Genomic DNA, 72,089 nt, shown 5'->3' on the forward strand with positions numbered 1-72,089 from the left:
AAAATCCGCCCTCTCAGACAAGGCCTTTAATGGAAAAGCCGTTAGGACGATCACGGTGTGGGCATGGAAGTAGTGTGACAACTTTCTTGAGGCCATTATCAAAGCCAATGCCAGTTTTTCCAATGGTAGGTACCTGGTTTCAGCGCCCAGCAAGGTTTTGCTAACATAAAAGATAGGCAGGTGTTGGATTCCTTCCGCTCTTACCAACACTGTGCTGACTGCTTGCTGTGAAACCGCTAAGTACAAAAAGAGCTCTTCTCCTGGCACTGGGGTTACTAAAAATGGAGGAGAGGTCATGTAGTCTTTCAAGCTCTCTAAGGCATGGTCACGTTCTTCATCCTACTTAAATTTGGCCTTCAATGCTCGGAAGAATGGCCTTCAATGCTGTGAAACCGCTAAATACAAAAATAGCTCTTCTCCTGGCACTGGGGTTACTAACAACGGAGGAGAGGTCATGTAGTCTTTCAAGCTCTCTAAGGCATGGTCACATTCTTAATCCCACTCAAATTTGGCCTTCAATGCTTGGAAGAATGGTCGACATATGTCTGACGACCGGCTTATGAACCGGTTGAGTGCGGCTGCTAGGCCAGTGAGATGCTATACCTCTTTGACTATGTTGGGCCTTTCAAGATCCTGGATTGCTTTGATCTGAGAGGGGTCAGCTTCTATACCTCGGTTAGTTACCAGAAAGCCTAGGAATTTGACTGATTCTACGCCGAATGCACACTTGGATGCGTTTAGACGCAACTTGTTCTTCTTCAGAATTTGGAACATTTCATTTAGGTTCCTGAGATGGTCCTTCTTATCCTTGCTTTTGACCATCATGTCATCTATGTAAGCCTCTATTGTTCTGCCTAATAATGGTTCAAACATTTTGGTGACCATCCGTCGGAATGTAGTCCCTGCGTTCTTTAGGCCAAAGGGCATTACCTTGTAACAGTACAATCCTCTAGGCATTGTAAATGATGTGACCTCCTGGTCTGGTTCATACATAGCGATCTGATGGTAACCTCGATACGCATCAAGGAAGCTAAGTCAGTTATGGCCTGCTGTTAGGTCCACCAGTTGGTCTATCCGTGGTAGGGGAAAACTCTTATTTGGGCATGCCATGTTAACTGTTTTGTAGTCCACGCAAACACGCCGTTTTCCGTTCTTCTTTGGAACTACAACAATATTGGAGATCCACTTGGGATAGTGCACTACTCTGATGGCTCCTGCCTCCAGCAAGTTTCCGACATCCTCCGCCACTATCTCCACGTGGTGGAGTGCCGATCTGCGAGTGCGCTGTATAATTGGTCTGGCAGTTGGGTGGACATTAAGTTGGTGGCAGATGAAGTTCGGGTCAATGCTAGGCATGTCATATGGTGTCTAGGCAAACACTTCGATGTTAGAGGTTAAGAATTCCATGACCTCTATTCTCTCAGTGTTGGACAAAGACGAGCTGAGCAAAAAGAACTTTTCTGGGTTCTTTTCATCTATCTTTACCTCAATCAAGTCTTCCACTGCCTTCTGCTCTGCTGCTTTGCCAACATCTGCAAATAGTTCGTTGCTTTCTGGCTCTTCCACCATCTGAACAAACCTTTTTGCAACACGGCTACTGTTTACCGTGACGAAACACTGCTTCGACATGATTTGGTCTCCTAAGACTTCTTTAATCAAGCTGGTTTCGTTAGGGAATCGTAATACCTGATGGTAGGTTGACGCCACTGAGCGCATGGCATGCAACCATGCCCTTTCCAAGATTATGTTGTAAGTGGAAGGGACCTTCAATACCCAGAATTCCACCTATTTTGTCATGGTTCCTGCCTTGACTGGGAGGATTATCTTGCCTACTGGCCACTTTGGCATTGAGTTGAAACCGACAAGGGGAGATGTCGCAAATGCCAAATCTTTGTCCTCCAATTTCAGCTGTTTGAAGGTCTCGTAGTACATTATCTCGCATGAGCTTCCTTGGTCAATCAGAATCCGCTTGATGTCGAAATTCTTGACGCGCAAAGTCACCACCAATGCGTCATTGTGAGGGCAATGTAGCCTTGCTAGATCCTTGTCTGAGAAGGATATGACGTTCGTTAGGGAATCGTAATGCCTGATGGTAGGTTGACGCCACTAAGCGCATGGCATCCAGCCAGGCCCTTCCCAAGATTATGTTGTAAGTGAAAGGGACCTTCAATACCCAAAATTCCACCAGTTTTGTCATGGTTCCTGCCTTGACTGGGAGGATTATCTTGCCTACTGGCCACTCTGGTATTGAGTTGAAACCGATAAGGGGAGATGTCGCAGGTGCCAAGTCTTTGTCCTCCAATTTCAGCTGTTTGAAGGTCTCGTAGTACATTATCTCCCATGAGCTTCCTTGGTCAATCAGAGTCCGCTTGATGTCGAAATTCTTGACGCGTAAAGTCACCACCAGTGCGTCACTATGAGGGCAATGTAGCCTTGCTAGATCCTTGTCTGAGAAGGATATGACGTTCATAGCCTCTATTCTGCCCTTTTTGATGGTAGGTTGTGCACTTAATACCTCTCTCAAGTGCTCAGCCTTTTTGATCATCCCCCTGAGTTCACATACCGCTCAGGTTCAACGATCCCATGTATAACGTCGATTATACCTTGGGGTGGACCGTCGACAGGCATCCTGTTTGGTCTGTTGAGGTCCTGGGGGACTGGCTGTGTACCCCCTTCTATATACTGGTCCAAGTGTCCAGCAGCCACTAACTCTTCCAGATGCTACCTCAATGGTGTGCAATTCTCAGTGCGGTGCCCCTTCTTATCATGGAAAGTGCAACAGGACCTCTCATCATAGCCTCTTTGTGTTTCTCCCAACTTGGCCGGCCACCAAACGAAGGGTTCATCATGTATCTCGCTGAGAATCCGGTAGATAGGTTTATTGAATATGGTGGTGATGGCAGTGCGGACTCTTAACTTCCTTTTTTTGGGTCCTCTCTATTGGCTCGCTTGCCTTGCCCATTCTTGCTTGGTTGTTCTACCGTGTTGATTTTTCTGTAATTTTTTTTATCTGGCATCGCTGCTACGCCAGATTTTGCTTTAGCACCGGCGCTATCTTCCTCTACTTGGATACGTTGATGCATTCTCTCTATTAGGGCCTTCATCGTGAGGGGTGGCGTCATTGTCATTGAGTCCCTCAATTAGTTACCGACTGGTAAACCCCGTTTATATTGTGCGATGGCAAGATTTGTAGGGCAATCCCCAATCTGGTTGAAAGTCTCCCAGTAACAACTGTTGTAAGACCTCAATGTCTCCTTTTCGCCCATGTCAATGGAGAGTAGCTGGTTAATCTCCACTGGTGTTTTGGTATTCGTTTTGAATCTAGTCACGAACGCTTCTGCCAACTGTGCCCATGAGGCTATGCTGCCCTCCGACAGTCTTTCGAACCAGGTTAGGCCTAGGTCGCCAAGGCTGGATGGAAACAGAATACACATTAGAGCCTCGTTTTGCCGATATACTGCCATAACCTGCCGAAAGTGGCTTAAGTACATGTAGGGGTCTGACTTCTCCTCGTAAGTAATGAATTTGGGCTGGTGGAAGCCTGAGGGTAGCGCTGCGCTCTCAATTGCCGAAACGAACGGCGAGCTTTGTAAGCTTGCTAATGCTTTATCCATTGGTTTGTAAGCAAGGCGCGGTATTGGCATCCCTACCTCGACACTCCCATATGTCCTGGGGGCCAATCGCTGCAGGGCTAAAACCTTGCGAGGGTCGCGAGCCCTGGTGTCCTCCTTCCAATGGGCCCTCTCCTCTAGCACTGATCGCAAGTCTGCTGACCTAGGCAACTCCATGTGCCTAGATGTCGTTTGGTGCGTGTGCGAGGGCCGATAGCTACTTCCCTTTGTATAGGACCTTTCAGTCCTCGTTCTCTTAGACTTGGAGTGACGAGTCTTGGAAGTCCTTGATTGAGTGTCGCATGTTCTAAGGCTCTTACTTTTTGCTTAGGCAAGTGTTAGATTCCTTCCACTCTTACCAACACTGCGCTGACTACGTGCTGTGAAACCGTTGAGTACTAAGGCCAAGTTTGGGATGCTACGAAAAAGCCAAAAAGCCAAAAAGTTATCAAAAAAGTCAAAAAGTCACCCCATTTTCATGTTTTGGGCGGCCAAATTTGGGAGAAACCTATGGAGGGTAAAAATACTATTCTGCCCCTGTTTTTTTTATTCCTTCCTCAACCCCTTTAAACTCTCACCCGAAGATCCCCTTCTCTCTTTCTCTCTCTCTCTCTCTGTATCAGTGGAGTTCTGTCGAGATCGAAGACCAAAAGGGGACAATCCGTATGCGGAGATATCCACACCAGCGACACCGGAGATCCGTCGCAACCTTCACCGTCCAGCACCGCAACAGCCGTGGGGAAGTCCGACCTGGACTCGATCACAACTTAACAGCAACCGACGGCTGTCGGACAATCCGTCGCCCAGATCTGCATCACTTCCGACCTGATCTACACCACGCCGGCCGGTTTCTCCCTAACTACAAGGTAACATCTCTTCCACGCAATTTAATTTTCTCACTCGCTCTCCTTTCTCTGATTTTGTTCCAAAACTTTTTTATCTTTCCTACCTCTCTTCTCTTATCTGTAACACCGAAACCCTCTATTTTGTCTACCGAAACCCTCTATGAATCCGGAACCCAAACCAGATCTACAGATCTGGTTGTAAGATGTGAATTTCGGTTCGGCGATCTGTTTCACGATCTAAGCATCTCTCCACGATTTCAGTTCGAATTTCACAATCAGTTGAACCCTCTGTCTCTGAAGATGAACAAGACCAACTTCAGGGAAGACGATGACGTTGTTGTTGTGATTGTTGTGTGTCTACGGTTTGTTGTTGTCATTTCTGATTTTGGTTATGAATTTTTTTTTTCTATTTCATTGAGTCTTGCTGGAAACGATGCGGGTGGGAGAAATGGAACAAAGAATTAAAAATGGGATACTGATCTGCAAATCAGTGTATTTCTGAGTAAAAATGCATTCCTTTATAGCCCATCTGTCCAACAAATAAAGTAGAGCTACTTCCAAACAATTACACTGATCCTTCTAGGTCTTGGTTGGGCACATTTTTATCTTATGGAAATTTTGGAATCATATTTTCAAAAACGACCTACCATCTTTAATATATTTGTTTTTATGGAGAACCTTTTGTAATTGAATTTGGTTTTCTGCCATGGAATGTGATATTCATACTAGAGATATTTGTTTAAGGCACTCTTCATTGCAACCAAAATCCTATATTAAGGGGTTGGACTAGCATATAAATTGTTTTGAGCATTCATTGATGTCATTTGTGATGAGATAATGGTCCATTGACAATTGCCAGGGAACATTCTGTAGGGTTCCTCTGGTAAAGTTGTTCTGTAATGTCCTCTATCACCTTCTAGTTTTACAGACAAGTTCATTATCTAATAGATATTTTCAGGAAGTTTCGGATTAGCATACAATTGTTAGTGTTCATTGATTTCGTTTGTGAAGAGATCCCATTGTCCAGGGTACATGCTCTAGGATTTCTGTTGTAAAGTTGTTTCTTTATTGTCCACTATGTTGCTTTTTAATTACACAGATGAGCTCGTTCTGTGGTACACATTTTGAGGAAATCATTGGAGACTTGTAGTGTGAGCCGACGAAAAAAACAATAACAATGTTCTAAGACGGTTGTATTGGAGGACAGCTGTTACACAGTTGTTCATATGTTTTTTATTTTATTCGCATTATGAGTTTCAATGTCTTCAATTTTTCCTCGTATACCATAATTGTTGTTGCATTGTAGTACGCAAATGGAGCAGTCCCAAATGCAGTCGACGCCTTCCAAAGCTTTACGCAAACGCGGTAGTAAACCGACGCAGCAACAGTCCACAAACGTGCATAAAGCATCTTGGGACTCCGACACGGTGCGGATTTTTTTGGAACTTGTTATCAAAGAGTTGGACGTTGGTTTCAAGGGGAGCTTCCATACAATGACAATGCATGGATATCGAGCTGTAAGCAAGGGCTTTCTGGACCGTACAAATAAGGTGCATGACATCAAACAACTGCAGAACAAGTACTCGTTGCTGAAAAAGGATTGGCAGTCATGGTCGAAATTGATGGACAGCAGGCATGGGCCAACCGGCATCAGTTACAATGAAGCCACGGGTTTGATACAAGCATCTGACGATTGGTGGGCACATTACGAGAAGGTAACATTTCAACAACGAGTTTTACGTACGTCATTTACATGGAAACTTACACCGTTAGTATTGTCAATGCTTAAGCTTATTTTCAATGGCGCGTTGTGTAGATTATTACGTACACCCTAGTTTTTTTAGTTGGGTCTAAACATAAATAATTGTGACATTTCGTATTGTGTCTCTAATTTAGCCTTGTCGATGTACCCCACCACCATAGGAATCTGTAATTCATGTTTTTATATGTACATAATAATTTAAGAAATAAAATTAGTACATGAAACTTGATTAGAACCTTAAACTAATAACATTTTGGGACTGGGAGTAGAGTATTATTTACCACTATCATGGAAATAATGTAAAGAAGGAATACATCTTTTCTTTATCCTAATTTTTTTCCCCATTAGATTATTAACATTATTATTTTTCCATTATGCTTACTTAATTTGATAAATTACAAAATGGTTGATAAATGTGAATGATTCTTTGCTTTTTTGGAGGTCACAAAGAAGAACGAAAACTACTATTACACATCATCCTTTATTGGGACAAAAAAGTTAAGTGTTACTACATCTACAACCATAGTCTCATATTTCAAACCACTATAATCATCTCTTGCCTTACATGATTATATGTAAGCCATATTTCAACTTACTACTCACTTTCTCTCCAAAATCCACTGAATTACATAGTACAACATTTCACTCACTTTTTTTTTCCCCCTCTTTCTAAGTTACTTCTCTAAATTAATAATCTGAACACAATCTTAATACTTGTAAGAAACTTTAGACAAAATACTCGAACGACTCCCTCATAAGGTAGCCTATAAAATAAAACAATAAGTTAATCCGTTGGTTACGAGTTTATATTCGTTACTAAGAAGTTACAATTCATATCTCCTTATCAGCATAGAGGCCTTTCTTGTTGTATTGCTTTGAACATTTTTTAGACCCGTACGTGTTGTTTGTTTATTACCTTGTATCTCCATTTCAATTTTTTACATAATATTTGGAATGGGGTCTACTTTCTCTGTTAACTGAAGAGAAGATTGAGCCATCTAGTTGGTTCTGTTGAGCCCACTACAGCCTTTAAATTCATAATTCGAATCGTTGCTCCTTCGAATCCGCTGTATGTCAATTATTAATAAAAATATTATTCACCCAATAATAGTACTCATTTTCACCCAATAAAACGTATGCTTTGGAAAATATATTATTTGTTTCTTTAAGACAAACATAATGAAATCATGTGACTGTCTAGTTCAATTTATTTTTTATTTTAATAAATAATCTACAAATATAAGTCCATAAAATGAACAATATAGATCATCCAAATAGGTTGGTTATGGGCTACATTATCTATTTCTTTAACACAAACATATTGACATTATGTGAATACCGAATCAATCTATTTTTTATTTTAATAAATAATCTACAAATAACCGTTATTATGTACGTTATTTACATGGATACATAAGCCTATTTCTTTGCTGCCTGTGTTTGCTCCCCATTATTCTCTGTTTCACTATCTGACATGAAGTTCTGCCGATGGGTTTTTGGTTGTTTTTCCTAGGTTGACAAGAATGCAATCAAGTTCAAAACAAAACCGTTGGAGCACATGGACCTCATGCGAAGGGTGTACGAAGGCGCTACAGCAACCGGAAAATATGCATGGACACCAGGTGCAGTGTTCGAACCTGTGGCACCCGATGACGGTACTTCGCAGGTGCCTGACGAAGACTGCGAGGATAGCAGCGGGCTGCCCCCTTTCCAGCCTGCCGCGCAGCATGAACACACTGTGCAGCACACTATTGCGCAAGAGGATGGCATGCCGGCACCCGTGCATGCTGCGTCGTCGGGCATTAACGCTGACGACACACCAACTAGTGGCATGAACAAACGCAAATCGCCAGGCCCAACACACCCACAGCGGAAAAGAGGGCAGAGTGAGGGAGCTTCTCTGTTGGCGAGTAGTATGGAAAACCTTGCATTCTCCGTGAAATTACAACAACGACAAATCCGCGTCTCACATGATTACGCAGATTCGGCATAGCAGCTAATTGAGAAGTGTATGACACGGTTGTATTCGCTGGAAGGGCTGGATCCGCAAGACCCGCTAGTTCCTTTTGCTCAATCGGTACTTGACAACCCTGCAAATCAAGCCATAATGATGTCGATTCCTACAGACGCGGCTGTCATTGCTTGGTTGCGAAAAAAGAAGTCCCGTGAGCAATGCATTGGTGGCCCATCAGTAGCAAATCCCAGAATGGGTGGTGGCTGGTTCTGAGATTTCCGAGCAAATAATTTGTGTTTCCTTATTAATGTTTGTGTGTTGCTTCTTTATTAATGTTTGGGTGGTGGCTGCTAGTGAATATTGATGTAATGTTTCCTACGTAATGTTTGTGTGTTGCCTTTTGTTTTTCTCCCCCTTGAAACAAACAGTTGGGCACATCTCCTTCCTTTCCAAAATGATGGCATTGTTGGTTGAATTTTTCGGACATTATCAGTTGATAATATTTGTGTACTGATGTTGATGTTGTAGTATATGGTTGTTGCTGCCAAATAGGTTTATTATCATTTCTTTTTCATGAAACATAAATACATTATCTATAGACCATTTTGGATGAGTTCATTTTTGGTCACTTAAGTGATGGTGATGACAAATACATTATCTATAGACCCTTTTGGATGAGTTCATTTTTGGTGGTTCGGACCACTTTGTCAATCTCATCCATCTATAATTTGTTAAATTAATAACAAAATTTTTAAAAATTAGTTGTTTAGGGACACCAGGTTATTTTTTTAAAAAATTAAAGTTGTAAAGTGCACGAAATTAGTTGATTCCACACTAGGTTATTTTTTAAAAAAATTAAATTAAAATAACGAAAAGTTTTATACATATTAATAATTAAATTTATAATTTTTAGGGTCGTCCCGAAAAATAAAAACAAGACATTTAGGGACAATTTTTAAAAGGTTATTAATAAATACATTTTTTGGGAGAAAATAATTTGGTCTAAATTTTTTTTATTTTTTGAGACAAAAAATATGGTCAAAAAATGGTAATAATTTATCACTAATTTCTAATTTTTGTTGTTAAAAATATAAGGACGATATTCGAACCGTTGTTTTGTTTTTATCTATTTATTTATATTATAATCAATACTCCTTTTTTTTTAAGGTGACGAAAAAATGACACGTGAGGATTGGTTTTTGTTTTTCTTACATGTTTTGTCGGCCCAGCACACAGTTTCATATACACCAATAATTTGGTATCTATTACCAAAAAGAAGAGAACAAATTATTGTTGAAGCCCCCAATAATTTGTGTGTTGCCCAATTTGCATGGACACCACGTGAAGTTGTTGAAAGTTTTCAACTCACCGGTCCCACCACATGATTATTTGAAAGAAGAGAATCCTTTCTTATGCATGCTCAATTTTGTGGTTTCAAAGAAGAGGATCCGTTTGTGTTGCTTTGTTGAAATTTTGGTTTCAACGGTCCCACCACAATATTCTTTTCAAAGAAGAGAATCCTTTCTTACGCATGCTCAATTTTGTGGTTTCAAAGAAGAGAATCCGTTTGTGTTGCTTTGTTGAAATTTTGGTTTCAAAGGTCCTATCCCAATCTTTGCGCATGCTCGTCTTTGATTTGTTTATATAAGACCACAAATCAGTTGACATGTTAGCTTTAAAGGTCTCACCACAATTTTTGCTCATCTCATCATTCATTTCTTTAGAGAACACCACAAATCAGTGTGGTTGTCTGCTTTCTTACCCTCGCTCCAATCTGCTTGTTTCATTGTCCAAAGGCGTAACAATTTTCTTGGTAGGCAGCCTCGTACTTGCGAAGTCAGATTTTGGTAAACCAGTTTGGCTCTGTATATGCTGCGTTATAGATTTCCAGAATGGCAGACGACGCAGGTCCTAGTTACACTGTGCCCAGTAATGCAGCCCGGGAAGCTATCGATGAAATTGCACGGGAAATGATGGTCAGAACTGATCACAACTTCCTAGAGGCGTATAACAGTGCAGCTACATATTACTACAACCATTATCACAGAGTGCCTCGAAATACATCCATACTTACAGGACGTTTATGGATGTATGAGTTGTTTAACGGTCACCAAGGCCGGTTTGAAGATGCTGTCAGCATGTCCAAACCAGTGTTCTTGATGTTATGCGACACTCTTCATAGTTTCGGATTGACACTACCACAGCGGGAGCATGGCGTTCCGCTAGAAGAGAAGGTAGCCATTTTCATTTGTGCATTGCAGGGAATGAAGATGAAAGATTTGCAAGAACGGTTCCAACACTCGAAGGAGACATTGTCATGGCATTTCCATGAGGTTTTGAATGTTATGATACCGTTCACAGCGGTTCATAGTAGGAGTCTTACGCCTGAGCAAGTGCAACAGGGGGGCCACCCACAATTACAATCGCAACGGCGATACCGGCCATTTAAGGTGAGACTGTTTCACATAATTTTAAATATCACAGTGGCGACATATACCATGAATTAGTATTTATATATTCTGCGTAATGGTGCGTTGTGTAGGACTGCATCGGTGCACTAGACAGCACGCACGTGATGGCTCGTGTCTCGGAAGAGTACGCCACTTCGTATTACGGCCGGAAAGGTGTCCCAACACAGAACATACTGGCCGTATGTGACTTCGATTTGTGCTTCACGTTTGTGTCAGCCGGTTGGGACGGGAGCATGCACGACAGTAGGGTGCTGCACTACGTGACAACCGAACCTAAACATCGCTTCCCGCACCCCGCACCTGGTAAAAGTATATCTTACGGAACAAAGTAGTATAATCTGAAAATAATATAAGACAAATTACACATTCGTACTTGCTATCGTAATTGAGAACTTACCAAAAATAGATAATATCCTCTGAAAAAAAAAATGACGCAAAATTATTTTTCTCAAAGAACTTGTTTGTAAAAAAATGTTCGTTGTAGGAAAATACTACTTGGTGGATAGCGGCTACAGTAACAAGACAGGGTACCTAGCCTCATACAAGGGATATAGGTATCACCAAAATGCTCATCGAAATCGAAGACCACAAAATGAGTTCGAACTATTCAATAAGGCACATTCGTCATTGCGTAGTTGTATTGAGCGGACATTCGGTGCGTGGAAGTCGAGGTGGAGGGCATTGCGGAATATTCAGAAGTTGAGTTTCGCTAATCAAGTGATCTTCGTGTGTGCGTCGATGGCGTTACATAACTTCATACGCCGAAACAGTGAAATTGATGAGGTCACAGTTCCTATTGCAAATAGCACCGAATACGTGGCTCCCGAAATGCCCGACCACGATGAATACGCACGGGTTGCGGATGTGATTGAGGAAGGGGACTTTGACCCCGCAATGACAGTTGTACGAGCGAACATTACGTACCAACTAGCCCAGCAACTGAACACGAATAATTGAAACATTAATGTTGGTTAAATTTGTAATGTGTGTAACTCAGATCCGTCGCAAGATTATTATCATGGTTTGTTAATGTGTTTTATATTTCTAAATTTGTAATACTTCACAGCAGGAAGTTGATAAAGTTTTGTATTCAATTTTATGCTACATATGTCTAAAAAATACTATTGAAAACGAAATGAAAAGAATAAAATAAAAAAACTTGGTTGAACAACCTAGAACAACACTGGGCATAATAAAAAAGGAAAAGAAAAAAAAATTACAAAAAAAGCAATAAAAAACAGAATGAAACCAAATTTGTTAAAACGAAAACAATAAAAGCGAAAAGAAAAGAATTTTAAAAAAAAATTTGAAAGGAAAAGAAAAAAAGTAATGAATAAAAAATGAAAACATTCAACAAAAATTTACACGTAAAAAGAAAAGAATACAAAAAAATGACAAAAAAATGAAAATAATAAACCCAAATTAATAATATTAAAAGGAAAAGAATAAAAAATAAAATATAAATGTGAAAAGGAGAAGAAAAAAAACCGAAAAGAATGAAAAAGAAATATTCACAACAAAGGAAAAGAAAGAAAACAAAAATTATAACGAAAAGAGTGGAAAAAAGAAATTGAATAAAATTATGAAAACAAAAAAATTAATAATATTAAAAGGACAAGTACCGACTACAACGGGAAGAAAAAAAAAATTATGTTAAGTGGAAAAGAATGGAAAAAAAAATTTGAATAAAAAAGGAAAGAAACAAAACAAATAATAATGATAAAAGGAAAAGAATTAAAAAAATACATTCTTTTAAAATGAAAAATAATAAAAACAAAAATGTTAGGGAAAAGAAAAACAAAAAAAAATTTGGCTGCAACAGAAACAAAAATTATGAAAAAAGAAAAAATGTAAGTGCCTTGGACCGTTGCACAGTGTCCATGGAAATGAAGAAAAATATTTAAAAATTATATGTTGCAAGTGATTGTCACCACAGACGTAAAGTTACGCTGCGCAACGGTGACACGTACGCAAGAGATTGTGTGTAAGTTACGAAGGGTAAAACAGTCATTTTACCATGTTAACTAATATTATATTACACAATTTTTTATAAAAAGTCAAAAATTTATTCCAAACAACTATCTTTTTTCTCTCAAATTTTTAGTCTAAAAAGTCAAAAAGTACACTTATTTATGACACCCCAAACAAGCCCTAAATATCATACTTTTAATAAATAAAATAATATATATTTTTAGATCACAAGCTGTCGCCCAACCCATGCTGACCCGTGCCACCACCCATAGTTTGAGAGTGTTGGCAGGTTACAAACTAATTTGTATGAGTTGAGCTACATACGGTTTAAAATCTTTAACTCCTTGGAAAAACCCACCCAACACGATAATTCATATATTTTATAAATCAAACACTTTAACCATGAATAGATCTTTTCATTTTTTTTTTTACTGTCATCACATGTTTAGATATTAGACCACTGTCAAAGTTTCCTAAACACATGTATATCATCAAACATATTTTATTTTACTTTTATTTTATTTTTTTGGTGAACTATTTTACTTTTATTTTGTACCTTTATATTTATATTATAAGCTATATGATTTTAAAATGAGTTCATATAATATGTTAAAATTTACAACTCGTCAACTTGCCTAACTCATCCGTTCAAAATCACAAAAATACTCAAACTAACTCGCCGATTCATGATGTTGTATGTGTTGATGGTGGGTTAAGAAATTGTCTACCCACAAAAGCAATTTAGTTGAGATTATATTTTTCCTAAACCACCCAATTCGAACTTGCTCACACCCCTCCCCACTCCCTACTTTAGCCTACCCCATTTTTAACCCAAAATTTGGGGAGTACATAAATTAGAACAAAATATCATATCAGAAAATGTTTGAAACTTACAATGATATGGTATTATATGTGTCAATTTTTAATTTGTTATACATTTAATGACAGAGTCCAGCTCCCTTATCACATCAGTGTATGTGAATTTTTGAGTTTAAAAGTGTAGATTTAAAAGTATGAGTTTCTAACATTGCTCTTTCTGGTTGGGTTGGCTTGGTTGAAGGGACGGGGCAATTTGGGGGGAAGTTTGTTGAGGTTGCATGGCTTTGATGAGAGTCTCTCTAACTTGAGAAATGGGAGTGGTATCCACGGAATTGAATTCCATTCTTCAATTACACTCTGTCTTCTTTTGTAATTTTAAACCGCTTTAGACACAATATATAAAGTCATAATAAACTTTCAAAGGTTTAAAAATTCAAAGGCTCAAAAAAGAAAATGGGAGAATTTTAAAAAAATGATGTGTAGATAAAATAATTTCACAATGATAAAAGTACAAGTGATTTATGCATAAATTTATGTAACAAAGACTTGTACTGTCATCATTTTGAAATTATTTTTTCTAATCTCCATTTTATTAATATTCAAAAATGAACAAAACCAACAATGTTCTACTAACACTAAACGTCATTTAAAAAAAAAAATGACACTAAACGCACTCCTACGTATCCAAATCCAATACCGCCAGGGAAAACAAAGTGAGTCGTGTACAAAACTTGGTAAAGTAATTTTTTTTAGCAACAAAAAACCCTCTGAACCCTAGCTTCCGCAAGACACATGGTAAAATTCCAGATATATGCCATTATTCACAGTCTCACATATCGAGTGAAAGAAAAGGAGTTAATGGTGAAAAGTTTATATTTATGGGCCATGTGTTATTTTGATCTAATGTTTAATCTTTTTTTATGATAATGAAAATTGTTAGAAAAGCCGTCAGATAATTGGCCCGAAAAGTCACCGGAAAGTTGCCGGTAGGCTGGTGACAGTAAGGTGAATAAATAGGTGACATTGGACAGATATCGAATAGATAGGTGACGGGTGTACAAATAGGTGACATTTGGACATATAGTTGTACAAATAGGTGACAAGATATGTGACATTTTGGATAGGTAGGTTATAGTTGAACGGATGGACAGATATGTAAGTTTTTAGATAGATAGGTATCTTTTTAGATAGATAATTTCATTTTGGTTCTAAAAAAATAAATTAAGCTAAGGTCTATTGTTCTAATAATTTTTAAAGTGAATTTCTAACCCCGAGTGCCAAAAAAAATGCAACAATGCTATGCACTCAAAAACATGTTTAGAATTCTGAAATTTGTAAATCAGATTCCTATTTCAATCCAAACAATGCTACGGATTAAAAAAGTGTCAAGAATTTAAAATTTATAAATTAGATTTAGGGGTTGTTTGGAATGACCTGAATAAGTGTACTTTTTGTCTTTTTACGAAAAGATGTGCAGAAAAGTAGAGAGGTGATGTGATGAAAAAAAATTAAAAAAATAAAAAGATGGATTATTTTGTAATAGCCAAACTTGGCCTTATTGTGCTTTTGGCTGTAACCCATACCATACTGAGTTTAAATTTACACAAAATATTTAAATTGTAAACACTTCTCTAATTTTTTTATTTTTTTATGTTAAAGAGGCTATAACATTTTCGAGAAGTGTTTACAATTTAATCACACTTCTTCTTCTTCTTCTTATTCTTCTTCGTAGGTTTTGTTAGGATTTTTTGAAAGAGAGTTTTTTTGGGATATGGTGGGTATACATTCAATGGGTGAAATATTTTTATAAGAATAATTTTGATATTATTTGGAGGGAAAAAGAAATTTTAAAAATTTTAAAATTCATAAATGAGAGTCCAAAGAAATGAGAGATCTAAAATAATTCATGGAGTGCTACTAGCACCACTCAAAATTTATGCATTAAACTAAAATTGGGCCAAAACGGGTTGGGTTCACTTGGGTGATGCAACAGGGCTTGTTTGTTGGATTGAATCATCTGCTTGGCGAATTCCTTTCTTTTCCAAGACGTTTGAGAGTCGTATCCGCGGAAATTGAATTCCTTTCTTTTTTTAAGACTATCTCGTAATAACTTAACATGCATAATACGATCAAATCTATAGAAAATTCAAAGGCTAAAAAAGAAAATTCAAACATTCAACAAGCTAATAGCATCTCCATTAAACACATCAATTTCCCCTCTTAGCTGTTTTACCAAAAAAATTCATTCAACAAAAAATAGAGACGAAGTGATATTATTTATATTAGAAAGATATGACCATTAAAAAAACATACATTGAAAACGTGTCGGTGTAAAAATATATGATCGAAAGGCGAACTATTGAAAAGTGTTAGTTTAAAAAAATATGGCTGTTACAAAAAAAAAAAGAAAAAAGAAAATGAAAGAAATAATAACATAGAAATATTTAAATAGAATAGAAAAAGAATGTTTAGTCAAATGAAAACAATTATGGAGCTGAAATTGAATATTTAGTGTTAAATTACTACAGTTTTGGGTCTATTTTTTTTTTTGGTCTCAAAAAGTAAATTTTTTTTGGTACCAAATTGTTTTGTCCCTAAAAATGTATTTGTAGTAATATTTTCAAAATTTTGTCTTTAAAAGTCCTTCTTTTTGAAATTTTGGGATGGTTTTTTAAAGACGACCTTTTTAACAACATAAATTAGTTCCAAATGTTTTTTGCAAACAAAATTTTCTCTTTGCAAACAAGAAAGTTTAGTCTTCTAAACTATATTACATGTTGTAGCGAATTAATATTAGTATACATAAAAAGATTTATTGAAATATGTAAAATGAAAACAATTATGGTGTACATTCCGAAAAAGGGCACACCATAAGAAATGTGACGCCATTTTGTGGTGTTGACTATGGTACTTTGCGGTAAAAGTTACAATTGGGCGAATTCATAGTGCACATTTCTAAAGTAAAGATTATGAATAATTGTGATTATGTTATGAATGAAGTGGTTTAAATGCAACAAATCATTTGTGGTGATAAATGTTACAATTATTTTGGTGAGAAAAGTCATTTAATCTTTGCTGCCAAAAGTTGTGGTTATATTATAATAAAGTGCATATGGTATGATCTTTTGTAAGAATTTATCCTGTAACAGTTTTAATGTAAGAAATATATAAAATGTGCATTAAAATTTTAATTTTTTTGACATAATTTGTTATTTATCCAATGCATAAAGGATAGTGATTAGCAAGACAATTAGGCCCGTTTGGGGTATTGATTTTTTTGGCTAAAATAATTAAAAAGTCAAAACATTCAATCACACCACTCTCTACTTTTTTATACATTTTTTCGTTACAAAAAAAATAATAATAAAAAAAATAATCACTCCTCTTAGAGCATTGAATAATTTCTCCACTTCCCAAACATTCTTTTAATGTTAATATTAGTTAATAAAGAAAAAGTACAATCAATGGGTAAGAGGCATAGAGATATAACAAGTGAAATTACTTTTATTTTATTTTTTCACATGTCCGTTTAGCTTGCTATCGCCGTGTTGGTGAAGGTTGGTAAAAATGAAAGCTTTGGGATGAAAATAAAGACTTAGTTACTTCATTTAGGACCCATTCAATTTCTAACCCAACTTTCTACAAGTCAACAGTCAAAATCTCTAACATCAAATCTAAAACATGAAAAATCTTCAAGTCATATGTACCACTTGATGGCATAATGTTGCATATAAATATCCCGCCTATGCTGCATATGGTTGTACCAACTCATTGCTTGCCTAAAACAAAAAGATGGTGAGACCGCTAAACATTGTCTTATTAGCCATTCTTGCATTGGTTTTTCTTCTAAGCATGATCAAACCTCATGAAGCTAGTAGAGTCTTAAATGAAAAAGAAGAAAATCTTCTATTACCTTCTCTGAGGGTTCCTATCCCCCCTTGGGGACCCAATCCCCCCACGTACATCCCAACACCTAGCATCAAAGCTAGTACCATCAACCAGAAAAGTTTTGCAAGTCATGTTATGCCTCCTCCTAAAGCAGAAGTTCAGATAAAAAAAGAAAATAGTTTTCTACGCTCTATGAAGAGGGGTCTGGTCCCTTCTAAGGGACCAAATCCCCCTACCTACAGCCCACCACCTAGCATCAAAGCTAGTACAATCAACCAGAAAAGCTTTGCAGGTCCTGTTATGTCTCCTCCTGAAGCAGAAGGTCGGATAAAAAAAGAAAATAGTTTCCTAAACTCTATGAAGAGGGGTCTGGTCCCTTCTACGGGACCAAATCCCCTACCTACAGCCCACCACCTATCATCAAAGCTAGTACAATCAACCAGAAAAGCTTTGCAGGTCATGTTATGTCTCCTCCTGAAGCAGAAGGTCGGATAAAAAAAGAAAATAGTTTCCTACACTCTATGAAGAGGAGTCTGGTCCCTTCTACGGGACCAAATCCCCCTACCTACATCCCACCACCTATCATCAAAGCTAGTACCATCAACCAGAAAAGCTTTGCATGCCATGTTATGCCTCCTCCTGAAGCAGAAGACCAGATAAAAAAAGAAAATAGTTTCCTACGCTCCATGAAGAGGAGTCTAGTCCCTTCTCCAAGGCCAAATCCCCCTACCTACATCCCACCACCTAGCATCAAAGCTAGTACCATTAGCCAGAAAAACTTTGCAGGTCATGTTATGCCTCCTCCTGAAACAGAAAAATGGATAAAAAAAGAAAATAATTTGCTACTCTCTATGAAAAGGAGTCCGGTCCCTTCTAAGGGACCATATCCCCCCACCTACATCCCTCCACCTAACATCAAAGCTAGTACCATTAGCCAGGAAACTTTTGTAGGTCATGCTATGCCTCCTCCTGAAGTTAAAGAGCGGATAAAAAAAGAAAATAATTTACTACGCTCCATGAAGAGGAGTCCAGTTCCTCCTTTCGGACCAAATCCCTTCACCTACATTCCAACACCTAGCATCAAAGCAAGTACCATAAGCCAAAAAAGTTTTGCAAGGTCATGGTAAGCCTCGTCTTGCCAACCCACAACTCATGGTTCCCTTTGGTGAAATATATTTTAAATATTATTAACCGATCAGAACTCATTGACAATATCACAATATCTTTACATTAGAGACTAAAAATAAGTCAGACAAAAATAAGACTGGTGCAAACCAAATTGTAATATTTTTTCCAATTGTTTATTTGTTGTTGGGTTGGGTACATCATGTGTACTACTGGAGTTATAGAATATGGACAAGACAGAAGAATGCTTTTTGATTTGTATTTTTTATAGTGATTTGATTATAGTAGAAGAATAAAAAAAGCTACTTTTTGCTTTTTGCTATATGCTATTGTTGTTGTTGTTGCTGCTGAAGATCTTTTGTGTAGGTAATTTTTTGTGAAAGCACTCATTATTGAAGTAAAAAGTTAATTATTGTAAAGAATTTTACTTAGAATGATGAAGTATGGTTGAAATTCAATTGATATATTATAAGATTTATACATAGAATGAATCTGAATTATACATTGATATTTTTAAATAAAAATTTTGACCATACGATGTTGTGAAAATAAAAGTGACAACTTGTAAATGAAATTGTCATTTAAGGTATTTTTGAAATTGTAAGCACTCAAAAATGGTGTATTACTACAACATATAAGAGTATCAGAGACTTTTTTTTTTTTTTTTTTTTTTTTTGTCTCTCTAAATGAAAATTTTTTTATAAAAAATATTAAGAGTCGTCTCGAAAAATAAAAAAAAAAAAAAGAAAAACTGATCATGTATTTTGAAAATGTTGTTAATAAATGCACTTTTAAAAACAAAAAAAATGTGTGCCAAAAATATTTACTTTTTTAGTCACACAACTTTGCAGTACATTTGGAGGGGTGAAAAACAATTTTGAAGTCAAATACGGTTAGGGGTGTTTTGGGAATTACATATTTGGCCTTTTTTTCTTTTGGTTTATTTCAGAGTTATGCTAGGGATCCTAAATATTTTACCAAATATTCTACTAAATCTCTCACATGGGTGTGGGACCCACACACATGTGGATTTGTGTGAGTCCCACCTCATGTGAGAGATTTGGTAAAATCTTTGGGATACATAACATTTCTCTTATTTTCGTCTTTACGTTGTGTTTAGTGAATTTTTAAAAAAAAAATTCAAAAAGCTTTCGATAGCATTTAATTTAGTTTTAGAATCATGATTTGAGAAGGGAGTTATATTTTGAGTTTGTGAGTTATTGAAACATGATTTGAAAAGGGAAAATTTGTTTGGTTATGAGTTTTGAAAAGAGTTTTGAATTGAATTTTGAATTTTTGAAATGAGTTTTGAAACGAGAAAAGTTGTTTAGTTATGAGTTTTGAAAAGATTTTTAAAACTTAATTCAAATAGTTATAACTCATAACAAAACATACAACTCAGAACTCGATTAAAAATTCTATTCAAAACTTATAGCCAAACTCTTTTTAAAATTTAATTCAAAAAAATAATTATTGAAAAAAATAATTTTTTATTTAAAAAACTTTAAAAATTCCTACATATTTTTATATTGGAAATATTAAAATATATATATATATATATATATTATTATTTTGTTAAAAAAAATATTCAACTAGTGCTTTAAAATTATTTTGATTGTAAATTTGGTTGGAAATTTTTTTAATTGTTTTGTTTAAAAACGGTTTTAAAAAATAATTTCTATATTTAAAAAGTATCAAAAACAAATATAAATTTTTTGTTTTCAAATAACATGTTGCAATTGCAAAAAAAAAAAAAAACTATGTTCTGGTCAACCAGCAGGATGTCTGGAGGGATGTCCGAGTGGAAGATCGAGTAGACCCGATCCGCAAATTCAAAATTAAAAAAATTATACTCTGCCAAACATACATTGGAATGTGTATTCAAATGAGGTCTTGGAATCAATTTTTGAAAACTTAAATCAAACATAGCATTTAAATATAAGGATGAAATTATGATTTGAAACTCAAACCAAACAAATTTTTAGTTTCAACTTGACAAGACGTATCAAAAAATTATAATTTTTTTTTAAAAAATCCAGAAAAGACAAAAATAAGTTAAAATAAATAATTTGTTTTGACTTATTTTCATATTTAAAATAATTTTTTTCTGAAATTTTTCACAAAAAAATATACTTTTTAGCTTCATTTCAACAAAACAGACTGGGAAAATAAAATTTTTTGACATAATTTTTTTAAAAAAATACTAAAGATTAAAAAAAAAAAAATGGAAAAAGAGGCGATAATTTTTTCCCCCTTGCCATAATTTTTTCCCCCTTGCCAAAATGGGCCTTAGTCTGTGTCTCCAAAACCCTCGCACATGCTACAACAAATCAATCTGAGCATACTTGGTAAGTTGGTAGGCCCTTCATCAAACATTTAGTTCATGAATTTTGACCACCATTTATACAGTGTTTAGTTAGAGGATTTGAGAAGAGATTTGGAAATAAAAATAAAAATAAAAAATGATACGTGAAATGCAAACAAAATATATTTACATTTTACTTAATTTCATACACACATTTTCCTTTTCCCTTTCCCTTTATAAATTTCTCAACCAAACACAGCATTAGAGTGCCGTCCCAACTCAGCCTGTATCTTTCTCTACGTGTGCTGCTTGCACGAATTAATAGACGCAGAAGTTGGCTTCTGACCGCGGTGCTCATGGCTGATTATGGATTGTTTTGGAAAGTTTATTAAAAGTTAGTTTTTTTATTTTATTTTTATATTTTATTAAAAAATGTATAAAAAATTAAAAAGTGATATGACCTAAAATAGGTTAAAAACTAGTTTTTGACTTTTAGCCAAATTTGAACCTGTAGAAGCTGAGGGAGCAGAGAGAATTTATTTATCCCAAACCAAATAGAATGATCTTTAAACAAGTCTTTTTATTATTTGGGTTTTATATTAGTATCATTTTCTTCAAATTTTGTTTAGTTAGATTTAAAAGTTTAAATTTTGAATTTTAAATTTTGGCGTTCATTCATCAAAAAGATGGAGAAGTTTAAGACATTTACACTGTGTTTGATTGAGAGATTTGAGAAGAGATTTGGAAAAAAAAAAATATAAAACTAAGTAAAATGTAAATATATTTTATTTAGTTTTATTTAAATTCATTCTCAAATTTTTCAATCAAATCTAACTTTAACGTCCATCCGTTTATGTGAGGTTGCTGTTTGAAATGAATTCAGTTAATTGTTGGTTGTTGACTTGCCATGGCCCACTAACGTTAACGTCCATAAAAAATGTTAGAAATTTTAAAAGTTTTACCAAATGTCTCACATGAGTATGAGATTCACATGAGACTCACTTGGTGTGGGTCCTACACCCATGTGAGACTTTTGATAGACCCATGTAAGACTTTTGATAAAAATTTTAGTAAAACTTTTAGGACCTCTAACATTATTCAATGAATAATTCTCGGCGTTGGGCGATGGGACGAGAGCATGCTTAATGCAATGGATGTTTTCCAGTTTCTGACTCGAGAATTGAAAGTCGTATCTACGGATTGAATTCCATTCTTCAGTTACATTGTTGACTGTAAAGCACTCATCGGGTATAGACTTTCAAGTTTAAATTTAAATCTAAGAGAATACACGGATTTATAATTTTATTATTAGATCGTTTATTTTGTAAAAAAATTTATGCATATTTATTAAAAAAATCTATTGATTTGATAATCGTAACATATTTATTTTTTTGTTTTATTGTATTGTTTTTAAAACAATAAATAATTTATTTTTAAAAATATATAGTTGTTATTTATTTTTTAAACAATGTCAAATATTTAGAATTTAAAATTTATAAATTAGAATCATTGTGCTGTGCGTAACCCAAACAATGCTATGTATTAAATGTGGGTATGGCTTCCCTCCAGTCCGGGATCGGACTAGACTGTGTTGTTGGGCCTGTGAGACCCACTACAGGTCCCGTTTTGATAATCTGAACCATTCAATGTGTAGAACTCGTCGCGTACTATATGTTTGTAAAATCACGTTGATCGAATATCGATAGCTATATGATCAAATTAGTTTTTTGTCAACCGTTAATTTCTTCACCGTCTAATTTTTTTAATACGAAACTGATTTGATCACATAGCTATCGATATCTAATCAACGTGATTTTTTACAGCCATATAGTACTCGACGAGTTCTACACATTGAACGGTTCAGATTATCAAAACGGGACCCGTGATGGGCCCCCACAGGCCCAACAGCGGGACAGAAGCCATACCCAATGCTATCCAAGAAAGAAAATATCCAAACATAGTTATTTAACAAAATCTTATAGGAAAGGGCCTGGATGTTTCCTCACTATTAACATAAAGCACATATTTGGAACTTGAATTTGCTGGGAAAAATAAGAAAAAAATAAAATAAAATGAGACCAAAAAATCCATTCACAATTTTTCATAAAATGAATGTCTAATTCATTATCACAATTAAAATTTTGCTTTAGGAGTTACATTTACCAAATAAAAAAGCCAACACAGTTTTATCTTTGAGTCAAATAACAATCCATTTTTTCCATCTAAAAAAAAAAACAATCCATTTTAAAGCCAATTCTTTATCAAAAGGAGCTTATACCAAGAATGCTGCATTCAAAAGCTTAGAGGAATATCAGATAAATCTTTTAGACATTTATTTATTTATTTATTTTTATCAAATTTATTTTTATTATGTATTTGGATGATGATCATGTAATAGGTGATTGTTTTTATTTTCATTAAATTAGTTTCTGTTTTTTCAAAAATTAAATATGACGACAATTTTAATATCATTATTAAACCAATCCATTAAATCGAAAAAATCCAAAACTAAAAACATTTCATATATTAAATATATCGATTACACATTAAAGGCCTAGCAACCACCCATTACATGATCATCATATAAACACATAATAAAAATTAATTTGGTAAAAATAAAAAATAAATGTCTAAAAGATTTATCACCTATACATTGACTCTTGTGTCATTTTGGTTCCTGTAATTTTAATTGAATCGATTTTGACAATAAATCTTTTATTTTGTCTCAAATTGATCCAATTGTTAGCATTTTTTATGGCATGTGTCATACTTGTAAGAGCAAAATTATAAACTTGATCAATTTAGTGACTTAATCTCAATCAATGTTGTAAAACATTTCTATAAAAAACCCTAATGATGTAATCAATTGGACCAAATTGGTGTAAAATTTAAAATTAAGGATCAAAATTAAACCAATTGAAATTATAAGGATTAAAATGACACAAATAAAATATAAGGAGTATCGATGTAATTCGATAAAAAAAAAGAAGAGTAATTCATCACTAAATGTCTATTTTTTTTTTTTTTTGGAACTAAATGTCTAGTTTGGTCACTAAAAGAATAACAATGACATTTTTAAAAACTAAAATATTTTCTTTTTAAATAAGTAATTTTATTTTAAAATTTTTATTACTAAAAATGTAACTAGTCAGCTTGTCTACTTGTCTTTGTACAATGCATTCCAAATGATACCGAGGTACTACTTGGCATCCCCTATGTTAGCATTTTTTTTATTTTAAATATTTTTTAGATCGCATCACCTCTCTACTTTTTGCATATATTTTTATAAAAAGTTAAAAAGTATATTTATTTAAATCATCTTAAAGCAAATTCTGGTGTCAAACTACGGTATTTATGGACCAAATTGTTTGAATTGAAACAATAGAAATTAAAGTAAAATTTGAATCAAAATATAAGAGTAGAAAATATAAGGGACAATTATAAGAAAACCTTAAGATTTGATTCTTATATCAAAATAAACCTTAAGTTTCTAATTTTTTGATTTTGAAAAATCTAGAAATCCCCTAGATATTGATTTGTGATTATGTATCAATTTTAAACAGTTAATAACAATCCCAATCAAACAATCAAAGACAAATCGACACAACGATTTTACGTAGAAAAATCACAATTGGAGTGCCTCTAATTGTGATAAAAAAAACCATGGGCCAAAGTCACAAAACAATTCACTAAAAAGACAAAAAGAATTACACAAGTGTACTCTCAATTACCTGCGAATCTACGCTCAAATTGAACTGACCCCTATGTGTCTCTTCCAACCCCGTCTTTACCTCAGAATTGTCTTGCCCAATATTGAATCCACAACGACGATGTTGAATCCACGACGATGAGCCACTCCAGAATCCACAAAAACTTCAGGCTCAAATTCTATGGAATCTACCGAAGAACAACTCTCTTTTTTGTATTGAATGAAACAAACGATCCTTTGATGCATACTTCTCAAACCATGAGTTAAACTCAAACAAATATCAAAGAAAACTAGCAAAAAAGCTCCAGATATAAACCCTAATATCCAAAAAGAAGACCTGAAAGTCGTATCCTAAAATTGGACCGAAACAAATATTTATAGAAAACGGATCCGCGATTGCCGCTCAACCGCAAGAATCGCCGCTCGAGCGCAAAAACACAACTTCCAGTACTTTTGCAGACAGTTCAAACTTCTAGAACAAAAGATTTTCCGCTCGAGCGCACAAATGGGCGCTTGAGCGGACAGCTCGATCCCCGACATAGTCAGCGAAGTGGCAAACATGATAGGATAAGATCACAAACTCTTCTGTATAGGCGCAATTCGGGTTGGATTCGCATCTAAAACTCATAGCCTCACTGAAATAAAAAGAACGAATAGAATTACAACTGAAAGGAGTTTTGTCAAACGGGATTACCTAGAATAAAAACCTAACAGATTTGTTTTTAATATAAATCAATTGCCTATTTTCAGCAACTACTCTTCTTTGTTGCTGCAAATTTTAAAAGGTACAAGTGTAATACGTGCAGGGTGTGAGTGCAAATTGTATGGAGTATTCCAAATCTTTTATTATTTTTTTGTTTTTAGTGAATATTTTGATTTGTTTAAAAAATATTTTACTTTTGCGAGGCATTCAGAATAAAAAAAAAATTAAGAAAAATATGAAAATTAGAAAAAAAAATTTGAGGATTTGAGCATTATAACAAAATAAATATTAATTTTTTAATTTTATCAATTTAAATTCTAAACTTTTAATTTTTTTTTCAATCTAAATGATTTGCCTAGATCTAAAAATGCATGCCTTTAGAATCGAAAAACTTAACCTAAACTTGCAACCCCTTTGGTTAAAAGCACTTGAGAACAGTGTTCCGACATTTTCCAACACAACTAAAAACCTTAAAAACAAGGAAAGTGATGTAAATTTTTTGAGTTAGTTTTTTATATATGAATATTTAATCATGGATATGCTACTTAAAATATTAATAAATATCTTAGTGTGAAACGATTGCATATTATTTAGGAGCGTTATTTGGACTCAAAACAATACTTACGAAGGCAAAAACAATGTAACTTAACCACTATTTAGAATTTTATTGGAATAAGTTTCTAAAAAGTTGAATTAAGGAGGGGTTACTTTTTTAAGTGTTATCTATTTGGCTTTTGCACCTTCCTTTCCTTTATAATTATTGTCTAACCAAAAAAGAGGAAGGAAAATTTCACCCGTCATTCCCCTTGGTTAATTATTATCTAACTACACAAGAAGGGGGATACACCTTCCTCCATTCTCTTCTCATTCCTTTCCTTCCCCTCTTAATCTACACTTCCCTTCACTTGCCTCCTAATACTCCTTTGAGAAAAATTTTGCGACACTGTTATCCTCCATCACACTGTGGCGCGACACATTCCATATTATATGCTATTTATTTTTATTATTTTTTTGGTTGGTGGTCATTTCATTGATTTAGGTAGAGATATAGATGAAAGAACTTCTAGAAAGTAAGGGATATTCCATTCTTCCTGTAATTGAGCACTAGGATATTCTGTAATGTTCACCCATTTCTGACCAAACAACTTTACCTGATCAAACATGAAGGACGTTTGTGGTTGACAATCAGCTATTGCAGCAAGGTGCATAAGGTTTTGCTGAAGCTTTGCTTGGTTCCTGTAGTGAAGGAAAAAGGTTGTAAAAATCCCCTTATGCAATTATGCAATGATTGTTGGGAGCATCTAGAAAGAAGAACATGAGAGGACAAAAAGGCAAGAAATTTGGTAGTAATGTCATTTCATGACAAAGTTAAGAATCTTATTCCAAAACAGAGTCATAGTCATTTAAATTTAAGATGGGATACATACTCTGCTCTTTCACTCAGTTTCCCAGAATTCTGGTTCTCAAGAATCTTCAAAATCAACCATTTGTTCTCGTCCAAATACTGCACATGCAAATCCAGCATGTGACAAAAATGCAAGTTTGGTAGAGTTAATTACGTAAAAGTAATATCCTATTTATGAATTTGATAAACAAAAAGATTAATACTACAATGAAAACGTCTGGCTAAACAGTTGATCGGCTAAAACCGTTAGATATGCTAAATATATGTTCCATATTCTGTTGTTGCCGCATACTTCGATAAAATTAATAGCACACAAGGTAGCAAATTACATACAGTTTATAGTACTGTCAAAAGTTGATCTTGTGTACAATCATCACAAAGAATGTGAAGCTAATAATTGTTGTTCCAACCCACATGCATGAAAAACATGGGAAGGCAACCAACCAAGTCAAGCTTGGCAGCCACCAACCATAGCAAAGGTCAAGAATGGAGGCTACCCAAGTCAAGAATGAAGGCTCTCCCACCTACTCCTTTTGTGTATAAATAGAGATGGGAGGGAGAGGATGAGGGATATCAGAAATTGGAGAGTAAGAGCTGTGAGTTGAGTGAGTTTCATCTCCTCCTCTGTATTTTGTATTTTGCTCCATTTTAGTGAAAATTCTCATTTCTGTCCGTGGATGTAGGCATTGGGCCGAACCACGTAAATATTGTGTTCTCTGTGTGTGTGTGATATTTTTCTGGGTGTGTGTTTGATCCTAACAAAGTAGTATCAGAGCCAAATTATACGTTTTTCGGAAAAACAGAGTATTGTTTCGAAACTGCCCAGAAATCGTATTGCTCGAAATCCGATTTTGAGCATACCAGGAGCAAGGACTCGACGAGAGGAGTCCAGAAATATAAAACAGACACCAAACGGAGGCCGCACGCGCTCCCACGCGCCCCTGGAAGTTGGCGCGTGAATCCCACTCTCATCACGCGCCCACACGCGCCGTTCAGGCACCCGGCGCGTGATCCCACTCTCAGACACGCGCTCCACGCGCGGTTCAAGGAGGAAGACGACTGAGGAACCAGCGCGTGCCTTACACGCGCCATCAGCACGCGCGCCCCAAGCCGAGCCGAAGCCGAGTTGACCAAGCCGCTGACTGAGCCGCTGACGTCAGCAGAACCGGAGGAATAATCTGGTGCTTCGCAGGCGCACCAGATTCTGCCCATCTGAACCATTCAATCTGTTTTGGCTTGATCTAAGCCATTTGAGATCCGATTTGGGTGATCCAATAGTGGTTTCCGACTATTTGGAGTATTCCGGACACATCCGTACGGTCAGATTTTGCAAATAAGTTTTGAAAAATTTGAAGTTTTTATTTTGGCAATCCGAAGTGCTTTTTCGGCTAATTTGACCAGTCCGGACTCCACAGCAAAACTTGTTTTTCAGTCAACGATCATTATTGTATGATGGAGGAATCAACGTCGACTTCAGGTTCTATGATAAAGTTAAATGCTTCCAATTATGCCATTTGGAAGCCTAGAATGGAAGATGTCTTGTATTGCCGAGATTTGTTTGACCCCATTGAGCTTAATGGCGTTAAACCACCAACGGAAAAAGACGAAGACTGGAAGCGGAAGAACCGAAAGACCATTGGCCAGATCAGACAATGGATTGATCACAGTGTCTTCCACCATGTCGCCCACGAGACTGATGCCTATGCTCTCTGGATAAAGTTAGAAGGCATGTACCAGTCGAAGACTGCTCGGAACAAAGCCCTCCTGATGAGGAGACTTGTGAATTTGAAGTTGAAAGGCGGTATCTCTGTTGCTGAACATACCAGTGAGTTTCAAAATTTGGTGAACCAACTAACAACTGTCAAAATGGAGTTAGATGATGAAATGCAGGCCCTATTGCTGCTCAGTTCTTTGCCAGACAGTTGGGAGACATTGGTGGTGTCTCTCAGCAACTCTGCCCCAGAAGGGAAACTGACCATGAGCATGGTTATAGATGCCTTATTTAGTGAAGAGGCAAGAAAGAAAGAAATGGGTGGAGATCAATCCCATGCCCTCGTCACAGAAAATAAAAGCAGAGGCAGGGGCAGGGGAAGAAGCAAAAGTAGAGGACGCAGCAGAGGAAGATCTCAAGACAGAGGGAAATTCAAAGAAGGAACGAGCCGGCCAAGGTTCAAATGTTACCATTGTGGCCAGGAGGGTCACATAAAGAAGTATTGCTATGCCTTGAAGGGAGAACAACAACAAGGCAATAGACAGCCAAAGACCGAAGATGGGACCACTGCAGTTTCTGTCTCAGAGGATATTGCATTATTCTCTGTTGAAGAAGAAGAATGCCTCCATATGTCAGACAACGACACCGAGTGGGTGGTAGATACAGCAGCTTCCTACCACGCTACATCCCAGAAGGAGTTCTTCAGTACGTACCAAGCTGGAGATTTTGGTACAGTGAAAATGGGTAACTCCAGTTTTTCAAAAATTGTGGGAATTGGTGATGTTCATATCCAAACCAAAGTTGGGTGCACGATGGTGTTGAAAGATGTCAGGCATGTTCCCGATTTACGCCTGAATCTTATTTCAGGGATAGCCTTAGATCGACAAGGCTATGAGAACTACTTTGGCAAAGGCATATGGAAGTTGAAAAAGGGATCTCTCGTGGTAGCCAAAGGACAGGCAATTGGCACACTATACAAGACTCATGTGGAGGTGAATTCAAATAGTCTCAACGCAGCAGAAGATGAGACGTCACCAAATTTGTGGCACAAAAGGCTGGGTCACATGAGTGAGAAAGGGTTACAGATTTTGGCAAAGAAGTCACTTATTCCCTTTGCCAAAGATGCAAAATTAAATCCTTGTGACAACTGCTTGTTTGGGAAGCATCATAGAGTAGCTTTCCATTCATCATCCAGAAGACAATCAGAGTTGTTGAGCAGAGTATACTCTGATGTTTGCGGTCCCATTGAAGTGGAATCGTTGGGTGGTAGAAAATACTTTCTGACGTTCATTGATGATGCATCACGGAAGGTATGGGTTTATGTCTTAAAGACCAAAGCTGAGGTGTTCCAGCATTTTCAGACATTCCATGCTATGGTGGAAAGGGAGACTGAAAAGAAGCTGAAATGTCTCCGAACAGACAATGGAGGCGAGTACACATCAAAGGAATTTAAAGCCTACTGTGCTACTCACGGCATCCGGCATGAGAAGACTGTTCCTGGAACCCCACAACACAATGGTATAGCCGAGAGAATGAACCGAACCATTGTGGAGAAGGTCAGATGTATGCTCAAAATGGCAAAGCTACCAAAGCCATTTTGGGGAGAAGCTGTTCGTGTTGCTTGCTATTTGATCAACAGATCGCCATCAGTTCCACTGAATTTTCAGATTCCAGAAGAAGTATGGTCTGGAAGGGAGATTTCTTACTCTCACTTGAGAGTGTTTGGGTGCAAAGCATTTGCACATGTATCCAAAGAGCACAGACAGAAGCTGGATGACAAAGCCACTCCATGCATCTTTATTGGCTATGGAGATGAAGAATTTGGATACAGATTGTGGGATCCGAAACACAAAAAGGTCATTCGAAGCCGAGATGTAGTGTTTCAAGAAGGCCAGACCTTTGAAGACTTTGGGCAACCAGCCAAACCCAAAGTTGATGATGTTTCAGAAATTATTCCAAACCCTGCACCATCACAGCATGCCACTGATGAAGAAGAGTTACCGCAGCATGCAGTCAATAATGTAGAGTTGCAGGATGGATTTCTAGAAGAAGAAGATCCAGAAGCAGAGGGTGTTGAGCAGGGGGAGCCACAACCCCCTCTACCAGAGACTGTTGGTCCACAGTTACGAAGATCAACAAGAGAATTTAAGCCGTCAACCAAATACCCTGCTTCTGAGTATATTTTGCTTACCGATGAGGGGGAGCCAGAAAGTTTTCAAGAAGCTCAAAATCATAAGGAGAAGAGTAGCTGGTAGCAATCTATGCAAGAAGAGATGCAATCCTTGCAGAAGAATCAGACTTATGATTTGGTGAAACTTCCCCAGGGTCGAAAAGCATTGCAGAACAAATGGGTGTTCAAGTTGAAGAAAGATGGCAGCGGAAAGCTAGTCAAGTATAAGGCTCGATTGGTTGTCAAAGGTTTTGGGCAGAAGAAAGGTATTGATTTTGATGAAATCTTCTCGCCAGTTGTGAAAATGACTTCCATTCGAGTAGTTTTGGGACTAGCAGCTAGTTTGAATTTGGAACTTGAACAAATGGATGTGAAGACAGCATTTCTCCATGGTGATCTGAAGGAAGAAATTTACATGGAGCAACCAGAAGGTTTTGAAGTCAAAGGGAAAGAAAACTTAGTCTGCAGATTGAAGAAGAGTCTCTACGGCCTCAAACAAGCGCCGAGACAGTGGTACAAGAAGTTTGACTCATTCATGGTAGGTCATGAGTACAAGAGAACTGTTGCAGACCAGTGTGTTTATATCAGGACATTTCCCGGTGGAAACTTTATCATACTTCTACTCTATGTTGATGACATGTTGATCGTTGGACAAGATGCCACAACAATCAGATCACTGAAGAAGGAGTTATTACAGTCCTTTGACATGAAGGACCTAGGCCCTGCACAGCAAATTTTGGGCATGAATATTGTGCGTGACAGAAAAGCCAAGAAGTTATGGCTGTCACAGGAGAAGTACGTTGAACGAGTGATTGAGAAGTTCAACATGAAAGATGCCAAGCCAGTCAGTACTCCGCTGGCTAATCATTTCAAGCTGAGCAAGAATTCTTGTCCCTCCTCTACGAAGGAAAGACAAGAGATGGAGGCGATTCCCTACTCATCCGCTGTAGGAAGTTTGATGTATGCAATGGTGTCCACCCGACCAGATATTGCTCATGCGGTTGGAGTTGTAAGCAGATTCCTTTCCAATCCAGGAAAAGAGCATTGGGAAGCAGTCAAGTGGATTCTGAGGTACCTCAAGGGTACAGCAAAAATGTGTTTGTGATTTAGAGATGCTAAACCAGTCTTGGAAGGCTATACTGATTCAGATATGGCAGGCGATCTTGATGGTAGGAAATCTACATCAGGATTGCTGTTCACTTTCGCAGGGGGAGCTGTGTCTTGGCAGTCCAAGCTGCAGAAGTGTGTTGCTTTATCCACAACCGAGGCAGAGTATATTGCCGCAGCGGAAGCCGGGAAAGAAATGTTGTGGTTGAAACGGTTTCTCCAAGAATTGGGATTAAAGCAAGAAAAGTTCACGGTACATTGTGATAGTCAGAGTGCCATAGACCTGAGCAAGAATTCAATGTACCATTCTCGCACAAAGCACATTGATGTTCGGTATCATTGGATACGCGAAGTGATGGACAAGCAGTTATTGGAACTGACCAAGATCCACACAGATAAGAATCCAGCTGACATGCTTACAAAGGTGGTCTCGAGAGACAAACTCGAAATTTGCAGAGACATTGCCGGGATGGACTTCAAGTGAGAAGTCAGTCATGCATCTGGGTATGGAGGGGGAGAATTGTTGTTCCAACCCACATGCATGAAAAACATGGGAAGGCAACCAACCAAGTCAAGCTTGGCAGCCACCAACCATAGCAAAGGTCAAGAATGGAGGCTACCCAAGTCAAGAATGAAGGCTCTCCCACCTACTCCTTTTGTGTATAAATAGAGATGGGAGGGAGAGGATGAGGGATATCAGAAATTGGAGAGTAAGAGCTGTGAGTTGAGTGAGTTTCATCTCCTCCTCTGTATTTTGTATTTTGCTCCATTTTAGTGAAAATTCTCATTTCTGTCCGTGGATGTAGGCATTGGGCCGAACCACGTAAATATTGTGTTCTCTGTGTGTGTGTGATATTTTTCTGGGTGTGTGTTTGATCCTAACAATAATCACTAGCATACTTGCAAAATTTTTTGATGGTAAACTCAAAACATTAATGTGGGTCACGGGGAGAAGTTTTAGTGATTAAATCACTGTTATAAAAGCAAATGTCCCAGATTGAAAAAATGGTTGAACTAGTCAATCTAGGATTTTGGAATTTAGGAGCATGTTGTAGCATAACATATCAAGTAGCGGCATCGTAATTTAAGAGGAAATGACCAATTAGAGGTTTGATATCTACTTTATCAATAAGTCATGCCAGTACCCCTAAAATTGGAGATGCATTTCATGTGTTATGATACATGACAAATTGATACTTCATCAGCAACTTAATATGTCTTTATAAGCTATGCGACATTACACCTAATTGCCAGGTAAGGATCAGTATTAACATCATGTTGACATATGGAATCACTGTTCTGAAGGCACTAAGGAAATTTAAAAAATAGAAACAAAATTCAAATACTAACATAACTAAAAGGTAAAAGTTATTGGACGCCAGATCATTGTTGTTCGGACAACATAGGTGCACAAGCACACTTGAGCCAAGCCAACATAAAAACAAACAGAAACAGAGACATATATATTGAGTCTTGTGTCTTTTGCTTCTTCTGTTGATTTCTAGGAGATATGATTTTTTTTTTTTGGGTACTTTTATATGCTTGTTGATTATGGGCTGTGTTCTATTTGAGGCTCTTGTATACAATGTTCACGGGTTGTAGCTTGTGGGGGTAATCTCATGACTCAGACAAGGATGAGTTCCCTAGTGCAGACTCATGACCCTAAAAGGATACTTTTCTTCGAATGTCTTGAGATTCATCGAGTTTAAGCTCCGCGTAGGTTGTCTTGGAATTTGTAATGTGAGACGTTTAGCGGCCAGGATTGCTGTTAATCTTGCAAGCTGCACTAAATTTTGAAGCATTGGGCAGCAAAACTGCTCCGAAGGTACCGCTTTTTTCCCCCCCTTTTGAGTGTCTATTGAACTGTTTGTGGTTCAACTGACCTTGGTGTTGCTCAACCCTTAGAATCTAATGGATTTATCTCGTAAAATTAGGGTTACATATGCAATCTCATTAGGCTATTATGAGCAAAGGAATTAATTCAGACAAAAATAGTTGGATGGCCTTAAAAGAAATGTCTGCTCTGTTTAGTTGCTTAGAATAAACCAGAAATAGAATCCAAATCTTAGATAAAACTTGGATCTTGAAAATTGTTTGATTGTGTGAGTTTAGAAAGCTAGATTAGTCACTGTTTGGAAAGCTAGATTAGTCACTGTTTGGAAGCCAATCAAACAAGAATACTGCGCCTACCTCACCTATTGGCTCTACTAAGGTGAGGTTTTCATTTTTGGAAAATAAATCACCATGAAAATATGATCAGAAACGCTATGCCTAAAATATTTAATATGATTGAAATATATATATATATATATATTCCCTCAATTTTTTTGAGCCAAATAACTAGCTCTAGGTGAGGACATCCAAAAGGTAAAATAGGATTAAAGAGCATATAGATGGGGCCCCATAAAACAACATTGGAAGAGGCAACCAAATATAACAAAAGCTGCACCTATCTACAAAGTAATGTAGAAAATAAGGGAAGTACCACAAAAAATTGGTGGGGGAAGATAAAAGTTATTAGAAGGTGATGAGGAGATGTATCAACCTCTTTCAACATTTAGGTTGTGTTTGGATTTCTGGATTTGAAATGAAAATATTTTGACACTACATTTTTTATGAGTAGCTGTAAGTTAGATTTGATAGCTTAAATATGAATTTCAAGAATGAAATTAAGAGCTTTGTCATTGTGGATTTGAAATGAAAATGTCAGAGTAATTACTTGAAATTATTCATGCTTAAGAATTCTAGTTCCACAAGTATCCTTCTAGAATATTTTCTGTTGCATCTCTAATTTATTCCTTTTTAGTTTTCTCAATTCACCTATCATAGCTTGATCTCTTTTTTTTTTTTTGAAAAAAAGTTCACATCAAATCCTTTCATTTGAAATCTATCTATCCAAACGGAGCCTTAGTGTCAAGTCCAGAGCGTTAAACAGAAGATAACCAAACACATCAACCCACAAATGAATAACAAGTAAGCATGGAGGACCTTTCCACATCAGAGACCAGTTATTAGTTGAACCAAAATCTCAATAAAATCACAATAAATGGTTAACCAAAAGAAGAAATACACCATAAAAGCCTTGAGTTAAAGGGATATCAGGTACAAAATATAAATATACAAATTAAAGCAAGAAGAAATAAAAACAACAATACCCATCAGTGGAACCACAGTAATAGCAGAGAGAGAGAGAGAGAGAGACTTGCTGGATGTGATCAGTTGTCATGACCATGGGGTGCTGCTGCTGCATCTGCATGAGTTAATGCTGCATTCTTCCTCTTGATCAATTGATCTTATTGTTCTCTGATGTTTTCTGCTCCCCAAATGCTTTTGTTTTTGTTTTTGGTTTTAGTTTTGCTTTACTCCTCTGTCTGTGTTCCTATTTTTGAACAACCAAATCAACTAATTTTATGTGTGTGAGTGTGAGACAGAGAAGTAACTTGGAGGCTCCAGATGATACCTTTCTTGGGATTCTACTCACACTTTTTTCAAGGTCCCAGCTCTGTCAGAGTAGTAAGTGATGAGTTGGGATCAATGTTTGTTGAGTAATGATACATTTTTCTAATTTTGAAATTTTAATTGAACTCTAATAATATATTTAAGAATAAAATAAAATAAAATTAAAGTCAAAACATCACATTATAATAGAGTTCACTCTCATTAAAAGCTCATTGGAGCTCCTTTATTAGAACTCTCAATATTTTTCTTGTTTGTTATTAGTATTCTGAATCCGATTTTGTTTATACACCCATAAGGTTTATGAGCAAAATGCATTCTGATTGTAGAAATGTTACAATGTGAACTTAAAAAAAAAAAAAAGGGCATAAAAAAAGTAACGGATTTTGGGGATAAATTTGTAAATTTTGTGGTGAAAATTACATTATCCGAGGTAAAAGTTGTGAATGATGAAGTTTTGGTATACACTCTAAAGTTATAAATGACAAACTTAACTTTTTTGTAATAAAATTATATTTTTTGTGATGAATAAAATTTTTTACTTTTTATAAAAAATACATATCATATGTACTATTTTTTGGTGCACATGATAGCCTTTCCTTTCTGATTAATCCAAAATGTAAAGTTCATAGTATAAAAATACGATTTGAACATGAAGTTCAGAGTTTTGGACCAATCAAATAGTGTGCATAGAGAGAGAAAAAATTCACAAAAAATCTAATGTAATGTTAAAATTTAAAACCTTTTAACTGCATAAGAGAAAAACTTATAGGGAATTTAAAAAAAAATCTTATTTCTAGTACTTTGGACAAATTAATTCAAGTTAATTTCTTATAACCCATTTAGTCTTGTAACTATCCAAAACATTAATAACCCCAATTTTAAATTTAACATAAAAAATGAAAACTAAATCTATATTTTGGAAGAAAAGTACACTAATTTAAATATTTATCCCATTTGGATTGGAATCTATATATTGGGAAAAAAATCATGGAAGTTAAAGCCTAGTATAATTATACTATTTGAAATCTTGCTCATCGTATATATATACTAGCATATCATATGTGCTATGTACGAGATAAAATAATATATTATTTAATAAAAATATGATAATTATATTTAATTTTTATATATTACGTAAAATAAAAGTTAAATGAAAGTTAACTAATCGAGATTTTCTTAATTGTTTAAAATTAAGAAAATCAAAAAAATTAGTATGAGATATTGATCAGCAGGATTCTTACTAAAAATCTCATTTTGGTTATATAAATGAGAGTATAAGATTCACTTTATATAAATGAAACCATTCACTTTATATAAGATTGTTTGGGCGGGAAGTTTATTTTGAATCAAACAATCTTAGCCGTTTAATCTTTAATAGGTAAATATTTAATTTATTTCAAATAAAACGAATTTAACCAATATATTGTGATAAAACTGCTAAAATCTCAGTTAGATTAGAGGCCAAGCGATACGGACACGAGCTTGGAATTGAACCACTTCAGAACTAGGGTAGATCTTTGCCATTGAAAAAAAGAAAAAAAAGAAAAAAAAAAACTTGGTTCATTGAATTCTTTCTATTTGTGTTAGTTTGGCCAACATTCTATGGGATAGAACACTACTGGGTTATCCATTCAATCAAACAATGGAGTAGACGTCTTCTTAAAATTATTTCTTCTTTTTTGCTCCTCTTAATTACATGTCTTTGTAGTTCAGGAGGGAATAATATCAATATGGAGGCCAGAGCTGGGTAAACAATACCGGCTGGATTTGTAAAGAATGAAGGAGAAGAACATAGACTGGATAAAAGATAAATTGCAGAATTTACAGAACCTTAAATTGATAGTGAAGAAGTTGTGACCTTCAAATTAAGCATGCAAAACTGCACAACTTTTTACCCAGAAAACAGAAAGTAGTGTCTGCAGAAAAAATATAGTAAAATTATGCAGACATAATTAAGGTTGGAGACCTACCTGCCCAAACCTATCGAGACCTGATATCTTTATGAAAGATCAAAAACTGTCTAACAACCTCAGATGGAATCACACTCACCTCAAACCCAACACTAAAAGTCCTCAGGTGTAGCCATTAAGCAAGACTACAACTGTTCCACATACTACTAATTCAGAAAACAACACCCAATAATCCACTGCACGTGGGCCGTGGCTGGCCACATTGCCACACCCAGCGGGGACCAAATCAAAATATATTGATCTCACTCTCTCTTGTTTCTGGGAAAAGCACTAGCAAGTCCTTTCCCCCCATTTGAACCAAGTCCTATCATCCTTCCTGAACCAATAACTTCTGTAAACTTTGTCGAAAGAGGCCCTAATTCAAATCAAGTCCCTTCTTTACCTGTCTTGCATCTTAATTATAATTTAAATCAAAGTGGTCAATGGTAACTTAAAACTTTCTAATTCAAGCCCAATGCATAATCTAGCAATGATAAATAGTTATAAGAAATCAGATAAAGGATTTTTAAAAAGTAAATATGTTAAAAAGGTAAAATTCATATTCATATTCATTAACCAATTTAATTCAAGTCAATAAAGTAACTATGCATTTTTAATTCAATTATATCAATTACAATTGCTGGTTTAGTACAAAATAAGTTGATTTACGACCAATAAAAATGCATATCCTTAGAATCGATAAACTTAACCTAAACTTGCAACCTCTTTGGTTAAAAGCACTTCAGAATAGTGTCCCGACATTTTCCAACACAATTAAAAACCTTAAAAACAAGGAAAGTGATGTAAATTTTTTGAGTCAGTTTTTTTATATACAAATATTTAATCATGGTTATGCTACTTAAAATATTAATAAATATCTTAGTGTGAAACAATTGCATATTATTTAGGAGCATTATTGGGACTCAAAACAATACTTACGAAGGGCAAAAACAGAGCAACTTAACCACTATTTAGAATTTTATTGGAATAAATTTCTAAAAAGTTGAATTCATTGATATTCAAGAGATATGATAGGACTTCTTGGTTGTTACAAGGAAAAAGTAAGACTTCTATTCTTCTCTCGTTTGGCTTCCCCACAAAATTTTGAGAGACTGATTCTTCTGTTTGAATAGAGGGATTGGACGAGAAGTGAAGGATACAAATGGGAAAGGGTAATATTCACCATGTTTGGATTGTTTTTAAGAAGGTGAGTGGAAGTTAAGGAGGGGTTACTTTTCTTCCCCTCCAAAATTGGGAGGAAACATAGGGAAGTGAAGTGTTGGTTATTAAATGCATTTTTTAATATAAACCATACCCGTTACTTTGTGAGAAGATCAAGTATAGTATTTTTAATTGTTATCTATTTGGCTTTTGCACCTTCCTTTCCTCTATAATTATTGTCTAACCAAAAAAGAGGAAGGGAAATTTCACCCGTCATTCCCCTTGGTTAATTATTATCTAACCAAACAAGAAGGGGGACACGCTTCCCTCCATTCTCTTCTCCTCCTTTTCTCCTAATACTGCTTTGAGAAAATTTTTGTGACACTGTTATCCTCCATCACAGTGGCACGACACATTCCATATTATATGCTATTTATTTTTATAATTTTTTTGGTTGGTGGTCATTTCATTGATTTAGGTAGTGATATAGATGAAAGAACTTCTAGAAAGTAAGGGATATTCCATTATTCCTGTAATTGAGCACTAAGATATTCTGTAATGTTCACCCATTTCTGATCAAAACCTTAAAACAACTTTACCTGATCAAACACGAAGGACATTTGTGGTTGGCAATCAGCTATTGCAGCCAGGTACATAAGGTTTTGCTGAAGCCTTGCTTGGTTCCTGTAGTGAAGGAAAAAGGTTGTAAAAACCCCCTTACGCAATTATGCAATGATTGTTGGGAGCATCTAGAAAGAAGAACATGAGAGGACAAAAAGGCAAGAAATTTGGTAGTAATGTCATTTCATGACAAAGTTAAGAATCTTATTCCAAAACAGAGTCATAGTCATTTAAATTTAAGATGGGATACATACTCTGCATTTTCACTCAGTTTCCCAGAATTCTGGTTCTCAAGAATCTTCAAAATCAACCATTTGTTCTCGTCCAAATACTGCACATGCAAAAATGTAGAAGTTTGGTAGAGTTAATTACGTAAAAGTAATATCCTATTTATGAATTTGATAAACAAAAAGATTAATACTGTAATGAAAACGTTTAGCTAAACAGCTGATCAGCTAAAACCGTTAGATATGCTAAATATATGTTCCATATTCTGTCTTTGCCACATACTTCGATAAAATTAATAGCACACAAGGTAGCAAATTACATACAGTTTATAGTACTGTCAAAAGTTGTTGATCTTGTGCACAATCAACACAAAGAACAAAATTTTTTGATAGTAAAAGCATTAATGTGGGTCACGGGGAGAAATGTTAGTGATTAAATCACTGTTATAAAAGCAAATGTCCCAAAAATGGTTGAACTAGTCAATCTAGGATTTTGGAATTTAGGAGCATGTTGTAGCATAACATATCAAGTAGCGGCATCGTAATTTAAGAGAAAATGACCAATTAGAGGTTTGATATCTACTTTATCAGCAAGTCATGCCAGTGCCCCTAAAATTGGAGCTGCATTTCATGTGTTATGATACATGACAGATTGATACTTCATCAGCAACTCAGTATGTCTTTGGTGGTGTTTGGGAAGAATTGTAGTTGGGTTTTTTCTCATTTTTTTCACTAAAAGACAAAAATTTTGCAAAACCAAAAAAAACACATCCAAACAAAATATCACATCCAACCCCATAATCATTTCACTTTTTCTCTCACAAACATCACATCCAACCCCAAAAAAACTCAACTATCTTTCCAAACACAAAAATTTTTTTCTTCAATAATATCCTACATCTAAAAAAACCTACATAAAAACCCACTTGCCAAACACCATCTTTATAAGCTATGTGGTAGATCGACATTACACCTAATTGCTAGTCCATTGCCCGGTAAGGATCAGTATATTCATGTTGACATATGGAATCAGTGTTCTGAAGCCACTAAGGAAATTTAAAAAATAGAAACAAAATTCAAATACTAACATAACTATTAGGTAAAAGTTATTGGACGCCAGATCCACATTGTTGTTCAGACAACATAGGTGCACAAGCACACTTGAGCCAAGCCAACATAAAAACAAACAGAAACAGAGGCATATATATTGAGTCTTGTGTCTTTTGCTTCTTCTGTTGATTTCTAGGAGACATGCTTTTTTTTTTGGGTACTTTTATATGCTTGTTGATTATGGATGCGTTCTGTTTGAGGCTCTTGTATACTACGTTCACGGGTTGGGGCTGGATGAGTTCCCTAGTGCAGACTCATGACCTTAAAAGGATACTTCTCTTCGAATGTCTTGAGATTCAGCGAGTTTAAGCTCCACGCAGGTTGTCTTGGAATTTGTAATGTCAGATGTTTAGCGGACAGGATTGCTACTAATCTTGCAAGCTGCACTAAATTTTGAAGCATTGGGCAGCAAAACTATTCCGAAGGTACGGCTTTTTTTTTTTCCTTCCCCTTTTGAGTGTCCGTATTGAATTTTAGCACTTACCATAATCTCATTTCTGTTGACAAGACCAATCCATCACTTAAACTGTTTGTGGTTCAACTGACCTTGGTGTTGCTCAAGCCTTAGAATCTAATCGATTTAACTCGTAAAATTAGGCTTACATATGCAATCTCATTAGGCTATTATGAGCAAAGGAAATAATTCGGACAAAAATAGTTGGATGGCCTTAAAGAAATGTTTGCTCTGTTTAGTTGCTTAGAATAAACTAGAAATAGCATCCAAATCTTAGATAAAACTTGGATCTTGAAAATTGTTTGATTGTGAGTTTAGAAAGCTAGATCAGTCACTGTCTGGAACCCAATCAAACAAGAATACTGTGCCTAGCTCGCCTATCGGCTCTACTGAGGTGAGGTTTTCATTTTTGGAAAATAAATCACCATGAAAATATGATCAGAAACGCTATGCCTAAACTATTTAATATGATTGATATATATATATATATATTCCCTCAAATTTTTTGGGCCAAATAACTAGCTCTAGGTTAGGACATCCAAAAGGTAAAATAGGATTAAAGAGTATATACAGAAGGCCCCATAAAAGAACATTGGAAGAGACAATCAAATATGACAAAAGCCACACCTATCTACAAAGTAATGTAGAAAATAAGGGACGTACCACAAAAAATTGGTGGGGGAAGATAAAAATTATTAGAAGGTGATGAGGAGATGTATCAACCTCTTTCAACATTTAGGTTGTGTTTGGATTTCTGGATTTGAAATGAAAATATTTTGACACTACATTTTTTATGAGTAGCTCTAAGTTAGATTTGATAGTTTAAATATGAATTTGAAGAATGAAATTAAGAGCTTTGTCATTGTGGATTTGAAATGACAATGTAAAAGTAATTACTTGAAATTATTCATGCTCAAGAATTTTAGTTCCACAAGTATCCATCTAGAATATTTTGTCTTGCATCTCTAATTTATTCCTTTTTAGTTTTCTCAATTCACCTATTATAGCTTAATCTCCTTTTTTTTTAAAAAAAAAATTCTATATCAAATCCTTTCATTTGAAATCTATCTATCCAAACGGAGCCTTAGTGTCAAGTCCAGAGCGTTAAACAGAAGATAGCCAAACACATCAACCCACCAATGAATAACAAGTAAGCATGGAGGACCTTTCCACATCAGAGACTAGTTATTAGTTGAACCAAAATCTCAATAAAATCACAACAAACTGTTAACCAAAAGAAGAAATACTCGAGCTATATAATAGCCCAGAGTTAAAGGGATATCAGGTACAAAATATAAATAAGCAAATTAAAGCAAGAAGAAATAAAAACAACAATACCCATTACTGGAACCACAGTAATAGCAAATAGAGAGAGAGAGAGAGAGAGAGAGAGAGACCTGCTGGATGTGGTCAGTAGTCATGACCATGGGTTGCTGCTGCTGCTGCTGCTGCATCTGCATGAGTTGATGCTGCATTCTTCTTCTTGATCAGTTGATCTTATTGTTCTCTGATGTTTTCTGCTCCCCAAATGCTTTTGTTTTTGTTTTTGGTTTTAGTTTTGCTGTACTTCTCTGTCTGTGTTCCTATTTTGGAACAGAAAAAATCAACTAATTTTATGTATGTGAGGGTGAGGCAGAGATGTAACTTGGAGGCTCCAGGTGATACCTTTCTTGGGATTCTACTCACTTTTTTCGAGGTCCCAGCTGTCACTCTGTCAGAGAAGTAAGTGATGAGTTGGGACCATTGTTTGTCATTAGTATTTCAAATCCGATTTTGTTTACACACGATAAGGTTTATAAGCAAAATGTATTGTAGAAATGTTACAATGTGAACTTAAAAAAAAAAAAAAAAAGGTGCATAAAAAAAGTTATGAATTTCGTGGTGAACTATGAAGTTTTGGTATGCACACTCTAAAAGTTTTAAATAACAAAGTTATGTTTTTTTAATAAAAATTATATTTTTTGTGATGAATAATTTTTTTTTTTTACTTTTTTTTGTATAAACTGCATGTCATATGCCCTATTTTTTGGTGCACATGATAGCCTTTCCTTTTGATTAATCCAAAATTGTTAAGTTCACAAGTTTAGTTGGGATAAAAATACTTTTTGAATATGAAGTTTAGAGTTTTGAACCAATCAAATAGTATGTATAGAGAGAGAAAAAATTCACAAAAAATCTAATGTTAATGTTAAAATTTAAAACCTTTTAACTGCATAAGAGAAAAATAAAGGGGATTTTAAAAAAAATCCTATTTCTAGTACTTTGTACCAATTAATTCAAGTTAATTTCTTATAACTCATTTAGTCTTGCAACTATCCAAAAGATCAATAACTCCAATTTTAAATTTAACATAAAAAATGAAAACTAAATCTATATTTTACAAGAAAAGTACACTAATTTAAATATGGGTGATTTACAAGTAAGTCACGTTTTAGGAAATAATGGTACATTAAGTTCTACTTCAAAAACTTTTTACCAGTAAGTCCCATATTAATTTGAAATGACGAAACTATCCTTACCAAATCAAAACACAAAATATAAATCGCAAAATCATGTTTTCATTCTCACACTTCATCCCGCCATTTCTTACCATCGCAGATTTCAATCTCACATTCATCAATTTGTCTCACATTTCGTCTTCATTCATCAATCTCGTCTCAGATTTCCCAAAAACAAACTAGATCATCAAACATTCTAAGATTCAAACAACTAAAAATGGTGAAGACAAGTAAGATTCAAGTATCTTAAACCCTAGTTTTTACATAATCTTTCATTTTTGAGGCTTTTGTTTTTTTATTTCCATTTTAGCTTGAATATTGAGTTCAAAACTTTTCTTTTCGAAACTTTTACTTTTACTTTTGTATTTGTTTTTGTTTTTGTTTGTGAATTTGAGAACATTCATTGTAATGGCACCAAAATCAAGTTCTCTTACTTTCATTTCAAGTTTTAATGTAGATTTTGGTTTGATTGCTGTTAATATTCTCAGATTCTTACTAAATTTGAGTAAAAATCTTAGTTAATCATATTCTCTTGCTTTCCATTTAGGTTTCAATATTGAGTATCGTGCAATTGCTATGAATGTTTTCATATTTTGAGTCAATTTGAGTGAAAAACTCTAATTAATCATATTCTCTTGCTTTCAATTTAAGTTTCAATGTTGATTTTGGTGTGATTACTGTGAATGTTCTCATATTCTGAATCAATTTGAGTGAAAAACCCTAATTAATCATCTTCTCTTGCTTTCAATTTAAGTTTTAATGTAGATTTTGGTACAATTACTGTCAATGTTCTCATATTCTAAATTAATTTGGGTGAAAAATCTTAGTTAATCATGTTCTCATACTTTCAATCTAAGTGTCAATATAGATTTTGGTACCATTGCTGTTAATGTTTTCAGATTCATATTGAACTTGAGTGAAAAACCCTAATTAATCATATTCTCTTGCTTTCAATTTAGGTTTCAATGTTGATTTGGGTTTGATTGCTGTGAATGTTCCCAGATTCTTAATGAATTTGAGTAAAAAACCCTAGTTAATCATGTTCTCTTACTTTTCATTTAGGTTTCAATGTTGAGTATCGTGCGATTGCTGTGAATGTTCTTATATTTTGAGTCAGTTTGAGTGAAAAACCCTAGTTAATCATATTCTCTTACTTTCAATTTAGGTTTCAATGTTGAGTATCGTGCGATTGTTGTGAATGTTCTCATATTCTGAGTCAATTTGAGTGAAAAACCCTAGTTAATCATCTTCTCTTGCTTTCAATTTAAGTTTCAGTGTAGATTTTGCTGCGATTGTTGTAAATGTTCTCATATTCTGAATCAATTTGGGTGAAAAATCCTAGTTAATCATGTTCTCATGCTTTCAATCTAAGTGTCAATGTTGATTTTGGTACCATTGCTGTTAATGTTTTCAGATTCATATTGAATTTGAGTGAAAAATCCTAATTAATCATTTTCTCTTGCTTTCAATTTAGTTTTCAATGTTGATTTTGGTTTGATTGCTGTTAATATTCTATTTGAGAAAAAACCCTAGTTAATCATATTTTCTTGCTTTCCATTTAGGTTTCAATGTTGAGTATCGTGCAATTGCTGTGAATGTCCTCATATTTTGGGTCAATTTGAGTAAAAAACCCTAGTTAATCATCTTTTCTTGCTTTCAATTTAGGTAATGTTCTCATATTTTGGGTCAATTTGAGTGAAAAACCCTAGTTAATCATCTTCTCTTGCTTTCAATTTAGGTTTTAGTGTAGATTTTGCTGCGATTGCTATGAATGTTCTCATATTCTGAATCAATTTGGGTAAAAAACCCTAGTTAATCATGTTCTCTTACTTTCCATTTAAATTTTAATGTTAAGTATCGTGCGATTGCAGTTATTTGAGTAAAAAACTCTAGTTAATCATATTTTCTTGCTTTCAATTTAAGTTTCAATGTTGATTTTGGTGCAATTGCTGTGAATGTTTTCATATTCTGAATCAATTTGAGTGAAAAACCCTAGTTAATCATATTCTCTTGCTTTCAATTTAAGTTTCAGTGTAGATTTTGCTGCGATTGTTGTGAATGTTCTGATATTCTGAATCAATTTGGGTGAAAAATGCTAGTTAATTATGTTCTTATGCTTTCAATCTAAGTGTCAATGTTCATTTTGGTACCATTGCTGTTAATGTTTTCAAATTCATATTGAATTTGATTGAAAAACCCTAGTTAATAATTTTCTCTTGCTTTCAATTTAGTTTTCAATGTTGATTTTGATTTGATTGCTGTTAATATTCTCAGATTCTTAGTGAATTTGAGTAAGAACCCTAGTTAATCATATTATCTTGCTTTCCAATGTTGAGTATCGTGCGATTTCTGTGAATGTTCTCATATTTTGAGTCAATTTGAGTAAAAAACCATAGTTAATCATATTCTCTTACTTTCCATTTAGGTTTCAATGTTGAGTTTCGTACGATTGCTATTAATGTTCTCATATTCCGAGTCAGTTTGAGTAAAAATCCTAGTCAATTATATTCTCTTGCTTTCAATTTAAGTTTCAATGTTGATTTTGGTGCAATTGCTGTGAATGTTCTCATATTCTGAATCAATTTGAGTGAAAAACCCTAGTTAATCATCTTCTCTTGCTTTTAATTTAAGTTTCAGTGTAGATTTTGCTGCGATTGTTGTGAATATTCTCATATTTTGAATCAATTTGGGTGAAAAATCCTAGTTAATCATGTTCTTATGCTTTCAATCTAGGTGTCAATGTTCATTTTGGTACCATTGCTATTAATGTTTTCAGATTCATATTGAATTTGAGTGAAAAACCCTAGTTAATCATTTTCTCTTGCTTTCAATTTAGTTTTCAATGTTGATTTTGGTTCGATTGCTGTTACTTCTCAGATTCTTAGTGAATTGGAGTAAAAACTCTAGTTAATCATATTCTCTTGCTTTCCATTTAGGTTTCAATGTTGAGTATCGTGCGATTGTTGTTAATGTTCTCATATTTTGAGTCAATTTGAGTGAAAAACCCTAGTTAATCATGTTCTCTTGCTTTTAATTTAAGTTTTAGTGTTGAGTGTGGTACCATAGCTATCAATGTTCTCGTATTTTCAATCAATTTGAGTGAAAAACCTTAGTTACTCATATTCTCTTGGTTTCAATTTAGGTTTCAATATTGATTTTGGTACGATTCTTGTGAATGTTCTCAGATTCTTAGACAATTCGAGTAAAAAATCTTAGTGAATCATATTCTCTTGGTTTCAATTTGGTTTTCAATGTTGATTTTCGTACGATTGTTGTTAATGTTCTCAGATTCTTAGTCAATTTGAGTTAAAACGCGGACTTAATCATATTCTCTTGATTTCAATTTAGGTTTCAATGTTGAGTTTGACATGATTACTGTTAATGTTCTCAAGTTTTCAATCAATTTGACTGAAAAACTCTAGTTATTCATGTTTTGTTCCTTTTGATTTAGGTTTCAATGTTTATTTTGATACGATTGCTATAAATGTTCTCAAATTCTGAATGAATTTGAGTCAAAATCTCTAGTTTATAATATTTTCTTGCTTTCGATTTCAGTTTCAATGTTGATTTTGTTTTTATAGCCATGAATGTTATCAAATTTAGACTTCATGAGAATGGCATTGGATTGATTCTTTTAGGACCCATTCTCAGCGTTAATATGTCGTCTATATTGATTTTCTGTATAGGAAACCAACTCATGAAACCACCAAGACTAAAAAGCAATGCAAAGAAAACAATAAGAAAGTGTAAAGAATCAACTTCGATGGAGAAAAAGCAAAAGGGAAAGCGTAGAGAATGGAAACTAACTTTCAGATCAAACATGGTGACAATAGTGAAGCTATTACAGCACATCAAACTCAGGAACGAGCATATTGAAGGGTTGAAGAAAGCCCCATTCTGGTTATTGTTTGATGTAATCTTGAAGAACAAGTTGAATTATAAACAATGCAGAAAATATGATGATATTGCATTCAAAATAATTCTAACATACCAGCCAAGCAGCAGTGGTTCTTTCCAGTTAGAATTAGAAACTGTAAAGTTAACAACAAAAGACATCAAGTCCATCTTCGGTATATCTTGCAGAGATGAGCTAATGCATCTTGGTTATGAAAATAAAAGTATATCATCATTTCTGACAAGAAGATCCATACAAACTGAAAGGCTATCAAGCATAACCATCATGGACTTGTTGCAAAAAGCATTGAAAGGCAAGAAGAAAGAAGACACCGAAGATGTAATTAGGATGCTGTGTATGTATACTTGTTTGAAGCTTTTTTTCTCTACATCAGGAACAACAGTTGGATGGTGTAGACGTCCCCGAACGCTCCTGGGAGGGTGAGTCCCGTTCTGTTCATTTGGGGTCACTACAGCTCAGACTCTCAAATTTGTCACGGTTCTTAATCTGAACCAAAGAGTCCAAATCCGGCAAATTGTTTTGGGAAAACAGATTTTGAAAGAAGTGCCAAACATGGACTGCTTTGCCAGATACAGAGTCACCACCTAAATATTTTATTTTGGGAAATTTAGGAAACCCTGACTCGGTGCCAAAGGCCACGTGTCCGTCATCACCAAAGTTGCCTCGGCTCGGGAACTTGGGTACGATTGGGGAAGGTCACTTCGTGAGCACCCCCGCTCGCCCGATCAAAGATCGGCCTCTACTAACCATGATATCTATTTTTGAAAACATTGTGTGTTCTTATTCCGGTTATTAGCCTAGATTACTATGTGATGCTCACAGCATACAAGTATAGACCGGGTCGCCTGAATTGGAACAAAACATTTCATGTTTGTTTGTTTGAAAATGGTTTGATGGTGCTACTCGCAAGTAGGCTAAAACGTGGATTTGCCACCCTCGAGTGGGCTTAGAAAACATGATTTTGCCACTATCTAGTGGGCTTAAAACAAACATTTGATGAATTGTCCCAATTCAGATAACCCAACCTTCACCCACAGGCATTCAAGGCAGTTATATCACATAAGCAAATAGTCTCATGGTAAGCATGCTATTCATGGCAGTCACTCACACGCATGCAAGGATGCTAAAGCATAAAACTCACCGAGTACTCCAAGCCAAAACAGAAGCTCATTAGAAATCATGCATGATCCTAAATACACAGAAATGCCTAATGCAACACATGCAAAATGCAACTATAGCAGGCTCGGCTATTCTAAACATGGTATATGAAATGCTACAGCTAATCATGTATTCAACTTGGAATTGAAATACAAATGTAGTTAGTATGATGCGCCGAGCCCGGTGCATGCAAAACAGATGAATGAATGCAAACATGCTATCATACTGTATGCTAATTGAAATATGCCCTAATCTAACCATTATATGCGGGTAAATAAAAGGGAAGAAAGACGTGGGGTTGGAAGACATACATCACACGCACGCACACTTATTACAGTTATGCCCCCGCGCAGAGGGTCCAAATAAATAATACAGTCCCGAATAAAAGAATAGTACAGTCCAAATAATACAGTCCAAATAATGTACAAATTCCTAATTAATTTACAAATTAACTAAAAAAGCTGTAAAACTGGCATGCAAGCCAGGGACTGCCTTGACTCCGCTCCGGATGATGAATGACGCATGCCCGGGTGTCTTTGCGCGGAAATCCACGGCGATGCCCCGATTAGCCTCTGTTTGCACTTTTTCTTGAAATGCGCGCCAAACTCCGGAAAGTTGCTGATTCTTGATTTTTTTTTGCTGCAACAGAGAGCAGGAAAGGGGCATAGCAATGTATTTCACAAATATATGCATGCCTCGATCCTCGTGCCACCAATCACGCATATCGATGCATGATGGCCGAGGAGCTGAATTGCACAATTCAATGTAGAATGAATGTACATGAAAACACAACAAAACCTAACTCCATCATGGATGATCCGGAGTGTCGGTGACTGGGGAATTGAGACGCGTTCCGTCACTCGGAGTACGAAACGCACCTCGTTTCCCGCGCCCAGGCTAACTCCTATTCCGAACACGATGCAATATGCATGACATGCATGAATGCAACTAAGATACACCCTAGCATGCTCAATGCTATGAAAATGAGATGCCTCGAAATGCGTGCACACGGGCACGCAAACCAAGGAAATGCATGAATGCGATCTAAGATACAACCTAGTATGCACTATGTTGTGAAAATGAGATGCCTCGGAATGTGTGCACACGGGCACGCAAACTGAGAAAATGACATATGCAATGCAAATGACATGGAAATATGATATGCGCTTACACTAACATGAGAGAGCCTCAGCCACACTCACATAAGAGGCCGATGGATGAAAATGAAGTGCCTCGAAACGCGTGCACATGGGCACGCAAATCGAGGCAATGGTATATGCAATGTAATATGGCTAAAATGGCATATAGAATGCAACATGGACTTATACTAACATGAGAGAGCCTTAGCCACACTCACATAAGAGGCCGATGGATGAAAATGAAGTGCCTCGAAATGCGTGCACATGGGCACGCAAACCGAGGTAATGGCATACGCAATTCAATATGGCTAAAATGGCATATAGAATGCAACACGGACTTATACTAACATGAGAGAGCCTCAGCCACACTCACATAAGAGGCCGATGGATGAAAATGAAGTGCCTCGAAATGCGTGCACACGGGCACGCAAACCGAGGCAATGGCATACGCAATGCAATGGCATAGAGAATGATATGAAAACATGCTAATGGAATTTCAGCACTGAAATGTGGGGGAAAACAGCCCCGAAATGAGGCGAAAGTACACCCGATGCATGGAATAGTCCCGAAACATGAATTTTGGCACTCGAAATGGCCTATAGCTATACCAAACATGCACAATATGGACATGCAATGAATAGACAGTAGCAAGGCAGCCCCAAAATTAGCATTTTTACAGTTCAAAGCATGGCCAAACAGTAAACAAAAACAGGACAAAACAAGCATACAAAAATGGCCCTAAATGTGAGACAAAGAAGCAACTCACAGCTTCTGACCCCAAACAGGTTAGGGACCTTCTACAATATTGAAGAGGGGCCAAAAATAGGATGGTTTACAGAACTGTAAAAACCCCAAAAACAGACACAAGTATGCTCAAAATGCTATGCAAGATAAGGCCCAAAAGAGGTTACAACACTAAGTATACAAAATATGCCCCAAACAGAAAAATATTCTTAATGAAACATGACAAGGGGGTCAAAATAATACCACTTTCAGTTCGAATCAAGGTCCAAAAACAAAAACACCATAGGCTAATAAATCATGCAAAAAAAAGGGGGAAAGAGGGCTACAATGGCAAGTGGCATATGGAAATATCAAATGGTGATTAGCCCTTCAACAATGTTGAAGAAGGGCTCAAAATAAGTACACTTACAGTTTATAACATGCCTCAAAACAGATCACACACAAGCCAAAAATATCATGCAAGAAAGATGGCATACAAGAGGGTAATGAAGCAAGTGCAACAAGGAGGTCCCAAATAGGGTAAGACCCTTAATGAAAGATGAAAATAAGCTCAAAATATGGCCACTTTCAGTTTTTTTCGGAGCTCAAATGTATAAGCAAGAAGGGGTAAGATATAGACCAAGAAAAGAGCAAAAAAGGGAAAAACGAGACTCACCCTTGAAGACTAGTCTTTAGCAACCTCTTGGCTTGAGAAAAAGATGCTCCTTTCCTCTGGAAATGACCTCCAAACTTCTGGTACGGAGTGGTGGTGGTGGTGCTAGGTGGTGGTGAAGGAATGGTGAAGAAATGGTGTAGGGAACTTGGAGTTTTGATGGTTGGAATATAAAGAGAGAGAGATATATAATGTAGGAGCTCTAAACAAAAATTTCTAACCCTTAAATCTGAAGGGGAGGGGGCTGTATATATAGGCAAAAGGGGTGGAAAAAGAGGGGGAAAAAAGGGGGGGAAATTCGCATTCAAAATTCCCCCCAAAAAGGCCAAAAGGGTGAGACAAAGAGGGAAGTGGTAGCTGCGGGTCCCAAATGGCCAAGATCCCTTCAACAAAATTGAAAAGGGGCTCAAAACAAGGAACTTTCTAGTTTACATCAAGCCACGAAAATAAATACACGTAGGCCTAAACTATCGTGCAAGAAAAGGGAAAAAAGGAGGGGTAAAGAAGCAAGTGATAGATGGAGATGTCAAACATCAAGAGGTCCTTAATCAAACATGAAAAGGAGCTCAAAATATGACTATCTCAAGTTCGGGTCAAAGCCCAAAAATGCAGAATGAAGGTTCGGGAGCCGAAACACGCAGTTTGGGGCCCCAAAAGTGGGCTGTCAGGCACCGGGAGTGGTGTTCGACCACGAAGTGGGTCTCTCAGACCTCAGTGTCCCTCTAAAGGGAGTAAATAAGATGCATTCCAAAAACCGGAGCAATAGGAGATGGTTAAGCGGTCCCGAACCGAGGCACACGGCCTGACGGCTCCGAAAACCGGGAACCGGGCTCCGAAATGGGAAAAATGGCCTACAGCCACAAAATGTAGCCCACGGCCACTGAGAGATGGTCTACGGGACCTCTCCCTTCCCTCAGGAAAAGAAACAGAGAAAACCGAGCCTGGTTCGCAAACCGAGACAAAGCACAAAAGAGTTCGGAAGTCCGGAGGCAAGGCTCACAGCCGAGACTCTAAAACTTCTGGACGAGCACGATATGCAGTATCACCAAGCGCTCAACTGGTGATGTCTGAGTCTCAAGGTCGGTCAAAAATGGGGTGTCTACAGTTGCCCCTCTTTGACAGAACTCGAAAGTCATAAGTGACGGGAGTGAATGCCAAAGCTCGGAGACGACCCATTTTTGGCAAGGCCGAAGACTTAGACAAACATACAAGATAAACAGAGATGTGCCCGCAGGCAAGGGGGCAAAATGCAAAGCGATATGCATAGAGCCGAACATAACTTATGATCATGCAAAGAAACATTGGGACGTATCCCGGTGTTTAGGGACGTATCCCAGTGGTTTAGAAAAGAAGGAGAAACATAGGGACGTATCCCGATGTTCCGCAAGGAATGTGAAACGTAGGGACGTATCCCAGTGTTCCGCAAGGAATGAGAAACATAGGGACGTATCCCGGCGTTTCAGAATGGTGTGAGCATTGGAACGTATTCCGAACACTTTTAACCGAATGGGGAGAAACATAGGGACGTATCCCGGCGTTTCAGAATGGTGTGAGCATTGGAACGTATTCCGAACGCTTTTAACCGAAGAGGGAGAAACATAGGGACGTATCCCGGCGTTTCAGAATGGTGTAAGCATTGGAACGTATTCCGAACGCTTTTAACCGAAGATGGAGAAACATAGGGACGTGTCTCGGCGTTTCAGAATGGTGTAAGCATTGGAACATATTCCGAATGCTTTTAACCGAAGGGGGAGAAACATAGGGACGCTTTTAACCGAAGAGGGAGAAACATAGGGACGTATCCCGGCGTTTCAGAATGGTGTAAGCATTGGAACGTACTCCGAACGCTTTTAACCGAAGGGGGAGAAACATAGGGACGTATCCCGGTGTTTCAGAATGGTGTAAGCATTGGAACGTATTCCGAACGCTTTTAACCGAAGAGGGAGAAACATAGGGACGTATTCCGGCGTTTCAGAATGGTGTAAGCATTGGAACGTACTCCGAACGCTTTTAACCGAAGAGGGAGAAACATAGGGACGTATCCCGGCGTTTCAGAATGGTGTAAGCATTGGAACGTACTCCGAACGCTTTTAACCGAAGAGGGAGAAACATAGTGACGTATCCCGGCGTTTCAGAATGGTGTAAGCATTGGAACGTATTCCGAACGCTTTTAACCGAAGGGGGAGAAACATAGGGACGTATCCCGGCGTTTCAGAATGGTGTAAGTATTGGAACGTATTCCGAACGCTTTTAACCGAAGAGGGAGAAACATAGGGACGTATCCCGGCGTTTCAGAATGGTGTAAGCATTGGAACGTACTCCGAACGCTTTTAACCGAAGGGGGAGAAACACAGGGACGTATCCCGGCGTTTCAGAATGGTGTAAGCATTGGAACGTACTCCGAACGCTTTTAACCGAAGGGGGAGAAACACAGGGACGTATCCCGGCGTTTCAGAATGGTGTAAGCATTGGAACGTATTCCGAACGCTTTTAACCAAAGGGGGAGAAACACAGGGACGTATCCCGGCGTTTCAGAATGGTTTAAGCATTGGAACCTATTCCGAATGCTTTTAACCGAAGGGGGAGAAACACAGGGACGTATCCCGGCGTTTCAGAATGGTGTAAGCATTGGAACGTATTCCGAACGCTTTTAACCGAAGAGGGAGAAACACAGGGACGTATACCGGCGTTTCAGAATGGTGTAAGCATTGGAACGTATTCCGAACGCTTTTAACCGAAGAGGGAGAAACATAGGGACGTATCTCGGCGTTTCAGAATGGTGTAAGCATTGGAACGTATTCCGAACGCTTTTAACCGAAGAGGGAGAAACATAGGGACGTATCCCGGTGTTTCAGAATGGTGTAAGCATTGGAACGTATTCCAAACGTTTTTAACCGAAGAGGGAGAAACATAGGGACGTATCCCGGCGTTTCAGAATGGTGTAAGCGTTGGAACGTATTCCGAACGCTTTTAACCGAAGAGGGTGAAACACAGGGACGTATCCCGGCGTTTCAGAATGGTGTAAGCATTGGAACGTATTCCGAACGCTTTTAACCGAAGAGGGTCTAACCCGTCGCACGCGCGAGGAGAAAGAATGATAATTGCAAGTGAATTGGTGCATAAAAATGCAAGTAATGAGCATAACAATGCGAGATAGATGTGCATAATCAATGCAATGAATGGGTATAACAATGCTAGTAAAGTGGGTGCATAACAATGCAATTGGAACGTGCATCACAATGCAAGCATGAGAAGTGCATAACAATGCGGGTGGAAGGATGCATAACAATGCAAGTGGAATGTACGTGACAACGCATATTTGAAACAAAATGCCGAATAAGGGAATACAAGCCTTAAGTAGACCAATTTCCAAACGCAACCTCCGATTTACCTCTCGGAGGGGTCATGATACATTCCAAAAAGGATACACCTCGTGCTTGTCGACCGACGATGAGCTACACATCGAAGTCATGAGTTGAAAATTCCGCAGAAACCTTTTGAGCTGAAAAGAGTGGGTTCTTCTTGCACTTTCTTGACTATACTCCTAAACCGTGGTTACTACCTTTCCTTCCTGGCCATGTTCACAACTTTCCCTATTCTCCAACGGGGTGACAGACTAGGTTGATTCAGTATCCAGAATCGAGGCGCATTCACATGCTATCTCAATCTATGGGGCTGCCATACAGATTTCAAGCCGAGGATAGACCCCTGGGTATTTAAACCAGACTTTAGTCTCAGAAATTCCGAACCTTTGCGTTCTAGGCAATAGCCATCCGAACTCTAGTTTCCACCGTCGCAGTTGGTCTCATAGGAACTCATGGCAAACACAGCCAAGATGCATCTGGCAGGGGGTTGGTTTTCTGAGGGAGCACTTTGATTACCATTCTGGCACTGAAGTAGGCTTGAGTTTGAGCTTGAGGTAGAGGCGCACTCATACTTCGGGGCATTTGGCAAGACTTGAAGGGGTACACACGGAATGTAGTCTTGGAACTTACTGAAGTTGAAACAAACTCAGATACCCGACATTTCCTCTTTTGCTTTTGCTTTGTAGTCTGGAACCCATATAGCTTCAGATAGGTCCTAGTTTTGCTGTTTTGACATGACCTGGGTTGAACCCTGCGATTTTATGAAAGAACGAATCTTGTTTTGCACAGATGTGGAGAACGGCACGGCACTCGGAGCGCAAAATGATTTTATTTTGGAATTAGTAAGTGAGCTCTTGACCGAGTATCGAGCCTACAATTGAACACAACAAGACAACTCAACACGGAAATAAAAGGCCCACGACCTAAACACCACTCAACAAAGGAAAAACAAAGTAAAACAACCTAAACACATCGAGACACACTCGGAATGACCCAAAGCAAGAATCGAGACACAAAACAAAAGACACAACACACAGACGTGCACCGGGAGCCTGTTTCACTGGGTATTGTTCCCCACCCTCTCTCATTTGTGACCCTCACGTCACTCGGCCCTCAAGCTCTATTTTTCTGAAAAAGCCCTTTTCTCACTTTTTCTCTCATGGCACATCTCTCTATTCTTCAGTCTCTCATTTTTCATCCCTCCCCTGGGTGGTTGATGGATAAACGACAAATTGTGGGCTCGCGCCCCTAGCATTCTGCTAGATTCTCTTTCTCTTGCGCGCAGCAGTGAATTCCTCCTATGGAAAGGTTACACTACAACTGGGTGTGTAGCAAATCTGCAGCTAACATCGGTCGATGGTGCTCTGCTGGGGAGTTTGGACGTGATCAGATGTGTCCAGATAAGAGAGTGGAATATCTTGATCCATTCCGGTTTGTGCTTCGCACTTGGCTTGATACCTCGTTGCTTGGAGGGTGAGAGAGTTTTTAGCCATTTTGCTGTTAACTTCGGTTGTGCCCTATTCTGGCAAGTAGAGTGCCCTTCTTGGCAAGTATGTTGACAAAGGGGAAAAGACAGAACACCTGACTCAACTGTGCCCCTAGTTCATCATTTTGACCATTCTTGTTTTAGTTTTCTCCTAAAAAAATTTTTGACCAAAATGAGAGTTAGATTAACGCGCTTGTTCGATTTTCTGATTTAAAATCATGCAAGTCAGGCCATGAGCACTGAAAATTTTCCTCTTTTGTGTCCAAGAAATGGTCCAGTTTTGAAAATGGAATACTTTTCGAGAAGATTAGTCAACCTCAGTAAAAATTCTCAAAAACTATTTTTGCAAACGACCACTGCTCAACGAGCACGGAACCTACTCTTGAGATGCACAACCTCGGATTCGAAGGAAAATCGCCCCTTGCTTGAAGGGAACTGCATGGCAACGGAAAGTTGCCCCTTGTTTGAATGGCACCGCGGCGCATTGAATGGCAACGAAAAGTTGCCCCTTGTCTGAATGGCCTTGCAGCGCATCGAGTGGCAACGGAAAGTTGCCCCTTGTTTGAATGACACCGCGGTGCATTGGATGGCAACGGAAAGTTGCCCCTTGTTTGGATGGCACCACAGCGCTTTGCAGGCAGTCCTCAGAGTGACGAACACAACTCGACTCTCGGATACAGAGAAGGCAAAGATGACCAAAACCATCGCATGGACACAATTGAATTGTTTTACGGCTGGACTTCAGAATGAAGTTGCCTACGCATCCCAAAGATGGGAATTAAGCCTTACGTAGTTCGGGGTTAAGGTACACTCGGGTATTAACCTCTCCTTTTTAGGCTCTAACTTTTGCCAAGGCGCCCATCGCGGGTTTTCGACCTTGCGAGCTTTGTTCTTCTTTCTTTTTCATTTCTTTTCTTCTCTTTTTTTTTTTCTTTTCTTTTTTTCTCTTTTCTTCTTTTTTTTTCTTTTTTTCTTTTTTTCTCTTTTCTTCTTTTTTTTTTCTTTTTGCTTTTTGTATATATCTTTTCTTGCTCTAACTTTTGCCTGGGTCGCCCTTTCTGGGTTTTCGGCCCAGCGAGCCTCTCAAAGGGTAAAAGTGTAACAAGTCCATGCCAAATGGTTTTAGGATCTCGAAGCCATCCGTATCCAGGAGAGTGGCTGTTGTTTTGCAAGAGGATTCATCTTCGGCTTTTCGAGCACATCTGACATCTTTGCCCCTAGTTCAAAGGGTACTTCTGTTCTAGCTTTGCAAGCTTTTTCTGATCTTCTTGATCCGACTTTCCTGGCCTCTTGTTCAAGGGCTGCTTCAAATCTGGCCACACAGGCCTCACATCGTAGTTGACCGTTGAACCTTCTGAATTTAAGTTCAAGGTTTGGAAGCAAAGGGGTTGAGTCTCGAGGCTGAGAGCGATCCTAGGCTGCACAATCCCAAGAGCGATTCCACACAGGTCTTCGCAGGACCGCGCAAAACATTTTGTTTTTGAAAATTTTTAAGAAAGCGACAAATCACTCGCGCCGAAGATAGTGTGAAACCAGTCTGGATCAAGCCAGGGTCCTTCTCAGTACTCACGCTAACAAGCATGATTTCATTCATTAAGGGCTTAACACGCCTCTCTTTCTCTCAGTTGATCAAATTTTTGCAAAACCCGAGGAATTCTTTCCTCTTCGTTTTCACCGCAGTGTTCAAAAGGTTTTGAAAAACTTAGGTCGATGTAATGAATTCAAGGCACAAAAGAGTAGGTGAGATGCATTGCCGTTTCATTCAAATCTTCTGGCACAACTGGCGCACGGCTGAAGCAAATACAAGAGTGCAAAAAAAATCACTGTTGTTTCATTGAGATCTGTTGACACAATTGGCTCCTCGGTAGAAACAAACTCAAAGAAAGCAAAAAGACAAACACGAAACAAAACAGTGATGTCCGAGGTAACACCTCCGGAGTCACCCGACTCCTACACAACAAGACTGACTCGATACAACAAGACAGACTCAACAGGACTGACTCGACACAACGAGACAGACTCAGCAGGACTAGCTTGATACAATGAGACAGACTCGACAGGACTGACCCGATATAACAAGACAGACTCAACAGGACTGACTCGATACAACAAGACAGACTCAATACCCAAGTCAGAAAGCAGAATAAATAGCATTCACAAATGCTCAAAATAGTGCGTTCCATCCATCACATCTGGAGTAAACTGAGCATTGCCAGCAAGTGGTTCATCCCCCGATCACATAACAACACAGGTCCAGAGTACCCGGGGGATATCAGACCCTTCTGATGCTATGGTTCCAAGACTACTTAGCAAAAGGGAAAACAGACAGCATCTCAGCCCGATTTCACGATAACCCATATGAGCAGAGCTGAATGACTGTGCCTCCTACTGAATTCTGCCCCAAAATTCTGCCCCGAATCTGAGTCTGATACCCACAGGTAAAGCTGACTCCCAAATACTGAACTGGTGCCCGCAGGCCTGATGCCCAAACCCTGTAAACTGATATATGCATTCGTATGGAGACGCACCCCAAAAGCACATAACAAGTAAGTGAGAGCTAAAAACACCCCTATGTTGGGGTAGGGTTTCCCTGTCCTATATCGTCAGCAGCTAGGGTTTCACTACGCACGCAGTGGTTTCAAACAACCTGTCCTAGTTTGGAATGGTCACTATGGATCCGAATATGCACTAGGTCGAATGGTCAAAAAGGGTGCCCCGGTAAAACCGGGGTTTGTGTTCCCATACTGGCAGAGCCCGTAACCGGCAAGCCTTATGGACATGCCTTGACAAGACAAGCCTCTGGCAAAACCGCTCAGGAATAGCAGATGGCAAACACGGTGTCCTAGGAGCACCAATGCAAATGCAATGCAAAGAAACACACAAGTGTAATCAAAACAGGATATCATGAGTTCGAGTCAAGTTCTCTAAATCCCCAGCGGAGTCGCCAGAAACTGTAGACGTCCCCGAACGCTCCCGGGAGGGTGAGTCCCGTTCTGTTCATTTGGGGTCACTACAGCTCGGACTCTCAAATTTGTCACGGTTCTTAATCTGAACCAAAGAGTCCAAATCCGGCAAATTGTTTTGGGAAAACAGATTTTGAAAGAAGTGCCAAACATGGACTGCTTTGCCAGATACAGAGTCGCCACCTAAATATTTTATTTTGCCACGTGTCCGTCATCACCAAAGTTGCCTCGGCTCGGGAACTTGGGTACGATTGGGGAAGGTCACTTCGTGAGCACCCCCGCTCGCCCGATCAAAGATCGGCCTCTACTAACCATGATATCTATTTTTGAAAACATTGTGTGTTCTTATTCCGGTTATTAGCCTAGATTACTATGTGATGCTCACAGCATACAAGTATAGACCGGGTCGCCTGAATTGGAACAAAATATTTCATGTTTGTTTGTTTGAAAATGGTTTGATGGTGCTACTCGCAAGTAGGCTAAGACGTGGATTTGCCACCCTCGAGTGGGCTTAGAAAACATGATTTTGCCACTATCTAGTGGGCTTAAAACAAACATTTGATGAATTGTCCCAATTCAGATAACCCAACCTTCACCCACAGGCATTCAAGGCAGTTATATCACACAAGCAAATAGTCTCATGGTAAGCATGCTATTCATGGCAGTCACTCACACGCATGCAAGGATGCTAAAGCATAAAACTCACCGAGTACTCCAAGCCAAAACAGAAGCTCATTAGAAATCATGCATGATCCTAAATACACAGAAATGCCTAATGCAACACATGCAAAATGCAACTATAGCAGGCTCGACTATTCTAAACATGGTATATGAAATGCTACAGCTAATCATGTATTCAACTTGGAATTGAAATACAAATGCAGTTAGTATGATGCGCCGAGCCCGGTGCATGCAAAACAGATGAATGAATGCAAACATGCTATCATACTGTATGCTAATTGAAATATGCCCTAATCTAACCATTATAAGCGGGTAAATAAAAGGGAAGAAAGACGTGGGGTTGGAAGACATACATCACACGCACGCACACTTATTACAGTTATGCCCCCGCGCAGAGGGTCCAAATAAATAATACAGTCCCGAATAAAAGAATAGTACAGTCCAAATAATACAGTCCAAATAATGTACAAATTCCTAATTAATTTACAAATTAACTAAAAAAGCTGTAAAACTGGCATGCAAGCCAGGGACTGCCTTGACTCCGCTCCGGATGATGAATGACGCATGCCCGGGTGTCTTTGCGCGGAAATCCACGGCGATGCCCCGATTAGCCTCTGTTTGCACTTTTTCTTGAAATGCGCGCCAAACTCCGGAAAGTTGCTGATTCTTGATTTTTTTTGCTGCAACAGAGAGCAGGAAAGGGGCATAGCAATGTATTTCACAAATATATGCATGCCTCGATCCTCGTGCCACCAATCACGCATATCGATGCATGATGGCCGAGGAGCTGAATTGCACAATTCAATGTAGAATGAATGTACATGAAAACACAACAAAACCTAACTCCATCATGGATGATCCGGAGTGTCGATGACTGGGGAATTGAGACGCGTTCCGTCACTCGGAGTACGAAACGCACCTCGTTTCCCGCGCCCAGGCTAACTCCTATTTCGAACACGATGCAATATGCATGACATGCACGGATGCAACTAAGATACAGCCTAGCATGCTCAATGCTATGAAAATGAGATGCCTCAAAATGCGTGCACACGGGAACGCAAACCGAGGAAATGCATGAATGCGATCTAAGATACAACCTAGTATGCACTATGCTGTGCAAATGAGATGCCTCGGAATGTGTGCACACGGGCATGCAAACCGAGAAAATGACATATGCAATGCAAATGACATGGAAATATGATATGGGTTTACACTAACATGAGAGAGCCTCAGCCACACTCACATAAGAGGCCGATGGATGAAAATGAAGTGCCTCGAAACGCGTGCACACGGGCACGCAAACCGAGGCAATGGCATATGCAATGCAATATGGCTAAAATGGCATATAAAATGCAACATGGACTTATACTAACATGAGAGAGCCTCAGCCACACTCACATAAGAGGCCGATGGATGAAAATGAAGTGCCTCGAAATGCGTGCACATGGGCACGCAAACCGAGGCAATGGCATACGCAATGCAATATGGCTAAAATGGCATATAGAATGCAACACGGACTTATACTAACATGAGAGAGCCTCAGCCACACTCACATAAGAGGCCGATGGGTGAAAATGAAGTGCCTCGAAATGCGTGCACACGGGCACGCAAACCGAGGCAATGGCATACGCAATGCAATGGCATAGAGAATGATATGAAAACATGCTAATGGAATTTCAGCACTGAAATGTGGGGGAAAACAGCCCCGAAATGAGGCGAAAGTACACCCGATGCATGGAATAGTCCCGAAACATGAATTTTGGCACCCGAAATGGCCTATAGCTATACCAAACATGCACAATATGGACATGCAATGAATAGACAGTAGCAAGGCAGCCCCAAAATTAGCATTTTTACAGTTCAAAGCATGGCCAAACAGTAAACAAAAACAGGACAAAACAAGCATACAAAAATGGCCCTAAATGTGAGACAAAGAAGCAACTCACAGCTACTGACCCCAAACAGGTTAGGGGCCTTCTACAATATTGAAGAGGGGCCAAAAATAGGATGTTTTACAGAACTGTAAAAACCCCAAAAACAGACACAAGTATGCTCAAAATGCTATGCAAGATAAGGCCCAAAAGAGGTTACAACACTAAGTATACAAAATATGCCCCAAACAGAAAAATATTCTTAATGAAACATGACAAGGGGGTCAAAATAATACCACTTTCAGTTCGAATCAAGGTCCAAAAACAAAAACACCATAGGCTAATAAATCATGCAAAAAAAAGGGGGAAAGAGGGCTACAATGGCAAGTGGCATATGGAAATATCAAATGGTGATGAGCCCTTCAACAATGTTGAAGAAGTGCTCAAAATAAGCACACTTACAGTTTATAACATGCCTCAAAATTGATCACACACAAGCCAAAAATATCATGCAAGAAAGATGGCATACAAGAGGGTAATGAAGCAAGTGCAACAAGGAGGTCCCAAATAGGGTAAGACCCCTAATGAAAGATGAAAATAAGCTCAAAATATGGCCACTTTCAGTTTTGGTCGGAGCTCAAATGTATAAGCAAGAAGGGGTAAGATATAGACCAAGAAAAGAGCAAAAAAGGGAAAAACGAGACTCACCCTTGAAGACTAGTCTTTAGCAACCTCTTGGCTTGAGAAAAAGATTCTCCTTTCCTCTGGAAATGACCTCCAAACTTCTGGTACGGAGTGGTGGTGGTGGTGCTAGGTGGTGGTGAAGGAATGGTGAAGAAATGGTGTAGGGAACTTGGAGTTTTGATGGTTGGAATATAAAGAGAGAGAGATATATAATGTAGGAGCTCTAAACAAAAATTTCTAACCCTTAAATCTGAAGGGGAGGGGGCTGTATATATAGGCAAAAGGGGTGGAAAAAGAGGGGGAAAAAAGGGGGGGAAATTCGGATTCAAAATTCCCCCCAAAAAGGCCAAAAGGGTGAGACAAAGAGGGAAGTGGTAGCTGCGGGTCCCAAATGGCCAAGAGCCCTTCAACAAAATTGAAAAGTCGCTCAAAACAAGGAACTTTGTAGTTTACATCAAGCCACGAAAATAAATACACGTAGGCCTAAACTATCGTGCAAGAAAAGGGAAAAAAGGAGGGGTAAAGAAGCAAGTGATAGATGGAGATGTCAAACATCAAGAGGTCCTTAATCAAACATGAAAAGGAGCTCAAAATATGACTATCTCAAGTTCGGGTCAAAGCCCAAAAATGCAGAATGAACGCTCGGGAGCCGAAACACGCAGTTCGGGGCCCCAAAAGTGGGCTGTCAGGCACCGGGAGTGGTGTTCGACCACGAAGTGGGTCTCTCAGACCTCAGTGTCCCTCTAAAGGGAGTAAATAAGATGCATGCCAAAAACCGGAGCAATAGGAGATGGTTAAGCGGTCCCGAACCGAGGCACACGGCCTGACGGCTCCGAAAACCGGAAATCGGGCTCCGAAATGGGAAAAATGGCCTACAGCCACAAAATGTAGCCCACGGCCACTGAGAGATGGTCTACGGGACCTCTCCCTCCTCTCAGGAAAAGAAACAGAGAAAACCGAGCCTGGTTCGCAAACCGAGGCAAAGCACAAAAGCGTCCGGAAGTCCGGAGGCAAGGCTCGCAGCCGAGACTCTAAAACTTCTGGATGAGCACGATATGCAGTATCACCAAGCGCTCAACTGATGATGTCTGAGTCTCAAGGTCGGTCAAAAATGGGGTGTCTACAGATGGGTATTTCTTAATTACATGGAAGACATAAACTCTATGAGAAAATACAAATAGGCAGAAGCAATAAGGAACACACTGATGTCTTCAATTGAAAAATACCACAAAAATCCAGCAAAGGTCACAGGATGTGTTATGACTTTCTTAGTAAGTACATGTTTACTCTATATTATTAGTTTGTTGTTAATAACAGAGAATATTATTTCTTATTCAAATGACAAAAATTCTTTACATTTGCTTTGTAATATTGGTTGTGTGAGCACACACTGATCATTCACCCTGAAGTTAACGAAGCATGCCCAAAGGTGATCAAGTGGAATCTTATCAAATTACATAAACGTATGAAAGTCATATCATTACATGAGCTGACAAGAAGATAGGTCACATTCTCATCTCATTTGAATTTCAATTCAAGTTGGGAAAAATCCCTATTTAAATACACTGAATTATTACTGAGAAACTTTTTAGTTTCCTAAACTTTAATTATTTCAAAAACTAATATCTATTGTATGTTGACCTACAGGTAAGTAGTGCTCGATTGAGTGGGGAAAATGATGAGGAACATGATGACACTGAAAACGAAGAAGAAGAAGAAGAAGAAGAAGAAGAAGAAGAAGAAAAGATGTTGAAGCAGAAAAAGAATATGCTGAAAATAGTCAAGAAGATACTGAAGAAGAAGAAGAACAAGAACAAGAAAAAGAAAAAGAAAATCTTGAAAATACTGAAGAAGAAGAAGAAGAAGAAGAAGAAGAAGAAGAAGAAGAAAAAGAACAACAACAACAACAACAACAACAACAACAAGAAACTGGTCAAGATGCTGAAGAATGCCATCAAGAACAAAAGCTAACAAATAAAGACTTTGATGTCTTCTGCAACACTATGATCAATGATGCACCTGAGGGAGAAGAACACATTCATCAACAAACACTTGAGAAACTTCAAACTGAGAACAACAATTTACAACTTGACAACACAGTGAAGACCATCTATATAAATAAACTTGAAGAGGATAACAGGCTACTCACAGTACAAATACAACAATTGAAAGATAAAAATTCTCGATTGCATAACCAATTGGTTGAAAAAGAAGTCCATGAGATCACCCAAGAAGTTTGTGGATGAAAGCATTCTGGGACAAATACAAAGAATAAAGGTCATACAATAAGAGATGAAAATTCTCAACTACTGCAGAAAGAGGTCCATGAAAATTCTGAAGTGGTGGACAAAGAGCTCCATCAGAAAGAGGTCCATGAATAACACAACAATCTTTTACAACAAAAGATTGTTAGACAAATACAAATGCGAAAGATTGTCAAAATTCTCAATTGCAGAATCACTTAGTGGAGGAAGAGGTCCATGTCTTAACTCAACAAATTTGTGCAATAAAAGTCGATGATCTGACAGAATCAGGACAAACAAATCTGCAGAATTCCATGATTAAAAAGATCAAAACTTAAGCAAGGAAGACTACTGAGATGTCAAATTATGAGTATGGTGGCAAGAAAGTTAGAGTCGAGAAAGAGAAGGAATACAAAGATGAGACAATTTCTAACAAGTATGATGTGGCTCAATTGTTACCTCCTGAAGATAAATATAAACTACAAATTCTTTGGAAAGAAAAAGCAGACAGAATCAAGGTATAATCTTACATAAATCTTGCAATTTTTCATGTAGTACAAAAATATGAAATGAAATTGAGAAATAGCTCTGTTTTCTAAAAATATTTTGACTTAATTATTAACACATTTTTTTTATTATTTTGTAGTGCATGTATATGGTTTGGCACAAGATATGACAATTGTGTGTTTATTAATGATATCAAGAGCTTGATAAAAAGGATTGACATATCCAGCTGTATATGTATAAAATTTGCAATTTTTTAACACTGAAAAACTTGTCATTAATTCATTAACATCACTTTTGTGTTTCAATTTGACAAACAATTGATGCATATGATGAGATTCTTGAAAGAGAATCACATGCACAAAATTCTAGTGATGGAGCAGAGCACAATCACAAATCTTTTGTACTGTCAAGTCTATATTGGGTAAAGAATAAATGTGCATTTGTCAATTTTATACATTATCTTCCTTTCGATTTTGGTTTCGAAGTTGATTTTTTGTGTTTGTTATCATTGCTGTGAATGTTCTTCAATTTTGATTTGGGTATCATTATTGGAAATATACCCAGATTTTAAAACAATTTGAGTGACAAATCATAGTTAATCATGCTTTGTTGCTTTTGATCGAGATTTGAATATTAAGTTTTGTACAATTATTGTGAATATTCTCATATTTTTTTGTAAAAAACAGCCAATGTTGAAAAAGAAAACTTCAGGAAAAAGGAAAAAGCTTTTGAAAAATACTTTGCAAAAATCCCTCACATGTAAATACATCCAATCATTGGACATTACTTGTTATCGACAAACACTTTGGGACTTAGAAACATTTCAACTCTTTGAGACCAAGAAAAGGAAATGACATGCACTACAACGTTGCATATCAACTGGTAAGAACAATTTCAAATTACCATTACAATAATCAGATGTATATCGTTACATACTTTATATTGATTTTTTTTAATAGCAAAAAATCATCAATGAATACATGAAGGATACACCTTGTCAAGCAGAAAAAGCATGGAATTGTGATGTGAAGATTGAATCAGTCAAAGACAACCCTCAACAAGAAACAATGACGTATGTTATATTTATTCTAACTAACAAATTTTAATATCTTTTTCAAAATTTTTTATTTTTTCACTAACTGTGTGAAAAATGATTTCTGTAGGGTTGATTGTGGAATTATTGTTTGCTACATCATAAGACAATACATAAGGCATCAACCAATTCCAAACACATTACCACCAGGCACATCCACAAGACTGAGAGCAGACATAGTACATGAGTTCCTTAGTGATCCACAAAGATCAATTAGAGTCAAGTAGAGTCAAGATTGCAACATTCAATGAAATCTTTTTTGATGTGTAACCCAATGAACTCTTTTTTGTCACACTCTGATACAATGACTAATGTTTCTGTTGATAGTTGCAAGCATATCGCCTCACAAACATGTTACAATTTCTATGATGTGTAATGGAATAGTTTATCATACTCTCAAAGATATAAGCACCAGGGCTTTCTTGATGTTTTTGTCCATATATTCAGTTTCTATTATCCTGTTTCTCACACTACTATATTGGAAAAGTGAAAATAGTGTTACAAGTAAAAATAGTGGGCACAAGACTTTACTGTATCAAAATTAGCGTTTTGTTGATGTTTTTGTTTGCTTTTTCAGTTTTTATGTAGTGTTTTATTGCCTCACAATATTATCACAATCACTTATTTTGAAATTAAAAACTTAAAACTGAGAATATTTTCAATTTTATAAAGTGTTCTCTCAATTTTCAAAACAATAATATTATAACAACAATTTATTTGCTGCCTCACAATATTATCACAATTTGAAAACTAAAATTCGAAACAAAGAATATTTTCACTTTCAGGCCACTGTTACTTTATTCAAAACATAAAGTATTTATCATATCTATTTAGAATATTAATTCATATTTATTCAACTAATCACATTTATAACTAGTTCCAATTCATAACAAGAGCCTTACACTATTATCACAAAATCAACTATTTTGAACTACAAACTTAAACTGAGAATATGTTCACTTTTTATACAGTATTCACATAATTTTCAAAAACAAACATTCACCAGTGAAGTTTATTTACAAAAACCAACCAAACAAATAATTCACATTAAAAACAAACACAAAGCCAACCAAACAATATTATCACAAACAATTTCAAAATTAAAATTTGAAACTAAGAATATGTTCACTTTTAATTCAATGTCAATTTATTCAAAGCATAGAAGATTATTACTCAGCTCTCAACAATACAAACTGCTACTTCAAGAAATTTATGAATACGAAATTTTTACAATCACAAAGTAGTTACAAAAAATCACAAAGCCTCCTTACACGATTTCTTATTGTGACTGCCAACCTTCCCACATCTACCATAAGTAATTTGCCTTACTTTCTCACCATTGGAACGAATTCTCTTCTTATTTGGCCTTCCTGGTTACTTCTTAGACAAAGGAGGAAGAACAACATTACTATCACCATTAACATTACAATTTGGTTTCCAAATTGAAGGAACATGATATATGGGAAAAAAATAGGACTTTCGATAACTTTGAACATAGAAGTATTGATTAACAAATAAACTCAAATCATGTCTCTTTTGTATAGCACCAACTGCATGTGCACATGGAAACCTTTTCAATTGCCACTCGCCACAAGAACATATTCGTCTACTAATGTCAACTGAAACAGATGGATGTGAATGCACCTCATAGACATCATTCCCAGATGAACTAACAATCCATAGCCTTGAAGTATTAAAAGCATCATGCAACTTGGACTTCATTTTGGGGCATATCACACTATTCCATTTATTAACAAGTTCCCTTCTCTTAGGAATTTTCCTCATCAACTTAATTCTTACACTATCAATCAACTTTGTGATAGGCAAGTGGCGTTCTTCTCGTATCTACGAATTGAAAGATTCAGCTACATCTGACCATATCTCTCCAAAGCGTTGCCCTCGAAAATATGCATTACTCCAATGATTATATAGTATGTCATCTAAAAACTTTTCAACTCTTGACCCACCTTCAGTCTTTAACTCAACCAAACATTAATGAAATGTTTCTTCAATTGGAGCATATGTACATTTCCCAAACAGAAAGATCAGTTTTTTTTTTTTCAATCCATGAAACATACCACGCAAATGATGCCTCAAGTTTATCTTCAAATGATATAAACAATAAATATGGAAAGCCATTGGAAAAACCTTTGGCAAAACTTCAACTAATCCAAGGTTACTATTTGACACGAATGTAATATTTCGTTCTGGTGAAACAATTGTACTCAAATGCTCTAAAAACCAACGCTAGTTGTCTTGATTCTCTGAGCCAACAACTGCAAAACAAACAGGAAAGAACCCTACATGTAAAAAACAGAAAAAATGAGAATATTCTATTATTCTTAGAAAATGGTAACACTTTAACATTCAAAATATCAAACACTAAAATGAATAACTGAAAAAATAAAAAATGCATATAGAACAACAATATTATATAAAATTTAAAACATTCAATCATATTTCTAAACTGAGAACTTTTTCAATTTCAGAACAGAGAAAACATATTTCTTGTGTACCTTAATTTTCATCTTTTCCTGTAGCAACAAGTAAATTTCTTCTAAATCTTTCCTTATAAAATGTGCCATCAAGGAATAAGAGAGGTCAACAATAATCAAATCCACTAATGGAACCATGAAAAGTAACAAATAATCTCTTAAACCATTTAATATCATCGTCATTCTCAAACTCAATGTAACTCCCTGAATTGCAACTCTTTGCAACATCCACATACCATTTTAACCAGTCAAATGACATTAAGTTGTCTCCAAAAATCTCACATTTTGCTTTCTCTACCCTTAACCAAGCTTGACGATAACTAACTCTCAGCCCATACCCCAACTTAAAATCTCGAATAACATGAACTGGACGTGTCAATGAATTATCACGAACACCTTCAACAATCAAATCAGCAACTAAATCAGAACTCATACGAGAATGATTCATCGTATGTACTTCAGCACCACATGTGTGGACATTGTTCAGCTTCCTTATATAAAAGAACCCATTAGCATTCTCCACTCTACCATGAACATTCCACATGCAACCTTTTGTCTCTCTAAACAAACATTGTGTGGTAACACGAACTTTATCATTCTTAACAAATATGAACTCAAATCCACACTCAATAGAAAACTTCGACAATGCATTACGAAATTCAACAATTCCACCTTCAAATTTCTGTCCTATATGTGTAATACTAACTGCCTAACCTGCAAACAACTGTACTTTTTCCTTGTGTTGACAAAATGATGATAATATATCAACCTCTACTTCAACCTCCAACCTCGAATTCCTTTTGGAGGATGTTTGGAGGATGTAGATGCTTTGTTTGACAAGTTCATAGACTTATTGCTATCATGAGACAATGCAATATCACAAACTTCAAGATCCAACATTGACTCTCTTTCTGCATAATCCAATCTTTTGTTGAGATAACCACAGTTAATGGTTGAGTCTTTTACTCTCACAACAACATCAATACACTTTTCAAGGTTGGAGGTTGAAGTAGAGGTTGATATATTATCATCATTTTATCATCATTTTGTCAACACAAGGAAACATCAATACACTTTTACTCTAACTCCTCATTGTTGTCCAACGTATAACTAGGATGTCCAAGTAATGAGTAAGATAGACAAATATTATCAGATTGCAAACTATCCCATTTTAAACATAATTTATCAACCAACTGATCATATGTAACATTTTGATCAATCTTAATTGCAAATGTGCAACCATTATACTTGTACAACAAAAAAATAGGCGCACTCGTACAACCTTCACTCATCTTTCAATCTAAACAAGAAAAAAAGATCGCATCAATAAAAATCAGAACAAATACTTCATAACAATATTAAGAACTTTCTCAGTTTTCACAAATCACGTTTTCAATTCATAAAATACCTAACCAGACCGAGAAATCATCCAGCAAATCACGTCTTCAATTCGTAAAAATGAAATTATTCAACATATATTCATAAATAAATTCAATCAAAACTAAAGAAAATTCTAAAAACACATAATATACAAAATCGAAACAATACATACCTATAAACCAGATCAAAGATCAAATATCTAGCAATTCAATTCTTCAGTTTATAAATTGAAATCGCACATAACAAACACCAACAAATTTCAACTCAAAAAGCGAACCAAACTAAGAAATCCTTCAAGATCCTTTGCTATTCGAATCAAAATTGAGAAATCAATTATGTATAATAGCGAACCAAACCAATAAATCCTTCAAGATCATTCATGATTCGCATCTTCAGCTACTTCCATAACTGATCTGTTAACTGATTTGTTTTTTTCTTTTTAGTAAATAACGTGAATGCTATTTTATATACAGTTGTTTATGTTAAAGGGCAAACACGTCTTTTTACCTACAAATGAGACTTATTGGTTCAAAAAGTTTTTGATAGGACCTAAGCTACAACCAAACATATTGATAGGATTTTCAGGTAATTATCTCTTTAAATATTTATCCCATGTGGATTAGAATCTATACATAAGGAAAAAATCATGGAAGCTAAAGCCTAGTATTATACTATTTGAAATCCTGCTCTTAATATATTTTATTTTATTTTATTTTATTTTATTTTATTTTATTTTTTGATCGGCAAAGAAAAATTTCATTAACGGCATGAAATTAAAGGTACAGGAAGATGACATGCATCGAGAGAGATTCGGAAAGTACAAAATACCCCTACTACTGCTACTCGCATCCATACAACCAACCCCTAGGCCTCACAATTTTTTTTTTTTTAAACAAAAAAGTTAAGAAGAACTTAACTGAAAAATAAAATACCTGAATTCCCACAAAATTACCCACAAAATCCAAAACCAAAGCTGCTACACACCCAACGCCTACCTGCTAATTTAAAACTAAAACTATACCGCCCACTAGCTATTTTTTGAAACTAAAATAATCACCTATACTGCTTCAACTCCCAACACCTATGCTGCTTCATATCTATACCGCCCACCTGCTGCACACCCACGCCTGACAACTCCCAAAGCCCAACGCGCCACCTGCTACTACTGCTAAATCTGTACACCACGCTCCTCTACACCTCCCAACTCCCACCTGCTAAATCTTTTCACCACTCTTCACTGGCCGGAAAAATCCATAGCCAACATCACCACGGCTTGAAGAACTTCCATGCCTGACAACTCCAAGCTGTTATACTACTGCTATATCATTACCACCCACGCTGCTATACTCCACATGTTGCTTCACTTCCACTGCCCAGCGAAGGCCCACGCCGGACAACACACTGCCAACACCCAACTGCACCCACGGACAACACCCAAGGCCACACCTCTCCGACGCGGTGGTTCAAAACTCTGAACACACCCAAGGCCGATCAACACTCAAGACAACAAGACCCACTGCAGGTACTACTCCACCGTCCCTATATTGACGACCCGACGCCGAACTCCTCTTATTCAAAACAACCGCTGAGATACAACCACACATCTGGACGGCGTTCACCCCTCAAACTCCCATACGCATAGAAGCGCTCGAATGAAATCTTATACAGATCCGGATCATCTTCGACACTAATGCTTCCCCCGACCAAAACACCGAAACACCTCCATAGATCTGAGCGGACAACACCCCTCAAACTTCCACGCGCAAAGAAGCGCCCGAATGAACATCCTAACCAGATCTGGATCGTCCTCTTTGCCGACCCAGTGAACAACCAAAACGTCACCAAAACACCCAAAAAACCAAGCAAGAACAATGGCAGCCCGCGCAGCACCGGTGGGAAAATAATGGGGGATTCAAGTTCATTAAACGGAAAACTAACAAACAAAAACACTAAAAGAACTGGGCCAGCCGACCTCCATAGCCAAAGGCGGCGGCCGACCGGCCCCAAAATGAGGCTTGGGAAGGAGGTTTTTAGAGAGAGAAAGAGGGGAGGTACATTTAGTGATAGACTAAATGTATATATATATTGACAATGTATATATACATTTAGTGATAGAAGCGCTCTTAATATATATATATATATATATATATATAATATTCTGAATTTTTAATAAATGTGAAAATTGACAATGTAAACATCATACTTTTCATAGTTCAAGTTCAAAAAAAAAAAAAAAAAAAATCCTACTTTTAATAAATAAAATAATATATATTTTTAGAACGGAAGCTGTAGCCCAATCCATGCTGACCCGTGCTGCCGCTCATAGTTTGAGAGTGGTGGCAGGTTACAAACTAAATTTGTATGAGTTGGTCTACACACAGTTTAAAATCTTTAACTCCATGGAAAAACCCACCCAACCCTCTAATTCATATGTTTTATAAATCAAACAGTTTAACCATGAATAAATCTCTTCATTTTTTTTTGGACTGTCATCACCTGTTTAGATAGTAGACCACTGTCAAAGTTTCCTAAGCACAGGTATATCATCAAACATTTTATTTTACTTTTATTTTGTACCTTCATATTTATATTGTAAGTTATATGATTTTAAAATGTGTTCATATAATATGTTAAAATTTACAACTCGTCAACTTGCCAAACTTATTCATTTAAAATC

The 72,089-nt window shown here is 37.0% G+C and overlaps 3 protein-coding genes and 2 long non-coding RNA genes across 7 annotated transcripts; 3 read left to right on the plus strand and 2 right to left on the minus strand.

Moving 5' to 3' along the window:
* The first annotated feature begins 10,064 nt into the window (after nucleotides 1–10,064).
* Nucleotides 10,065–11,600, plus strand: LOC114302387 (uncharacterized). The gene is made up of 3 exons (XM_082897122.1): nucleotides 10,065–10,622; nucleotides 10,715–10,862; nucleotides 11,128–11,600. The coding sequence occupies exons 1-3, from the start codon at nucleotides 10,065–10,067 to the stop codon at nucleotides 11,598–11,600; spliced, it is 1,179 nt and encodes a 392-aa protein (XP_082753248.1).
* Nucleotides 11,601–24,965: 13,365 nt separating this feature from the next.
* LOC145804689 (GRF1-interacting factor 1-like) lies at nucleotides 24,966–42,159 on the minus strand. Of its 3 annotated transcripts, XR_014346941.1 has the most exons (8): nucleotides 41,935–42,159; nucleotides 39,001–39,077; nucleotides 38,725–38,809; nucleotides 35,017–35,058; nucleotides 34,759–34,935; nucleotides 26,591–26,667; nucleotides 26,315–26,399; nucleotides 24,966–25,095 (listed from the first exon to the last, which is right to left on the minus strand). XR_014346941.1 is itself a non-coding variant. In XM_082899473.1 (5 exons), the coding sequence occupies exons 1-5, from the start codon at nucleotides 42,010–42,012 to the stop codon at nucleotides 34,840–34,842; spliced, it is 378 nt and encodes a 125-aa protein (XP_082755599.1). In that variant the 5' UTR covers nucleotides 42,013–42,159; the 3' UTR covers nucleotides 34,691–34,839. The 3 variants fall into 3 exon arrangements, 2 of the variants coding, with proteins under 2 accessions (XP_082755600.1, XP_082755599.1); XM_082899473.1 differs by lacking the exons at nucleotides 24,966–25,095; nucleotides 26,315–26,399; nucleotides 26,591–26,667 and having other exon boundaries at nucleotides 34,691–34,935; XM_082899474.1 differs by lacking the exons at nucleotides 24,966–25,095; nucleotides 26,315–26,399; nucleotides 26,591–26,667 and having other exon boundaries at nucleotides 34,546–35,058.
* Nucleotides 33,126–47,340, plus strand: LOC145804690 (uncharacterized). Its single transcript, XR_014346942.1, has 3 exons — nucleotides 33,126–33,381; nucleotides 40,404–40,508; nucleotides 46,722–47,340. It is a non-coding gene; the product is annotated as an uncharacterized LOC145804690 (long non-coding RNA).
* A 15,485-nt stretch (nucleotides 47,341–62,825) lies between these two features.
* Nucleotides 62,826–63,397, plus strand: LOC145804691 (uncharacterized). The gene is made up of 2 exons (XR_014346943.1): nucleotides 62,826–62,965; nucleotides 63,113–63,397. It is a non-coding gene; the product is annotated as an uncharacterized LOC145804691 (long non-coding RNA).
* Nucleotides 63,398–66,911: 3,514 nt separating this feature from the next.
* LOC145803780 (uncharacterized) lies at nucleotides 66,912–69,324 on the minus strand. Its single transcript, XM_082897123.1, has 6 exons — nucleotides 69,113–69,324; nucleotides 68,821–68,957; nucleotides 68,197–68,719; nucleotides 68,054–68,105; nucleotides 67,784–67,837; nucleotides 66,912–67,382 (listed from the first exon to the last, which is right to left on the minus strand). Exons 1-6 carry the CDS (start codon nucleotides 69,322–69,324, stop codon nucleotides 66,912–66,914), a joined length of 1,449 nt encoding a protein of 482 aa, XP_082753249.1.
* Between the last annotated feature and the right edge of the window lie 2,765 nt (nucleotides 69,325–72,089).

This window comes from Camellia sinensis, chromosome 12 (genome assembly GCF_055761805.1).
Source record: "Camellia sinensis isolate YWXY chromosome 12, ASM5576180v1, whole genome shotgun sequence".
Classification (NCBI taxonomy): domain Eukaryota; kingdom Viridiplantae; phylum Streptophyta; class Magnoliopsida; order Ericales; family Theaceae; genus Camellia; species Camellia sinensis.

Coding starts and splice junctions, on each gene's coding strand:
- LOC145804689 (XM_082899473.1), bottom strand. CDS start 42,012: ATGCAGCATCAACTCATGCAGATGCAGCAGCAGCAGCAGCAGCAACCC. Junction 39,078..41,934: donor CTACTGACCACATCCAGCAG/GTCTCTCTCTCT, acceptor TTGCATGTGCAG/TATTTGGACGAGAACAAATG. Junction 34,936..35,016: donor TGAGTAGAATCCCAAGAAAG/GTATCATCTGGA, acceptor GTTCAAAAATAG/GAACACAGACAGAGGAGTAA.
- LOC145803780 (XM_082897123.1), bottom strand. CDS start 69,324: ATGAGTGAAGGTTGTACGAGTGCGCCTATTTTTTTGTTGTACAAGTAT. Junction 68,958..69,112: donor GACAACAATGAGGAGTTAGA/GTAAAAGTGTAT, acceptor TCTCAACAAAAG/ATTGGATTATGCAGAAAGAG. Junction 67,383..67,783: donor AGAGAATCAAGACAACTAGC/GTTGGTTTTTAG, acceptor TTCAATTCGTAG/ATACGAGAAGAACGCCACTT.
- LOC114302387 (XM_082897122.1), top strand. CDS start 10,065: ATGGCAGACGACGCAGGTCCTAGTTACACTGTGCCCAGTAATGCAGCC. Junction 10,623..10,714: donor GGCGATACCGGCCATTTAAG/GTGAGACTGTTT, acceptor TGCGTTGTGTAG/GACTGCATCGGTGCACTAGA. Junction 10,863..11,127: donor CTTCACGTTTGTGTCAGCCG/GTTGGGACGGGA, acceptor TGTTCGTTGTAG/GAAAATACTACTTGGTGGAT.